We start from the raw sequence: 70,057 nt of genomic DNA on the forward strand, positions 1-70,057 counted from the left end.
CTTTTTTTTTTTTAAAAAAGGATGGGAATTCATTCATCAAACCATCCCTCCAGACTCAGGGTGGAGCAAGCACGGGCCTGGCTGGAATGGACCCCCCAGCCCCCCAAACACACACACACCAGGACCCTCCAAGGCTCCCCTCTGCTTGCAGGAAACCTCCTTCTGCCTTCTGGGCCACTCCCCTGAATCATTGCATTCCTGTGCTCACTGACACCCCCCCCCCCCAAAATCTCGCCTGCAACCCTCCAGGGAGCCCTGTGGGCCAACTCATTTCCTGCTCAAACCCAGAGCCTGATAGAAGTCCAGGTCCCTGGGAGACGTCCAGTTCCCGGCCACCCAGCCCCGTAGCCACACTCCAGGCCTAGGTCACGAGACACTCCACATCAGCCAGAGCTGTGAGGGGAGAGAGCCTCCTGAGGCGCAGGAGACCACCAGCAGGCTGACACGGGGAGACCGTCTCGCACCCGTGCCTGGACAGACAGGCCATGGCTAAGAAAGTCAGCCATGGGGGCTGGAGCGATAGCATAGCGGGGAGGGCGTTTGCCTTGCACGCGGACGACCCGGGTTCAATTCCCAGCATCCCATAGGGTCCCCCTGAGCACCGCCAGGAGTAATTCCTGAGCGCAGAGCCAGGAGGAACCCCTGAGCATCGCCAGGTGTGACCCCAAAAGCAAAATAAATAAATAAATAAATAAAGTCAGCCCCAAATGAAAACGTCTCCATGGGTCCCTGAACAAAACAGTCAATGGAACCAGGAGTCCATTTAATGGTGAGTCACGGAATGTTTGAGTCACAGAAACCCAGGCAGGCCCAGGGACGAGGCGGGGCGGGTGGCTGCCTCTCCTACCGAGGCGTGGGACTGAAGCCAACCCAGGCTTTATAACCCACTGCCCACACCCAGGTCTTCCCTTCCGGTGCTGCCACACCCAACATTGGCAGAGGGAGGGAGGGTCGATGTTCTTCCGGGTCAGCAGCTTCGTCTTGGGCAAGGAGGAAGAAGACTCCTAAAGGCTTTTCCTAAGGAAGGGAAGTCTTTCCAGCAAACGTCACCGTGGAACTAACTAGAATGATCTGTCAACCTGTAAGTGCACCTTTCCACGGGTCTCAACCAATCAGGGAGCAGCTGTGAGGGCAGGGCAAGAATGGAGATGTCCCGGCTGGAGTGACAGGATAGTGGGGGGTGTGGGGAGGAGGGCGGGGGAGGGGTACGGGGAGGGGGGCGGGCTTGTGCCCTGCATGTGACTGACCTGGGTTTGATCCCTCCATGGCCATAAGGTCCCCTGAGCACGGTTCCGAGTGCAGAGCCAGGAGTAAGCACTGAGCATCACAGGCTGTGGCCCAAGAATCACACAAAAAGAACCTATTGTTATCTTAGATCAAGGGATAGAACATTCTGGCTTCCTGGAGGCAGGGGTGGGGGAGTTCTACTAGAAGGAAAAGAGTGACGAGGCTGGAGCAATAGCACAGCGGGTAGGGCGTTTGCCTTGCATGCGGCCAACCTGGGTTCGACTCCCAGCATCCCATAGGGTCCCCTGAGCACCTCCAGGGGTACTTCCCTGAGTGCAGAGCCAGGAATGACCCCTGTGCATCTCCAGGTGTGACCCAAAAAGCTAAAAAAAAAAAGAAGAAGAAGAAGAAGGAAAAGAGTGATGAGCATCTTCTCGGACCAAGTACTCCTTCCAAATGAGGACCCTGGGCGGAGGCTCCCTGTAACTGCGGCTCAATGCCAGGGTCCAAGAGATAAAATAAGTTCCTGTGTGAGGAATGGAGGAATGAACGCAGGGGGTTGAATGACAGGGAGGAAAGAGTCCAAGGCAGAAGGCAGACTGCAGTACGGGCCGGCAGTACGGGCCGGAGCCTTAGGACAGCGGCCAAGGCGCTTGCCTTGCACGCAGCTGACCCAGGTTCAATCCCCACAGGGTCCTCCAAGCCCCCGCCGAGGGATCCCTGAGTGCAAACCCAGGAGGAAATCCCGAGCACCGAGGAGCACGGCCCCTCCGCCCCCAAACATGAGAAAGAAGATGGTAGTGGCTGTCACGAGGGGCCGATATTCCAGAGATCTCTGGGACTCATCTCTCTGAAGGCCCCCAGTCTGGGAAGCAGCACAGAACCGTCTGGGAAACAGAAAAGAACCATCCCGTTACCACTGCAAAGGCTGAGGGACGGGCGGAAGCAGATTCTGGGGTCATCCTTTTGAAAGCACGGGCACGTCGGGAAATGCGGCCCCAGTGCAAGACCAACAGAAACTGGCTGGTGGAAACCCCGCAAAGTTCAACCTGCCTCAAGATCCTCCTCACGGAGATGCCACAAATAGAAAAGGAGAAACGGCCCCAGCGCGGATGGCAAGTTCCCAGCCGTGCGAGAGGTGCCATCGCTCCAAACCCTCCCTCCGAGGCCAGAGGGAGTTTCCGTTTGAGGAACAGGGCCAGTGCTGTTATTCCGTCTTGGAAAGTCAAATCTCCTGCTTGTGCAGGACCAGAACTTGGGTTAAAGAATCAAAAGTGGGGCTGGAGCGATAGGACAAGCGGGGAGGGCGTTTGCCTTGCACGTGGCCGAACCGGGTTCGATCCCCGGCATCCCATAGGGTCCCCCGAGCACTGCCAGGAGTAACTCCTGAGTGCGGAGCCAGGAGTGACCCTCGTGCATTGCCGGGTGTGAACCAAAAAGGAAAAAAAGAAAAGAATCAAAAGTATGCCCGGGGAAGTAGCTCAAAGGGAGAGCCACTGGCTTGCGGGATGTGACCCTGGGTTCAGTCCCCTGTCACTGTCACTGTCACTGTCATCCCATTGTTCATCGATTTGCTCGAGCGGGCACCAGTATTGTCTCCACTGTGAGACTTGTTGTTCCTGTTTTTGGCATATCGAATACACCATAGGGAGCTTGCCAGGCTCTGCCGTGCGGGTGGGATACTCTTGGTAGCTTGCCAGGCTCTCCGAGAGGGGCGGAGGAATCGAACCCGGGTCGGCCGCGTGCAAGGCAAGCTCCCTACTCACCGTACTATTGCTCCAGCTCCTTACTGAAATTAAGGGTGAGATTAATCTTGGATTTGAACAATCCCGTTCTTAGGAAAATGGGGCTCGGGACCAAAGTGATCCTTTAGTGGCCTGGGCACTTGTGTTGCATGCAACTGACCCAGGTTGACCCCCGCACACTGGGTATGGTCCCTGGGCCCCACCAAGAAATCCCTAAGGCCTGAGCATGACCAGGTATGCGGCCCCCCCCCCTCCAGGCTCTGCACTCTGGAATAACTCCTGGCAGTGCTCAGGGGACCATATGGGATGCTGGGAATCGAACCCTGGTCTGCTGCATGCAAGGCAAATGCCCTCCCCGCTGTGCTATCGATCCAGCCCCAACCCCATATATTATTATCATTACTCTTACTGTTATTATTATTTTAAATCTATACCTCGTCCCTTTTAGGGAGCAAAGACTTTTCAGCTGGGATGCCAGAGTTAGCCCTGGGACTCGCAGTAAGGACGGAAACAACTCCTTTCAAAGTGAGTCACAAGTGCCAAGTGCTGAGATTTGCAGAACTAAGGCCTGGAGCACCAACAGAAAGCGAAGCTCAGAGAGGGAGTGCCACCACCTTTTCCCTACCCACTTCCTCCTCGGCCACTCTGGAGATGAGATTACAAGGCACCGAAACTTCCTCGGCGGGCCGGCAAGATGCTGTTTTGAAAATGAAGAAGGGGATGGAGGAGTCGTAAAGCAGGCAGGGCATTTGGCTGGGGCACCTCATCGGGGCCCTAAGCCCTTCCAGGACTGACCCCTGAGCGCAGAGCCAGGAGTTTAAGTCCTGAGCACCTCTCCCTACAGGAGGGGCGGGGAAGGGAAGAGAGGGAGGGAAGGAAAAAAGGGAGGGAGAGGGGAGAGAGGGAGGGAGGGAGGGAGGAAATGAAAGGAGAAAGAAAGAAAGAAAGAAAGAAAGAAAGAAAGAAAGAAAGAAAGAAAGAAGGAAGGAAGGAAGGAAGGAAGGAAGGAAGGAAGGAAGGAAGGAAGGAAGGAAGGAAGGAAGGAAGGAAGGAAGAAAAAGCAAGAAAGAAAAAGGAAGAAAGGAAGGAAGGAGAGGAAGAGAGAAAGAAAGAAAGCAAAAAAGAAAAAGGAAGGAAGGGGGAAAAGAAAGAAAGAGTAGAGAGAGGTGGGCAGAAGGAAAGAGAGAGGGAGAGAAAGAGAGAAAAGGGGGGGTAGGAGACGAAGCAGAGGCTGCAGGCAGAATCTCCCGTGGGAATAAATCCTTTCCAGACCTTTCCTGGTGATCCTCTCTCTGGTGAAGCTGCCTGGGGAGAAAGTACATTTTCTAGAATGTTCTTTTGGAACATTCTAGAAAAATCAGAGGATGTATCAGCTGACTAGTCTCCTTTGGGATAGAAAGTGGACTCTGGGGCCGGAGCGATAGCACAGCGGGTAGGGCGTTTGTCTTGCACTCGGCCGACCTGGGTTCAATCCCCAGCATCCCATATGGTCCCCCGAGCACTGCCAGGAGCAATTCCTGAGTGCAAAGCCAGGACTAACCCCTGAGCATCGCTGGGTGTGACCCAAAAAGCAAAAAAAAGAAGTGGACTCTGCTGGCCGCTGGGGTCACGGGGGTTGTGGACGGGCACGGTGGTGCTGTCAGCTCTCCCCTGGCCCCCAGCTCTGAACCGTTTCCCGTGAGGAGCTTCTGGTTTCCATGCCAAGGGGGGGAGAAGCAAGCCCTTCTCTCAGAGAGCCCAGCCAGGTGCCGAGAACCCTCCAGGAGGGAAGCCAGGGACACTGGTGGAGGGACATGGACACTGGCTTGAACACTGGTCAACCGAAACGGTCATGAACAACTTTACATCTCATGGTGAATCAATAAATTAAAAAAAAAATTGTTTTAATGTCTTTGCTCTGAGATCCGGAAATAGGGACAGAAGGGATCTCACTGAACATGCAGATCTGGGGACCCCCCTGGCACACCAATGCTGAGTAGACACTCAGAGAATGACAAGCCCCCCTTGCTAAATGAGCAGGGGTGGGTGGAAAGAAAGAGAAAAAAGAAAGACACAGTCATGATTATCTAATTTCTTTCTTTCTTTCTTTCTTTCTTTCTTTCTTTCTTTCTTTCTTTCTTTCTTTCTTTCTTTCTTTCTTTCTTTCTTTCTTTCTTTCTTTCTTTCTTTCTTTCTTTCCTTCTTTTTTTTTTCTCTCTTTGGGTGACACCTGGCAATGCTCCTGGCTCATGCACTCAGGAATTACTCCTGGCGGTGCTCAGGGGACCCTATGGGATGCTGGGAATCGAACCTGGGTCGGCCACATGCAAGGCAAACGCCCTCCCCGCTGTGCTATCGCTCCAGCCCCATGATTATCTAATTTCTACCGGTTCCGTTCCATTTTACCCAAGACTCTGCGGGAAACGAGAGATTCCAGCACCCTGATCCCAGCTAAGCCCTGAGCTGGGAAGTCAAGGGTTCAAAAAAAAACTCACTTCTGGGTTACCCGGGACCCTGCCGTGGGCAGCCTGGCCAGCAGCTGCCCCTGGGAGGGTCCTCACCCAAGGGCCTGGACTCTGGCTCCTGTTTATGCCATGGAGACATTAAGAGCCGGGGAGCTGGAGCGATAGCACAGCGGGGAGGGCGTTTGCCTTGCACGAGGCCAACCCGGGTTCGATTCCCAGCATCCCATAGGATCCCCAGTGCACCGCCAGGGGTGATTCCTGAGTGCAGAGCCAAGAGTAAGCCCTGTGCATCGCTGGGTGTGACCCAAAAAGCAAAAATAAAAAAGAGGCGGGGGCCTGGAGCAGTGGCCTGGTCAGCGCTGGACCACTGGACACAACCCAGCTTGCTCCCAGGAGCAACTTCCTGCCAAAGACTCGCGCCAGCTGGCGGGGAGCAGAAATCAGAAGCTGGAAGCGGGGTGAGCATGGGAGAAGGGCATGAAAGAGGGAGGGGCATGGAGAGGCGGGTGCCAAGGCAGGCACGCCTTTCCCAGCCGGGCCCTGCTGGCCGCTGGTGCCCCCGACCGCCCACGAGCGGGAGGGACGCACATGGCATTTGTTGGTCGGTGCCAAGGGGCTTCCCAGGGATGCTCTGTCACGAGTCCACTTCCGCCCACCAGTGTCCCTGTTTTCCCCTCCACCCCCGCCCAGCCAGCCTCTATGACACACACGTTTCCTTTTTCTTTGTACGACACTATTATTGGAAGGTCAGCGTGCATGGCGCGTCCCCTCTTTTCAGCACCCGGGTGGCGTCCAGAGTGAGCAGTTTCCCACACTACCATTGTCACGGTGGTCCCTTCTCCCGTCCTACCTGCCCTTCCCACACAGTGGCCAGCAATCCTCACTTAGTGCTGGTGGAATGTCCCCGGGTCCAGCCTTTGTGAAAGACTAATATGGACATTTCCAAAACAAAACCCCACAAAATTAGGAATTGGGGCTGGAGCAATAGATAGCACCGTGGGGAGGGTGTTTGCCTTGCATGCAGTCGACCCGGGTTTGATCCCCAGCATCCTATAGGGGTCCCCCACCCCCACCCGGCTGAGCACTGCTAGGAGTAACCCCCTGAGCATCACCTGGTAAAAGGAAAAACAAAATGAAACAGACAAACAAACGAACAAACAAGAAAACTAGGAATTGAGCTTTCGTCAGACTCCGCAATTCTGCTTCTGGAAATATACCCCAAGGGCTCCAAAACACAATGCAGAAAAGCCACCTGCACTCCTATGCTCCTTAACAGTACTGTTCATAATAGCCAGAATCTGAAAACAACCCGGGTGCCTCCGAGAACAGTGAGTGGATAAGGAAATATGGTACATCTACACAATGGAATACTACACAGCCAGTTGCAGAGGGGGTGGGTGGGTGGGAAATGAAGTCATAAAATTTGGTGCTATGTGGATGGACCTGGAGAGTATCGTATTGAGTGAAATGAGTCAGAGGAAGAGGGTCGGACATAGAACAACCATGCTCGTTTACTGTATAGAAGGAAATACTGTAAGAGAATAACCAATGTCCAATGACAATAGAAACACGAGTCAGAATACAGAAAGAGCCTCTCCACGGGTCATTTTTTAAAATTTTACTTATTTATTTATTTTTAGTTTTGGCTTTTGGGTCACACCCTGCGATGCTCAGAGTTGAGCATCCTGACTCTGCTCTCAGGAGTTACTCCTGGCAGGGCTCGGGGGACCCTATAGCATGCCGGGGACTGAACCCCGGTCAGCCATGTGCAAGGCAAATGCCGTCCCCACTGGACTATCACTCCGGCCCCTCTTCACGGGTCTTGTAGCAGCAGAATCACAGGGGTGGTATGTGGGTGTGAGGCCTCTCTCTTGGATTCCCATAAAGGAGAAGCAGGACAGAGGTGGCCCGGGACCTACCGCTATTGGCCGGGCTGGTGCTGGGGGTCCCGCCCACCCGCCTGTCCGTCAGGATCTCAGGACTCTGCCCTCTGTGCTCCCCAGGTCCCCCCCCCCACCCCCGAGCTGCTTTCAACCCCTCAGCTGCCTGTGGGTGAAACCTGGGGGTCCTGTTCCACACAGTTAGTTTAGGTGTCACCGATTTAAGAGTTATTCTTCCTCCAGTTTAATTTTTACTGTTAGAAGTGGTCCTTTGGCAGGGCTGGAGCAATAGCACAGCGGGGAGGGCGTTTGCCTTGCACGCGGCCGACCCAAGTTCGATTCCCAGCATCCCATAGGGTCCCCTGAGCACCACCAGGAGTGATTCCTGAGTGCTGAGCCAGGAGTAACCCCTGTGCATCGCCGGGTGTGACCCAAAAAGGAAGAAACAAAGAGAAAGAAATGGTTCTTTGGGGGCCAGAGCAATGGCATAGAGAGGAAAGCTTTTGCCTTGTACACGGCCGACCCGGGTTCAATCCCCAGCACCCCATAGGGTCCCCCAGCACCCCCTTAGAGTGATTCCTGAGTTCAGAGGAAGAAGTGACCCCTGAACACAGCCAGGTGTGGCCCCCCCACCCTGACCAAGAAAAAGAAGAAGAAGAAAGAAGAAAGAAATGGTCCTTCAGGGGCTCAAGAGAGAGCACAGGGTTTCAGATACCTGGCACACAGCAGACCCCAGGTCCACCCCCAACACCATGTATGTCCCCAGAGCGCTGCCAGGAGTCATCCCTAAGCACAGAGCCAGGAGTCAGCCCCTCGCCTCCAGAAAGAAAGAGGAAGGAAGGAAAGAAAATAGAAAGAGAGCCCTTTAATAGCACCGCTTATGAACTTTTCGTAGGAAAATATTGAAATTAGATTTAATCAAGCATATCATTGTATCTTTCCACAGAGGAAGTGAAACTCTTGGGAAAGTCCGAACTAAGGGATATTTTGCAGAATAACACATCTCGTTATGAGAGGGAGGGAGGGAGGGAGGGAGGGAGGGAGGGAGGGAGGGAGGGAGGGAGTGGGAGAGACAGAGACAGAGACAGAGGCAGAGGGAGCAATCACAGTTCAAAATGCAAAGAAACTCAAAAAAAACAAAACTGAAAGCCGACGATGGGTCATGTGGGTGCTGATTTGGACACCAGGAGGGAAAATCAGTAAAAGTCAAAAATCAGTGAAAGTCAAAGGAAGACTGAGGGGCCAGCAAGGACAGCAGGCAGAGCACTGGCCTTGCAGTTGGCCCAGCCAGGTTCAGGCCCCGGCATCCCAGAGGGTCCCCCAAGCCCTGCCAGGAGTAATCGCTGAGCACAGAGCCAGGAATCAGCCCTGAGCACTGCTGGGTGTGGCCCAACAACAACAAACTGATTTCAAGAACTGCCACTAGTCTCAGAGCTAATTATTACGCACGAGAGTTTTATTTAACATTTCAGAACTGCATACTTTGATATTTAAGCGTCATCACTGCTGAAAGTATCATTATCCCCTTACAAAGCGTAGGACTTAGGGGCACGAGCAACTAAAATATAAAATATTAACCACATGGAAATCATGGAACATAAAGGATGCAATAAGTAGGGGCCGGAACAAGAGAATAGTGGAGAGTGCATTTGCCTTGCAACCAACCAACCCGGGTTCAATCCCCAGCATCCCATAGGGGTCCCCAATCACTGAGCGCAGAGCCAGGAGTCAGCCCTGAGCGTCGCCAGGTATGATCCAAAACAAAAAGGTTTTTTTTTTAATTTTTTAAAATAAAACAAGAGAGAACAGAGAGAGAATATTTGCAAGAATGGAACCCGACAGGGAGCTCTAGCACAGCAGGTGTGCGCTGGCCTTGGAGCTGGCAAGCCTTGCCAGAAAGAGAAAAGACTCGCATCTTTTGCAAAGACTTAAAAAAAAAAGATTTGTAGCTACAAGGGCTGATGTGCAAAATATTTACAGCCCTCTTAGATTCTCCACCAGAAACGGAGATTCTGAGTACAAAATGGTCAAAAGATCAGAACAGACACCTCACCCAAGGAAACGAATAGACAGTGGAGAGGGGCTGGATAGCCCAGTGGGTAGGGTGCTTGTCTTGCACACATCCAACCTGGGTCGGTGGGGCAGAGGTTTGGGCCACACCCATCAACACTCAGGGATTATTCCTGGCTCTGAACTCAGGAACTATTCCTGGGTGTGCTCAGGGGACCCTATAGGGTACCAGAGATCGAACCCAGGTCGGCTGTAGTGCAAGGCAAACACCCTCCCACTATGCTATTACTTCATCTCCCCTCACCCCTCCATAACCATGTTTGGGTTTTTTTTTTTTTGCTTTTTGGGTCACACCCAGCGATGCACAGGGGTTCCTCCTGGCTCTGCACTCAGGAATTACCCCTGGCCATGCTCAGGGGACCATATGGGATGCTGGGATTTGAACCCGGGTCGGCCGCGTGCAAGGCAAATGCCCTACCCGCTGTGCTATCTCTCCAGCCTCTCCACAACCATGTTTGATCCCTGGCACCCATAGGGTTCTTCCTGAGCCCGCCAGGAGTAAGCCCTAACCCCTGGCAGTCCAGGGGTGGCCCCCCCAAAAAAAGAACAGAAGGCTAAGAAATATGAAAACAATTCCCACACCATGTTATGTGACCCTTGACGCAGGGAAAGACAACTTACCTCTCAGAACGAGCCGAATCCAACACCAGACCCGGCGGGGAGCGTCCACTGCCAGCTGGAACGCAAAGACGCAGCCACATCCCAAGGTGTTTCGGGGGCAATTCCTTCCAGCATCACCCACTCAGCAGACGGCCCACCAGCACGCTCGTGCCCCTGTTCATGGCGACTTTCCTCATGCCTGCCATGCTGGGAGACAATCGGGTGCCCTCGACCAGGTTGACGGAGAAGCAAACTGGGAGACAGCCCGACAAATAAAACGTTATTCGGCGATCAAAAGAACTGCACTTTGGAGCTGTAGCCCTGTCGCACTGTCGTCTAGTTGCTCATCGATTTTCCCGAGCGGGCACCAGTAATGTCTCCATGGTGAGCCTTGTTGTGACTGTTTTTGGCATATCGCATACGCCACGGGGAGCTTGCCAGGCTCTGCTGTACGGGCAGGATACTCTCGGTAGCTTGCCGGGCTCTCCGGAGGGACAGAGGAATCGAACCCGGGTCGGCCGCATGCAAGGCAAACGCCCTACCCGCTGTGCTATCACTCCAGTCCAACATAGCACTTTAGAGCTGTGAAAAAAACAAACAGTGAGCAGAGCTGGGAGGGCATCTGCCTTACAGGTGGCAGACCCGGGTTCGATCCTCGGCATCCCCTAGGGTCCCCCCTAGGACTCTTAGGAGTAATTCCTGAACACAGAGCTAGGAGTAACCCTTGGGCACTGCCAGATGTGGCCCAAAAACCAAAAGGAAAACAAACAGAGGGGGCCGGAGAGATGGCTCAGTGGGCTGGCACACAGGCTCTGCATGCGGGAAGCCCGAGTTTGATCCCTGCCACTGCTTAGTCTCTCCCCTCCCCCAGAACTGCAGGAAGTGGCCCACATGAGCACAGCTTGAAGGAGCCCCCAAGAGGAGCTGGCTGGGGCCCAAAATAGAAAGAAACAGAGGAACCTACAAAGGGCGTGTTGGGGAGAGAAAGAAGTCACCCACCACCAAGGCTGTGTGACCTTGTGGAAAAGGTTCAACCACAGGGACAATACCAAGGACCAGCGGGCAGAGCGGTAGGACAGAGGGTGTGTGCCTGGCACGCTGGCATCCCACAGGGTCCCCGAGCACCGCCAGAGAGATCCCTGAGCACAGAGTCAGGAGTCAGCCCTGAGCAGCACTGGCTGTGGCCCCATAACCAAAAACAATAAGGCTGTGCCGTACTGATATATTTTTTTTCTTTTTTGGGTCATGCCTGGCAACGTTCAGGGGCTACTCCTGGTTCTGCACTCAGGAATTGCTCCTGTCAGTGCTCAGGGGACCCTATGGAATGCCAAGGATCGAACCCGAGTCAGCTGCATACAAGGCAGGCGAATGCCCTCCCCACTGTGCTATCGCTCCAGCCCCGGATTAATTTTCTGATCATTCCACTTGCACTTCTTAAAGTCTTGTTGGAATAAGCAACAGAAAGAAAATTGGTGGGGCAGGAGGGACAGCATAGCGGGGTGGGCATTTGCTTTGCATGCAGCCGACCGGGGTTCGATCCCCAGCATCCCATAAGGTCCCCCGAGACACCACCAGGAGTAATTCCTGAGCCTAGAGTCAGGAGTAACCGCTGAGCATCACAGGGTGTGACCCAAAAAGAAAAAAAGAAAAAGAAAGAAAGTAAATCTGTTACGTGCCAATGGGGGCAGGTCGGGATTGGGAGGGGAAACTGGGGACATTCATGGGGTCGGGTCACACCGGCGCTGTTAGAACACTAAATGCTTGAAACAGCTGTAGAAGGAACAACTTTATAAATCAGTGGTTTCAATAAAAAGTAATTCGAAAATTCTAAGAAAATACAGCTAAGCCAGGTTTCCGGGGAGGATGGAATGAGTAAAACAGCCCAGGTGGCAGCTTGGGCGGTGAAACTCTTTTTTTTGGGGGGGGGTCACACCCAGCGATGCACAGGGCTTATTCCTGGCTCTGCACTCAGGAATCACTCCTGGCGGTGCTCAGGGGACCCTATGGGATGCTGGGAATCGAACCCAGGTCGGCTGCACGCAAGGCAAACGCCCTTCCCCGCTGTGCTATCCCGGAGCAGTGAAACTCTTTTGCTTGGTGCCCTTACAGCTGGACACATCACAAGGGATCTGCCAACCCCCGCGGGATACACAATACAAACTTGAGAACCCCCTGATGTTGACCACCCGCCTCAGTCAATGTCCTCGGGTCAGTTTCTTAGTTGCACCCCAGGACCCACACTTGGCTGGGGAGAGAATTGGGAGGTCCGGGGGAGGAGGGGGACCCCCATGGAAACTGTGTGTATTGGGTGCTTAATTCTGCCAGGAAGGGCCAAAGAGATAGCACAGTGGGTAGTGCCCTTGCCAAGCACGCGGTGAACCCCGGCACCCCTGAGCAGCCCCTGAGCTCTGCAGAAGGGATCCCTGAGTACAGGGCCACGAGGAAGCCCATGGGGCAAAGCCGGGTGTGGTCCCCACACCAATAATAATCAAAATTATTTTTCTTTTGCTTTTTGGGTCGCACCTGACAATGCACAGGGGTTACTCCTGGCTCTGCACTCAGGAATCACTCCTGGTGGTGCTCAGGGGACCATATAGGGTGCTGGGAATCAAACCCGGGTCGGCTGCATGCAAGGCAAACGCCCTCCCCACTGTGCTATTGCTCCAGCCCCAATAATCATAATTTCTTTTTTAAAAATCATAATTATTCTTTCAGAAGCCCATACCTGAGCCATATATAAATAACACCCACTTAGACACTTGGGTGTCTCCGGGCATTGCTGAGTGTGGATTTCTTGCAGGTTCTTTTGGACAGAAGCACCACACCCAGCAGTGGGCAGTGCCAAAGCAGGGTTACCTGCGGGCAAGTGCTCCCAGCCAAGGGACTGTCCTTCCTCGGATGCCGGGAACCCGGCAGCTTTGAGGCCCCTTTCTTGGAGCCAGGTCTGACTCTTCCAGCTCTATTTTTTTTTTTTAGCTTTTTGGGTCACACCCGGCGATGCTCAGGGGTTTCTCCTGGCTCTGCACTCAGGAATGACTCCTGGCGGTGCTCGGGGGACCCTATGGGATGCCGGGGATTGAACCCGGGTTGGCCGTGTGCAAGGCAAACACCTTCCCTGCTGTGCTATACCTTCAGCTCCTCTCCTGGCTTTTTGATTTCCCCTCCCTTCCGCCCCCTCCCTTCATGGCTGATGCTGAGGTTTCCCAGGCCTGCACTGGGCTGTCACCTGCCCTCACCGGGGTCCAGCAAGCACAGCAGGTGCCCGTGGAGGAAGAAGCAACAGCTGGAGGACGGGACCTTGGGACAGTAGTGTCCACTGTCCACAGCTGGAAGACGTGGCTGAGCCAGGGCAACGTTTTCCTCTTTCCTCCCCGAAGTGCTGGGATCCAGAGTTACCACCTTGGGGCCCCGAAAGAATGGGGGGTTCAGGCACTTATACCTGACCCCGTTTTGAACCCCCAGCACCACACCGGGCAATGCCCCTGAGCACCGCCAGGGGTCACTCCTGAGCAACAGAGCCGGGAATTGCCTGGAGCGATTTTATGGACTGACTTGTTCCTGGTCCCCGAATCAATGTAGAAATGACTGACGGTCGGGCACAGATGCAGTGACACAAGTCCGAGGGTCAACATGCAGCCGCCTCCTCCCACGCTTTACATTTCAAAAATTAGGGCAGATCCTGATGAGAAGGAGGAATCACAGCCCCTGTGCCATCAACAACCATGGAGGCGACACCCAAGCTTGCCTCTGAAGGATCGACACCCACCTCCCCAAAGCCTCCCACTCTCTACCCTCTCCCACGAGATTAAGGACCTTGTTCCAATGAGCAACTTCTCTGCTCACTGCAAATCCACTGAGCACCGGAGTCGTATCTGCAGGAGGAGGATGAACCCAGGAAGGCAAACAACAACAACAACAACATCAACAACAACAACAACAATATGTGCAGTGCATGGGAGGTGTGAGAAACTGCATGGTGGCACCGTGAGTGCATTCTCTGTGGCCGCACTGCCCTGGCCACGGGTGGGATGGAGACAGATCCCCGGCCCTGCTGCAGGGGAACGGGACTCCAGAGGTCGCTGAGGAGCATCTGGCCGAACGACAGGCCCCATTCTCCGTGCAGTGCCGCCACACTGCATCATGAACTGCACCAAGACACGTCCCGAGGGCCGCATCCGGGGAGAGCAGTCTCTGAAATCAAGAAAATGATGGCAACCTCGGGGCAAGGGAGCGTCGGCTTAACCGTCCCCACTGGCCCGCTTGGAGCTCAACAGTGATTCTATCAAATTTGATTTAATTTTTTCCCCCTTTTTTTGGGCCACACCCGGCGATGCACAGGGGTGACTCCTGGCTTTGCACTCAGGAATTACCCCTGGCGGTGCTCAGGGGACCCTATGGGATGCTGGGAATCGAACCCAGGTCGGCCACGTGCAAGGCAAATGCCCTCCCCGCTGTGCTGTCGCTCCAGCCTCTCTATCCAATCTGCATCCCTTCAGAATATTGATGTTCATGAGTACCGCCTGCGTAAGAAAACACTGAAGAACAAATGCTACTCTACGAACAAAACAATCACGATCACGATAGCCCATTAAACACCGATTTCTCGGGCGGGCTCAGTAACATCTCATTTCGTCCTTTCCCTGAGATCTTAGAAGTCCATCTCGACTCGGCCCTCCCAATGATGTTGCACTGGGGGCTCTTCAGGGTCAGGGGAATGAGATCCAGCTTGTTACTGGATTTTGCATGTAAATACACCGTGGGAAGCTTGCAAGGCTGTCCCATGTGGGCAGGAACTCTCAGAAGATTGCCAGTTTCTCCCAAAGGGAGAAGCAGGCTAAAGATATCGAGCGGCCGCTTGCGGCCACGCACTTCTGAGAGCTTGCTTTTAAGTCTCTGGATGTTGACCATTGATGGGATTACACACACCTGGGTTCCTCTGCCAGTACCATCATGCATGAGGCCTGTCCAAACGTGTAGAGAGGAGCCTCCAGCATGGCTGCAGCTAGGTTCCGGTGGTCTTTGGCCGCCGGGAGCTCTGCTTGGGGTGGGGAGGGAAGCTGGAGCCCATCCCCTCTGAGGGGCTCCGGGGAAGACAGCCAGGCGTGTGGGCAAGAGACTCTCTGCATCGCTCTCTTCTGAGAGCTTGCTTTTAAGTCTCTGGATGTTGACCGTTGATGGGATTGCACACACCTGGGTTCCTCTGCCAGTACCTTCATGCATGAGGCCTGTCCGAACGTGTAGAGAGGAGCCTCCAGCATGGCTGCAGCTAGGTTCCAGTGGTCTTTGGCCGCCAGGAGCTCTGCTTGGGGTGGGGAGGGAAGCTGGAGCCCATCCCTTCCGAGGGGCCCCGGGGAAGAGAGCCAGGCATGCGGGCAAGAGACTCTGTTGAATAAAACAATACATAGAATAAAATGATTTATTATGAAAATGAGCAGTTACAGGGCTGGAGTGATAGCACAGCGGGGAGGGTGTTTGCCTTGCATGCAACCGACCCGGGTACCATCCCCAGCATCCCATAGGGTCCCCTGAGCACCGCCAGGAGTAATTCCTGAGTGCATGAGCCAGGAGTCACCCCTGTGCATCGCCGGGTGTGACCCAGAAGGGAAAAAAAAAAAAGATCAGTCCTTGTGAATCACATCTCGATGTACGTTCAAACGAAACCACCAAGAACTCTGCTGCTGTGTGCTGACCACGCCCCCCCAGTAGCCCCCACACCCCGGGCCTCCGTCCCCCGTGGTTTTCATTGGTGCTCTAAGATCAGCGTCACCTCAGTGTGGTGACCAAGGCCAGTGCGGTGACCCTACCCAGCCGCCCTCTTGCTTCCCGAGAGAGAGACGGTCTCCCCTGGCACAGGGGGGTACCGACACCCCCTCTCCATCTTTCTACTTTGCTCCTCCTCATTCTCCAGCATCCCCTCCCCCCTCCTCCCCCCCGCACCTTGGGAGACCTGGGGCCCTACCCTGTTTGCCAGGGTGGGGGGGCACTAGGAAGGCTGGGGAGGGGTCAGGAACAGAACTTGGGGCCTCGCTCAGGCAGGCGAGTGCTCCATCCCTCGGAGACGTCATCTGGACGGCCCCATCTTTCCTTATTCATACCCCAATCCACCCGGAGCCACCTCTGACGTATCTCATGCCAACTGTGCCCCCTTGGGGGCTGTTCCGGGCAGCTGTGGTCAACACATTCATTTGACTTCTGCTGAAAAAGCCACCTACGAGGACAGAAGAGACAGGGTTGTTGTTGTTTTTTATTTTTATTTTTAATGAATCACCATGAGATACAGTTACAGACTTACAAACTGTCGGGATTACGTTTTAGTCATACAGTGATCCAGCACCCATCCCCCCACCAGTGCCCATTCTCCACCACTAATGTTCCCAGGATCCCTCCCACCACCCCCCCAACTCCCGACCCCCCCAACCCCCGCCTCTGTGGCAGGTGCATTCCTTCTTCCTCTCTCTCTCTCTCTCCTCTCCCCCTTTGGGTGTTATGGTTTGCAATGCAGGCACTAAGTGGCCGTCACGCTTGGCCCATAGTCCACTTTCGGCATGCGTCTCCCCTCCCGAGTGAGTCCTCCAAGCATCGCTCACTCAGTGCTCCCTTCTCCATCCCAACTGCTGAAAAGATGGGTTTAAGGATTGGGCGTTCACCTTTCATGCAGCCGACCCGAGTTCGATTCCTCCGCCCCTCTCGGAGAGCCCGGCAAGCTACGGAGAGTATCGAGCCCGTGCGGCAGAGCCTGGCAAGTTCCCTGTGGCGTATTGGATATGCCAAAAACAGTCACAACAAGCCTCACAATGAGAGACGTTACTGGTGCCCGCTCGAACACATCGATGAGCAACGGGATGATGGTGATCTACAGTGATCTACCTTGCCTGCAGCTCACCCAGGTCGGCTCCTGGGCACCACCTCTGGTCGGGAGTGATCCCTGAGCACAGAGCCAGGAGGAAGCTCTGAGCCCCGGTCGTGTGGCCCCCAACCAAGCTGCCACCCACCCCGTGCCCCAGGCCATATCCCCGAGCACAGACTCAGCCTGGTCACACCTGGGGACGCAGACACTCTTACAAGTACCGGCAGATAGATACTCCCCAGGAGGGACAGCCCAGGGGCAAAGGCAGGGCAGAGCCGTGCCTGGGTGCTGGGCAGAGTCTGACTCCCACGCCCTGCGCGCCCCCTGGCCGGGAGTCTGGGCTCCGTCGCCAGCACCCGCGGGTTCCCCCATCTCCCCCCACCCCCCCCCCAGAGACCAGTCATCTCCAGAAGGGACGTGAGGTTCTTTTATTCATGCAGGCGTGTACAAACCCGGCCAGGAGCAGAGGGCGGGCGCGGCGCATCCCTGGGGATGAGTACAACAAGGTCCACCAGCATTTAGGGGGACACACCTAGCCCGGACGCTGAGGCGGATCGGGGGAGGGTGGACTCTCGGCGGTTTCAGGGGCTCCAACTGAGAGCCAACAAAAGTGTGCAGACAAACCGAATGCAATGTCGCCTATGTGACTGGTACATTCTCAGGGGGGAGGGAAAGGGGGAGGGGAGGGGAGAGAGAGAGAGAGAGGGAGAGAGAGACAGAAAGAGAGGGAGAGGGAGAGACACAGAGAGAGAGGGAGAGGGAGAGACAGAGAGAGAGGGAGAGGGAGAGACAGAGGGAGAGACAGAGAGAGGGAGAGACAGAGACAGAGGGAGAGGGAGAGGGAGAGACAGAGAGAGAGGGAGAGGGAGAGACAGAAAGAGAGAGGGAGAGACACAGAGAGAGAGGAAGAGGGAGAGACAGAGAGAGGGAGAGGGAGAGACAGAGAGAGAGGGAGGGAGGGAGAGACAGAGAGACAGAGGGAGAGACAGAGAGAGACAGAGGGAGAGGGAGAGACAGAGACAGAGAGAGAGAGGGAGAGGGAGAGACAGAGGGGAGAGGAGAGGGGGAGAGAGAAGAGAGAGGGGAGAGAAAGTGTGTGTGTGTGTGTGTGTGTGTGTGTGTGTATTATTCACTAATTATCTCTTCTTCCCTCCCTGCAACCCAGACTCCATCGTGAGTGCTGGCATGAGAACCAGATTAGCCCTTGCCAACTTTTCCAGAAAAGAGATGCTCATCAAAACAATTTTTTGAAGAGGGTCCAGAATGATGATACAGCGGGGGGGGGGGGGGGGCTTGCACCCTGCCTGAGCAGAGACAGAAGCCAGCCCTGAGCATCACCAGGTGTGGCCCAAGGCCACCCCCACGAATAAAATTTAAAACCTTTTTGTTTTTATTTTAAATTATTTTGCAGGGGGCCGCTCCTGGCTCTAGGCTCAGGGCTCACTCGGGGACCTTGAGTTAATCGGTGCGGGGGATCCTCGGATCGACGTTGGCTGCGTGCACGGCAAGTGTCCTCCCCGCTGTTTAAGTCACTCCAGCCTGATTTAAAAAAAAATTTTTTTTAAAGGTATCATACATCCTCAAACCACACCAGTGGGGCTGGAGCAATAGCACAGTGGGGAGGGGCATTTGCCTTGCACGCAGCCGACCCGGGCTCGATTCCCAGCATCCCATATGGTCCCCTGAGCACCGCCAGGGGTGATTTCTGAGTGCAGAGCCAGGAGTAACCCCTGTGCATTGCCGGGTGTGACCAGAAAAAAAAAACACACCAGCGCCCGAGTCACTTCCTAAACACACGTGCAAGAACGCTGGGATGAATCCTGCCGGGAACAAGCTCCCTTTCTCCGGAGTTTCTGCGTTTCCTGTGCTTGGTGCCGACTTGCCCCTCCTGTCCCATCCCATGGGCACCCCGACCTTCTCAGAAGACGGCTCAAGGTCCTGGGGTTGGTGGTGCTCGTGGGTTTCAAACAAGCCTGGAGCCGTTTTGGCTCAGGTAAAGGTGACCAGAGACTCAGAACCTTCTGTGCATCACAGGCCAGAGTGGCGGAAAACAGCGCGCGCGCGCGCGCGAGCGTGTGTGTGTGTGTGTGTGTGTGTGTGTGTGTGTGTGTGTGTGTGTGTGTATGGGGGGGGTGGCACTGAAATACAACAGGGGCTCAGACGTGGCCTTACCATGGGGCTGACCCGTTTGATCCCAGAACACCCCCACCCCCACTGGGTCCCCTGAGCACTGACAGGAGGGATCCCTGAGCACAGAAACAGGAGTCAGCCCTGGGCACCCAAATGCCCCCTCCAAAGAGGAAACAGAGCTAGGATCTGACCCTTAAATGAGGTGATAAGGCTGGAGCGACAGCACATCGAGGAGGGCGTTTGCCTTGCACGCGGCCAACCTGGGTTCGAATCCCAGCATCCCATCCAGTCCCGGAGCACCGCCAGGAGTAATTCCTGAGTGCAGAGCCAGGAGGAACCCCTGAGCATCACGGGTGTGACCCAAAAAGCAAAAATGAAAAAAAAATGCGGTGGCAATCACAGGGCCGCAAAGGACTGGGGTCTTTCCTGGGCAGCCAGAGCTGGCGTGACTCAGAGCCCCACACCCCTGAGGCGTGAATTCGAAAGTGAGGGGACTGAGCTAACGCTGGGCCAGGCGGGGCCTTGTAGGGAGTTTCCTCTCCCCGCCACACACACACACACACCCTGTAGGGAGTTCCCCCCTCAACACACACACACACACACACACCCTTTCCTCCAAATGACCTTTCCTCCAAATGACGGGCCCGTGTCTACTTCCTGTCTCCCTGGGAAACCATCACCTTAGATGGCGTTTCCCGCCCCCCCCCCAACACTCAGATGTGTGACGGGGGCTGCTGTGTGTGAATCATCTCAGCGTTTCCCCAGGTGCCCAGGCTGAGGGACCCACAGGTCTCCAAGCGAGGGTTCCAGTGACTAACGGTCTGACCTTTCGCATCTGGGGGCCAACCCGCCTCGGTATAACCGAAACTGGAAGAAAAGGCTCAGCGTTACAAATTACGAGGCACTTAAACAGCGGCCCCTTTACCCTTTCATCCCCCGAGCCCCCCCAGCCCCCAAACAGAAACGTTTCACAGCGTTTCCAAGGGGCCGTTTTGGATTTCCTTCGAAAGCAGCCACCCTTGCACACCTAGCAGCAGCAGCAGCACTCAGCATCATTCCGTAGCCAACGGCCCCCCGAGAGCAGCCACCTGCTCCCCGCCAACGCTGGGGTTTGTTTTGTTTTGGAGGCAACACCCGGCAGTGCTCAGGACTCTCCCTCCCGGCTCTGCACTCAGGGGTCACCCCTGGCGGGGCTTGGCGGGGCGGGGCGGGGGGGCAGGAGGGACCTTATGGGGCGCCAGTGGGGACCGAACTGGGTAGGCCACGTGCAAGGGCAGCGCCCTCCCCGCTGGGCTATCGCCCTGGATCCCCTCTGCCCCTTCTGGCAGATTTTTTTTTTTTTTTTGCTTTTTGGGTCACACCCGGCGATGCTCAGGGGTTACTCCTGGCTCTGCACTCAGGAATCACCCCTGGCGGTGCTCAGGGGACTATATGGGATGCTGGGATTTGAACCCGGGCTGGCCGTGTGCAAGGCAAACGCCCTCCCTGCTGTGCTATCGCTCCAGCCCCCTCTGGCAGATTTTTATCTCACACGCAGGACAGTTGCGTCTCCCCCGAAAGGCCTGACAGGTCTCTGCGTGCACAAAGGCTCAGTGCTCACAGCATCATCCCTGCTGTCCCTGCCTGCACCCCCTCTCTCCCCACCCCTACCCCCATCTGCTGGGCCCCTCCTGGCACTTGGTCCAGGCAGGTCCCCGGAAGTGTGACGCATCCCCTATTTCAAAGGTCCAGGAGGGACCCAGCTGCTCATCACGGCGACATCACCCCCAGCTCAAGATCCAATGAGACCATCTCTGTGCCCGCTCGGAAACCAGAGGGGGAAAGAAGAAAGAAAAAAAAAAAGAGGGAGACTCTCCCAGATATAATTCCAGGTAGACTCGAGATGGGGAAACACGGGGAATCTTGAAATGCTCCCCAGGACAAACGGACGTGCCGGGGTTCCACCCCCCTGTGTGCATGGGGTGCCCGAGCTGAAAGTTCCTGGCCTCTCTCCCGAAAAGGGGCTCTTAAGAGATGTGGAGGGAGGCGGGGGCGGGGAAGAGGAGTGTCTAAAGTGAATCTACAGTTCCAGAATGTTCCGCTTCCCGCAGGAGTGTGTGCAAGTGTCCTGCCTCGGTTCTCCAGGCGTGGGGGTTGTGCTTGTGACTCTCCTTTGGGGTCCCCGACGACCCACAGCCCCCCAGCGGGGTGGAGGGGACCCCAGGAGCGGGGTGCCGGGGACCCCAGGAGCGGGGTGCCGGGGACCCCAGGAGCGGGGGTGCCGGGGTCCACGGGGCCTGGGGCCTAGTCCACGACGTAGGGGTTGTCCTCCACTGTGTAGATGTTGTCCTCCGCCCGGACGCGGGCCGCTGCCGCGCTCTGCAGGGCTGTCATCGGGGGGCCGTGCAGGGTCACCATGCTGCAGAGAGAAACAGCCGGGTCAGCGGTAGCACAGCCGGCGGGGGGCGGGGGTGGGGGGCGCTCCCTGAGCATGCAGCCAACCTGGGTTCAACGCACCCCCCAGCACCCCACTGGGTCCCCCGAGCCCCACCGGGAGTGGGGCAGATCCCCAAGAGCAGAGCCAGGAGTCAGCTGTGAGCACAGCCGGGTGTGGCTCTGCACTCAGGAATTACTCCTGGCAGTGCTCGGGGGACCCTATGGGATGCTGGGAATTGAACCTGGGTCCGCCAAGTGCAAGGCCAACGCCCTCCCCGCTGTGCTATCACTCCAGCCCCGGTTAATTACTTTTTTGGATCGAAAACCCTCCGGGATGCCGGGGATTGCATCTGGGTTGGCCACATGCAAAGCAAATGCCCTCCCCACTGTACTATTGCTCTGGCCCCTTAATTTGATTTTCTTTTCTTTCTTTTTATTTATTTATTTTTCTTTTTGGGTCACACCCAGCGATGCTCAAGGGTTACTCCTGGCTCTGCACTCAGGAATTACTCCTGGCGGTGCTTGGAGGACCCTATGGGATGCTGGGAATCGAACCCGGGTCTGCTGCATACAAGGCCAACGTCCTCACAGCTAAACTATCGCTCCAGCTCCCTCTCCCATCTCTGCAAGGAAGCAGATTCCTTTTTTTTTTTTTTGCTTTTTTTGGGGTCACATTTGGCAATGCACAGGCCTTACTCCTGGCTCTGCACTCAGGAATCACTCCTGAGGGTGCTCGGGGGACCCTATGGGATGCTGGGAATCGAACCCAGGTCGGCCACGTGCAAGGCAAACGCTCTCCTCGCTGTACTATCGTTCCAGCCCTGAAGCAGATTCTTTTTTTTTTTTTGCTTTTTGGGTCACACCCAGTGATGCTCAGGGGTTACTCCTGGCTCTGCACTCAGGAATTAGTTCTGGCGGTGCTTGGGGGACCATATGGGATGCCGGGGATCGAACCCGGGTTGGCCGCGTGCAAGGCAACACCCTCCCCGCTGTGCTATCGCTCCGGCCCCTGAAGTAGATTCTTAAGTCCGGTTAATGACCTACTTCCTGTCTTCAAGGGGTGTAGGAGATCCAATGTGGGAGCAAGGACCGAGGCGTCCTTCTCACGAGCATGCTCTGGGGTGTTGGGCCCAGCACACACCACTCTCAGAATGTGACAGTTGGGAACTGGCGACTGTCCCCATGCTCAGCCCGCCCAGAACACTGTGTCACAGTCACCATCTGGGTTTCACGGTCCTTAAGCTAATGACCAATCGTTACAAAGTCAAACGACTGAGTAAAGGACCACCACCGGCCGTAATACTTATACCGTCATTTATGTAATAACGATCATAAGACCGATGTAAGAACTCAGTCACCAGTATAGTCAAGGAAGATGGCAAAGTCCAACGGATGAAATTTAATTCATTCATGACTGACGGGGCTGGAGCAATAGCACAGCAGGTAGGGTGTTTGCCTTGCATGCGGCTGGCCCAGGTTCGATTCCTCCGCCCCTCTCGGAGAGCCCGGCAACTACCAAGAGTATCCTGCCCACACGGCAGAGCCTGGCAAGCTCCCCGTGGCGTATTTGATATGCCAAAAACAGTAACAAGTCTCACAATGGAGACGTTACTGGTGCCCACTCGAGCAAATCAATGAGCAACGGGATGACAGTGATACAGTGAATGACGGACAGTTAAAAAGCCCAACATCTGGGGCTGGAGTGATAGCACAGCGGGTAGGGCGTTTGCCTTGCACGCGGCCGACCCAGGTTCGATCCCCAGCATCCCATATGGTCCCCTGAGCACCGCCAGGAGTGATTCCTGAGTGCAGAGCCAGGAGTAACCCCTGTGCATCGCCAGGTGTGACCCAAAAAGCAAAAAAAAAAAAAAAAAAAGCCCAACATCTGACCCCAGCATAGATGCCATTTGCCCTGGAGGATCCAAGGGTCCGGGGCCTGGGGTCCCAGTGACATCACCGGGAAATGTTTGCTCTCTGCATTGTGGGGTTGGGCTTTGCATTTTTTCTTGCTTCTATTTGACAACATTCTCTGGAGTAGGTTCCCGGATAAGCATGTGCTTCAAAGTGGACCTTTAAGGGGCCAGAGCGACAGGACAACAGGGAGGGCGTTGACCTTGCACGCAGCTGACCCAGGTTGAATCCCCGGCATCCCATAGGGTCCCCCAGCACCACCAGGAGTAATTCCTGAGGGCAGAGCCAGGAGGAACCCCTGAGCATCACTGGATGTGGCCCAAAACCCAGAAAAATATTTTTAATAAAAATACATATAAAGGGGGCTGGAGCGATAGCACAGCGGGGAGGGCGTTTGCCTTGCACGTGGCCAACCTGGGTTGGATCCCTGGCATCCCATAGAGTCCCCAAAGCACCGCCAGGAGTAATTCCTGAGTGCAAAGCCAGGAGTAACCCCTGAGCATTGCTGGGTGTGACCCAAAAAGAAAAAACAAAAAACATATAAATAAAAATTTAAAAGTTCACAGGGAACGGATGACAATCAGCACCAAGGGTGCTTTTCCCTGTAGAGAGTATGAGTATTGTGAGTATATACACAAGTATATGAATGTGTATGAGTGTGTGTGGGAATGCGTTAGCATGAGTGAGCGTTTCTAGGGCTGGTGCGTGTAATGACTGGTGTATGAGAGCGAGTGTGCTGGTGTTTTGCGTGTGTCTATGAATGTCTGAGTGTGTCCGTGTGAGAGTAGAGAAGACTGCAAGTGTGATAAATGTGGATGAATGACAGTGAGCATACTGGTGCTGTGAGAGTACGTACTGATCGGTGTGAGTGTGTGTGTGTGAGCGGGTACAGGACTGAATGTGGTGTGTGTAGACGTGAGTGCGTGAGAGTGAGTCTAGCAATGAAAGTGCATGTAGGAAAAAAGTGTGAGTGCGGTGAGTACATATGGGAGCGCGTGTGTGGATGTGAGTACAGGTATAAATGAGTGTGCGAGTGTCAGATTGTGAATATGATATGCATCAGTGTGTGTACAAGTGAACAAGTGTATTCGTATGAATGTGTGAGTGTGAGTCAAGTTTGAGAGAACGCGCGCATGCGTGTGTGTGTGTGTGTGTGTGTGTGAGAGAGAGAGACAGAGAGACAGAGAGACAGAGAAAGAGAGAGAGCATGCAGATGCGCAGATTCTTGATAGAGAGCAGACAGACAGACAGACAGACAGACAGACAGATCCTGTGGTGGCTTCCCTGCTGGGCTGACCTCTCTGGCAGACCCCAGACCTTCCACTCACATCCCCGCATTATGCGCTGAATGAGACCCTGGATAGTTCCGTGAGGAAAGAGGCAAACTCTCGGTGGGTACCCGGGAAACGAAACAGGAAGTGCTGAGGACTGGGAGAGAGGCGGGCAGAGGGCAGGACGGGGATGAAGAGAGGCGCTGAGGAACCTCCCTGAGCGGCAGCCGGGTGGACCCCGAGGTGCAACCCGCCCCACCTACCTCAGCTGCTGCTGCTTCCTCCTCAGGAGCAAGTGCTCTGCATGGGGGAGAAGAAAAGGAAGTGCGTCAATGGAAGGTTCCGGAAGGTCTCTCCAAACACGCTCTTACTTTCAAGTGAATAGACGGGTCGGCAATAGTACAGCAGGTAGGGGGTCTGACTTGCATGCGGCTGACCCTCATTTGATGCCCTGGTATCCCATAGGGTCCCCAGAGCACTTCCAGGAGTGATCCCTAAGTACAGAGCCAGGAGTAACCCCTGAGCATCACTGGGTGTGACCCCAAGAAGTAAACAAGCAAACAAATCCCCCAAACCCCAAAACCCAAAGTGAACAGAATCCCAAAGGATTTCAACAAAACTCCTTGGGGCAGGAGAGACAGTAGGGAGGGCATTTGCCTTGCGTGTGGCCGACCCAGGTTCTATCCCCAGCATCTCATATAGTCCCGAGCTGGCTGGGAGGGATTCCTGAGTATTGCTGGGTGTGGCCCCTGGACAAAAACCAAGACGACTTTTGACTTTTGGGTCATATGCGGTGCTCAGAGCTGACTCCTGGAGATGCTCAGGGGACCCTATGGGGTGCCGGGAGTCAAACCCGGGCCGGTGGCATACAGGGCCAACACCTTATCCACTGTACTCTTTCTCCAGCCCGAGACCATTTGTCAAAATGAATTTTAAAACTAGCCGGGACAGGGCCCTTCCCCGCTAAGGGCTGGTCAGTAAGTCTGGGGCCAGCTGTGACAGAAACTGTTTTCCATGGATGGAAACATCTCTCTACGTGCGGTGGGGCACACATCACAGGTGTGGCGAAAACCTGATTGGGGAAAATGAGGAATTGTGGTTCTTTCACTGGGGCAAGTTTTGTGTTTGATTGACTTTTTTTTGGGGGGGAGCTGGGGTCATACCCGGCGATGCACAGGGGTTAATCCTGGCTCATGCACTCAGGAATCACTCCTGGCAGTGCTCAGGGGACCATAAGGGATGCTGGGAATCGAACCTGGGTCAGCCACGTGCAAGGCAAATGCCCTACCCCCTGTGCTATTGCTCCAGCCCCTTGATTGGCTTTTTGGGTCATACCTGGCAATACTCAGAGGTTACTCCTGCCTCAGTGCTCAGGAATTACTCCTGGAGGTTCCTGGGTGACCCTATGGGATGCTGGGGGTCGAACCCGGGTCAGCCGTGTGCCAGGCAAATGCCCTCCCCACTGTGCTGTGGCTCCGGCCACAACGGAAGCAAGTTTTACACACCTGAGAAGTGTGTGTGGGGGGGTCCCTTTGCCCAAAGTGTTAAAGTCTGTCCTCACCTCCACGTCTCTGCTGTCTGTGGGTGCTGTCGGACTGTCTCGCTCTCCCCACACCCACCCACACCCCATACGGGTGACCCAGGAGGGGACACCTGCCCTGTTCCCTCCACTGCCCTCCGCTCCATTCTGGAGAGGAGGTGAAGGGAGAGCAGGGGAGGGGGGAGGGGGGAGGAGGGGAGGACCCGGAAGGGGGTGCTGGGCAAAGCTGACTCGTGACCCGAGCCTCGTGGCCCTGTGTGCCCCTTCTCCCCCGGAGAATCCTCATCCCCCGTATTCCCCTTCGCTTTCCACGGGCCCAAGTGAAGAAGAAGAGAGAAGGGGTGAGAGAGAGAGAGGGAGGGAGGGAGAGAGAGAGAGAGAGAGAGAGAGAGAGAGAGAGGGAGGGAGAGAGAGAGAGAGAGAGGGGACCAGGGCCGCCACGCGGAGCCCCGGGGAGCCGCCGTCTCAGGCCCAGGGTGGGCTCCAGGCTAGAAGGACTTACTCTTAGTGACCAGGGCCACCAGGACAGTGACCAGCACCGCTGCCGTGACGGAGAGGCCGATGTAGAGTCCCCTGCTGGTGACCTTCCACGGGTTCTGTGCCAGGGACGTGAGCTACGAACACAGCCGGGAGCAGATGGCCGCTGGTTACGGTGGGAAGTACATCGCCGAGGGCCCCCTCCAGACCCTGATCCTCCTGCTAGCTCTTGGGGGAGCCCCCACCCCACCCAACCCCAGCAGGCCACGGATCCTATCACCAGGAGGGCCAAGAGCGAGCACGGGAGTTAAGGTGCTACTAGCCTTGCACCCAGCCAACCCTGGTTTGATCCCCGGCACTGCATAGAATTGCCCAAGTCCCATCAGGAGTGATCCCCTGAGCACAGGACCAGGAGTCAGCCCTGAGCACAGAGCCAGGAGTCAGTCCTGAGCACAGAGCCAGGAGTCAGCCCTGAGCACAGAGTCAGGAGTCAGCCCTGAGCACAGAACCAGGAGCCAGCCCTGAGCACAGAGCCAGGAGTCAGCCCTGAGCAGAGTCAGGAGCCAGCCCTGAGCACCACCAGGTTGCATGTCCCACCCTCCAACTCCTCCAACCAAGACAAAAACCAAGTATCAGCACAGGGGCTGGAGAGACAGTCCAGCGGGGAGGGCATTGGCCGTGCATGCAGCCAGCCGGGGTTCCATGCCCGGCATCCCATGGGGCCCCTGAGCACCGCCAGGAGTAACCTCCGAGCATCACCAGGTGTGGACAGAAAACCGAAACATCAAAACCAAGTCTGACCAGAAACGGCCCAGGCAGCCTCCACCGCCTCTTCCCCCCTCCAACACCCTTTTGTTCTAGAAAACCGTTTTAACAGTGGTGACTTCCAGAGAGCGGGGCTCGAATCGACTTCTGTTTTCCTGCAGGCATCGCTGGCACTCAAATGAAAGTGTGGTTTGGGGCCAAGCTTCCCAAGGTACATTTCTCTTTGGGTGCTTGGTCCCCACCCAGAGGTGCTCAGAGTGGACCTGGACCAAGCACAGGTACCAGGCCTTGCTGCCCTCTCAGCTCCCCCGACGTGGTGTTTTGTTTTGTTTTGTTTTGTTTTTCTTTTTGGGTCACACCCAGCGATGCTCAGGGCTGACTCCTGGCTCTGCACTCAGGAATCACTCCTGGCGGTGCTCAGGGGACCCTGTGGGATGCCGGGGATCGAACCCAGGTTGGCCGTGTGCAACTGGCCTCCCCACTGTACTATCACTCTAGCCCCTCCCCAACATGTTTTTTTTTTTCCTTTATGGGTCACACCCGACGATGCACAGGGGTTACTCCTGGCTCTGCACTCAAGAATCACCCCTGGCGGGGCTCAGGGGACCATATGGGATGCTGGGAATCGAACCCGGGTCAGCCTCGTGCAAGGCAAACACCCTACCCGCTGTGCTATCGCTCCAGCCCCACCCCGACATGTTTTACCTAAAATTCATACACACACACACACACCCTTTTGTTTTGTTTTAAATTCAAGACAAAAAATCTCTATCAAGCGGGCATGGGATGTGTGTGTGTGGGTGGGTGGGTGGGTGGGTGCTTGGGAGTGATACAAAGTATCCCTTTCTCGGGCCTCCCTAGCCCACTGGCCCACCTGGAGCTCCAGGGATGAGCGGAGCACCCCTCCCCCCTCCCCCTTGACGTCCCTTCTCCTTCCAGCAGTGAAGTGACCCTTATCGTCAGGCTCGCTGTGGGCCTGACGTGCGCGCGATGAGCAGCCCAGGGCGAAGGAGGCGGCCGTGACGTACTCACCGTCTGATTCTCACGCCAGGCGCCGTCCCACGTCTGTGTCACCACGTCTGTGCCGTTCTCACCTGCACGTCAGGGAAAACGCATGAGGATGACAGACAAGCCTCACTTTAGGGCTTTCTCCCTGAAGACTCCCAACCCGGGCAGGCTGCCTTCCAGCCGGGCGGGGGGGGGGGGGGGGGGGGGCAGGATCTGAGCGTCAGTGACGGAAGGCCACCAAGCTGCCACATTGTTGCAGGGGCGAATTAAACCAGCCAGGCTGTCGCTGCACTGTCTTGCCAAACTGGGCTTAACTTCTTTTTATCATATTTTTGTTTCTGTTTCTGTTTAGGGGCCACATTCTGTGATGCTCAGGGCCGACTCCTGGCTCTGAGCTCAGAGATCACTCCTGGCGGTGCTCGGGGGACCCTAGGGGGGGATGTCGGGGATCGAACCTGGGTCGGCCGCGTGCAAGGCCAGCGCCCTCCCTGCTGTGCTATCTCTGTGAGAGAAAGAAAGGCAGACACACACCTAGCACCGCCTAAAGCTTCTGCAGTGGCAGACAGCCAAAACAGGTGGCAGAGAATCAAGCCCAGGAGTGACCCCCTCCCCTCCACAAAAGACGTAAAAATGAAAATCTGAAGCATATACAGCAGGGGGTGTAAAAAATAGCTGGAAGGACCCGCCCGTGTTACGGGATGCTGGGCCAAGACTTTTTTTTTTCCTTACTGTTTGGGTCACACCCGACGATGCACAGGGGTTACTCCTGGCTTTGCGCTCAGGAATCACTCCTGGCGGTGCTCGAGGGACTTTATGGGATGCTGGGAATCAAACCCGGGTTGGCAAACGCCATACCCAATGTGCTATCGCTCCAGCCCCTGGGCCAAGACGTTGACCCAAAGTAAGATTTTTTTTTTCTCCTCTCTTGCCCTTCCTTCCCAATTGGGCTCAGGCCCCTTTCCCGGTTTGAACATCTGAGTTCCAACTGCATTCTGAAAATGTAATAGGATGGTAGACATCAAAGGGCAAAATTTCTTTCTTTGTTCCTTGGCTCACTCCTGGCTCTGCACTCAAGAATCACTCCTGGGGCTGGAGCGATAGCACAGCAGGGAGGGCGTTTGCCTTGCACGCGGCTGACCCGGGTTCTATTCCCAGCATCCCATATGGTCCCCTGAGCACCGCCAGGGGTAATTCCTGAGTGCAGAGCCAGGAGTAACCCCTGAGCATCGCCAGGTGTGACCAAAAAAGCAAAAAAAAAAAAAAAAAAAAAAGAATCATTCCTGATGGGGCTGCAGGGACCCTACGGGATGCCAGCTAGGGATTGAACCCGGGTTGGCCGCGTGCAAGGCAAACTATCACCCCAAGAGCCCTGCTCCCCCTCCCCCCATTCCAGGTCCCCACATACCACAGGACACATTCGTGTCCCCCAGCGCAGTCCCACGTGGCCCTCACCACCACAGCTCTGCAGGGGGGCGTCCCGGTCACCCACACATGCTACGGCCACACGGTGACCAACCAGCCAACTCTCTTCCACAGAACCACCGCGCTTCTGTCTCGGGCCCCTGTGACCACTCTGGGGTTGTTTTTCTTTTTTTTTTTTCTTTCTTTTTTTTTTTTTTTTTTTGGCTTTTTGGGTCACACCCGGCGATGCACAGGGGTTACTCCTGGCTCATGCACTCAGGAATCACCCCTGGCGGTGCTCAGGGGACCATATGGGATGCTGGGATTCGAACCCGGGTCGGCCGCGTGCAAGGCAAACGCCCTACCCGCTGTGCTGTCTCTCCAGCCCCTGGGGTTGTTTTTCTTTCATCTTGGGGCCACAGCTGGCGATGCTCAGGGCTTGCCCCTGGCTCTGCACTTAGCGGCCACTCTTGGCAGTGCTCCAAGGAGGCTCTTAGGCGGTGCCGCTGGAGACCGAACCCAGGTCGGCCGCGAGCCAGGCAAGTGCCCTCCCGGCTGCACTGAGGCTCTGACTCCCAAGAGCACTTCAAGGAGCCACATGTGTGTGTGGGGGTGGGGAACCTTGTCCCTGCCCAAGGCCCTTTGGACATTCACATCATTCCCAGGTCACACGCTGCAAGCAGACGGGCCGGGGGCCGCCTGCACATCTCTATCCCATCATGCACCAGGGCCAGACTCTGGGATTCCTCTTAGACTAACCCGTCTGCGGGCCTGATGTCCCCCAGGCCTGACGCGGCTGCAGCCGTGTTTCGTCAGACGCACAGTTCCTGGCTGGGCAGGACTGAGGGGGCAGCAGGAAGTGCGGGGAGGGGAGTCGAGTTGGGAACAGCATTGCGATGGGGTACTTGATGTGCACGCACACACACAGACTCACACTCCTACACACACTCACACACACACACACATGCGGTGCCACTGCATTACATGTCAGTAGTACGATGACATGTCCTGACATAGGAACATAAGATGCCCCCCACCCTGGATTTGTGGGGATCCCCAGGGACTACGAATCATGCACCCACCTCCCAAAGGTGCTGGACCACAGCAGGGCATAGGAAGGGGACGGGACAGCTGCTGGTGGCCTGACCTGGGGGGGGGGTCAGAGGACCGAGGGGCTGCACCTCAGCCAACACACAGCTCTTCCTCAGTGCAAGGACATGCCCAGGTGAGCCAGAGGGATGCTGGGACAGCGGGCCCCATCTCTCCAAAGCCCAATCTCGGGGCTCCCCGAGGTGGACACCCATCAGAACCAGCTCTGGGGCTGCAGAGATAGGACAGCGGGGAGGGCGTTTGCCGTGCACAACCCACATCCCACCTCTGGAATCCCAGAGGGCCCCCCCGAGCACCGCCAGGAGTGATCCGGAGTGCAGAGTCAGGAGGAAGCCCTGAGCATCGTCAAGTATGCACCCCCCAAAAACACTAAGCCCTGCGGGGATTGTGGGGGGGGTTCCCAGCATCCACCACTGTCACAGGAAGTGGGGCTGCAGTCACCCACTCGCTCAGCCCAGCCCTGTGACGGGAGGGCGTCAGTGACTCAGCCAGGCCTAGGGGGTCTTTTCCTGCAGCCACCCCTCGTGGTGGGGTTCGGGTGGGCGGGATGTGGCCACAGCTGTTCTAGAAAGCTCTAGAAAGTCGCCATCTCACACTCCTCCCCGTCCCGCAACCCTGAGGCTGCCGCCTCGGAATCTTCATCTCTTCTCACTGTCCCTTCGGCGCCCGCCAAGGAATTCCACTCTCGACACCAAATGTCACCACGGTCTGATCACTGTGAATGTCACCACGGTCTGCCTGCACCCCCAGATCTGCTTCCAGGAAAGAGGCGTGACGGGGAGGCGGGGTGTGGTGGGGTGCAGGCCCTCAGCTGCTGACTCCCCTCCCCTCGAGAGAGGGGGTCCAGGGTGTTAGGAAAGGCTGGGGGTGGGGTGGGAGCGGGCTTGGGTCCCCCGTGCTGGGGACTGCAGCCTGCCTCAAAGAGCTTCTGAGGGGCTGGAGTGATAGCACAGCGGGGAGGGCGTTTGCCTTGCACATGGTCGACCCGGGTTCGATTCCCAGCATCCCATATGGTCCCCTGAGCACCACCAGGAGTAATTCCTGAGTGCAGAGCCAGGAATAACCGCTGAGCATTCCTGAGTGCGACCCAAAAAGCAAGAAAAAAAAAGTGAGCTTCTGAGGGGAAGCCAGAGCAAAAGCAGAGTGAGTAGAACGATAGTGCAGTGGGGGAGGCAGGGGGGAGGGAAGGGGGGACGGGGCGGCGGCATTTGCCTTGTATGTGGCCAACTGGGTTCGATCCCCGGAGACCTGCCATGAGCGATCCCTGAGCACAGAGCCAGGAGTCTGTCCTGAACACAGCCTGTGTGGCCCAAAAACCAGAAAGAAAAGCACTGTCATCTGTTTTTCATCGATTTGCTCAAGTGGGCACCAGCAATGTCTCCAGGGTGAGACTTGTTGTGACTGTGTTTGGCCTATCGAATACGCCACGGGGAGCTTGCCAGGCTCTGCCGTGCGGGCGGGATACTCTCGGTAGCTGGCCGGGCTCTCCGAGAGGGGTGGAGGAATTGAACCCGGGTCGGCCGCGTGCAAGGCAAACGCCCTACCCGCTGTGCTATCTCTCCTGCCCAGAAAGGATAGAAAAAGAAAAAGAAAAAACAAAAAAAAAGGGCCGGAGGATACTACAGTGTGGAGGGCGCTTACCTGGCACACGGCTGAGCCGATCGGGGCTCAATCCCTGGCACCCCACAAGGTGCCCCCCAAGTCCTGACAGGAGGGATCCAAGCTCAGAGCCACTGGGTTTGGTGCCTCCCCCCCTACATAAGTGTCCCTGCGCTGCCTCCCCGGGGTGCAGACACCCAGGATGGGACAGACTGTGGTGAGTGGCCACTCGGGACCCCAGAAGCTGCACCTGGGTTTGCCGAGTCTGGCCCCAAGGGAAGCAGAGCCGACCCGCAGTGTTGGACCAAGACTGCACCGGGCGAGGGCCACACTGGCCAGCCCCCCTAGCCCCCGGTGGACAGCCCGAGTGGAAGCTGGACGGCCAAGACACCCACCAGGCGTCCTCGCAGCCTGTGGGCTGCCAGGTCCTCGTGTCCCCACGAGCATCCTGGGACGTCAGCGTCAACCCCTTTAGGCCACGCCGGCAACGGGCATGTGCTCAAGGCCCAGCGCTGACCCCTGGGGGCCCCCACTGCGGGTATCCCAGTCCCATTTCCGGGCCTGCAAAAGGCCTTCCGGGTCACCAGACAGAGGTCACCTGGCATCACCCACAGGGGGGTGATGTGCAGACTGAGGGTGCAGTCTGGGAAGGGGCGTTACCTGGAGGGCAGGAGGGTGGCGGGGAGCTGGTGGGGGGTGCGGGGCTGGGCTCCTGCCAGGTGGAAGGCTGAGGCTCGGGCCCGGGCGTCCGAGTAGTAGCCGGAGTGGACGGGCTAGTTACTGGAATGAAAAGAAGCGAAGCATTGTACTCCCCGGGCAGAGAACAGAACAGGGAAAAAAACACAAGACTGAGGCCAGAGAAATCAAACAACAGCAACAACAGGGAATTGCACCAGGGTTCCCATCAGGAAGCGACCGAGGCCAGCCCCCTGCAGGGGGGTGGGGCGGTGTCAGAGACGCAGAGAGAGAGACGGAGAGCACAGCGGGGAAAGCGTTTGACCCCCCCCCCCCCCGCACACGGAAATCCCAGATTCAATCCCGGGCACCCCATCAGGGTCCCTCGAGTCTGCCAGGAGCGATCCTTGAGCACAGAGCCGGGAGTCAGCCCTGAGCACTGCTGGGTGTGCCCCCCCACACCCACACACAAAATAATGCCCACTTAGAAAATCTGGGGGGGTGGGGCTGGAGCGATAGCACAGCAGGGAGGGCGTTTGCCTCGCACGCGGCCGACCCGGGTTCGATTCCCAGCATCTCATAGGGTCCCCTGAGCACCGCTAGGGGTAATTCCTGAGTGAAGAGCCAGGAGTAACCCCTGTGCATCGCTGGGTGTGACCCAAAAACAACAACAACAAAAAAGCTGGGGGGATGGGCAGGAGGTGGCACAGCAGGAGGGCGCTTGTGGTCAGGGGGGTTTGAATGCCCATACCACACAGGGTCCCCTTAACACTGCCGGGGGGCAGGGGTCTACTTCTGAGCACAGAGCCAGGAACAGTCCCTGAGCATTGCTGAATGTGGGCAACCCCCGTGCACTCCCCCTTCCACACACACACGTTAAAAAAAAAAACAAAAAAACCCAAACCAAAAACCCAACTATATTGACAGGACCTGAGCTTTTGCATTACCAGGCGGAACAAAGCGGATTTCCAAGATGATGTGACCGATGTAACAATACGGCCGGGGCTTATCAATATTAAGTATCAGCCGCGGGCCGTGGGGTGAGTGCGGAGCAGCGATGCAGTGGGGTGGGCAAGGGTGCCTGCTTTTCCTGCACAAAGCCGGGCTGGGAAGAGCCCGAGTTTAATCCCCGGCATCCCCCCATACATGCTTCCCCCGACCCCACCCGGCACTGCCAGGCGTGACCCCTGAGTGCCATGCCAGGATTCAGGCCAAACCCAAAACTCTACCAGCTGTGGCTCTGTCTCTCTTTCTCTCTCTCTCCCACAGCGGAGCAATGGGGGGGGGGGGGGCGCGCTGAGTAGTCCTGGGCACAAGCTGGGCAGAACCAACCAACAAACAACACAACAATGGGGACTTGATCGCTGTATGACTGACACGTAAGCACCAAAGTTTGCTAAGTCTGTAACTGTACCTCGTGGAGATTCATCAATAAATAAATAATAAAATAAAAATTAAGAAAAAATAATAAAACAGGGGCCAGAGCGATAGCACAGCGGCTAGGGTGTTTGCCTTGCACGCTGGCCGACCTGGGTTCGATCCCCGGCCATCCCATAGGGTCCCCCCGAGCACCGCCAGGAGTCATTCCTGAGTGCAGAGCCAGGAGGAACCCCTGAGCATCGCCGGGTGTGACCCAAAAAGCAAAAATAAATGAATTAAATAAGTAAATGAAAGAAACAACAGCGTCTGTGTATAGGTCATCTACGCCTTTTCACAGTCCCAGGGTCCCCCTGAGTATACAAAACTTACACAGCACATCTCTGACCCCCACCCCACCCCCCATCTCGCCACCTCCCCTGGAGCATTTATCCAGCTGAGTGAGCGCTCACTGGCACAGAACATACCCATGGGTGGGGGTGTCCTGCCCGATGCCCTTCCCGCCCCCTATCTTCACATGCCTCACATGCCCGGTTCCCGGAGTTCTCGTGAGGATGACATAGTCCCCGGACGTCTTCGCCGGGGTAATGATTCACCACCACCTTCGTGGGTGGCTGTCTGGACTCTGGACCCTCTGGCCGCTCTCTCTCTCTCTCTCAGTTGGCTGTCCCCCCCACCCCCGCTGGAAACCAGGCCACTTCCCTGGCTGCAGGGGAGCGGCCCACTCTGCCCCCTACCCCCACCCCCCATTTCCCAGAGGCCCTGCAGACCCCACTCCGGCCTCTGCACCCGCTCTCAGAGCCCAGGGGCACCAGAGAGACAGTGACAGGGGCCAAGGCACTTGCCTTGCACACAGTCGCCCATGGTCGCCACGGGGGTCCGGTCCCTGCCCCTTCTCCCCTGTGGTCCCCTGAGCCCCGCTAGTGTTACCTAACAAATCTGCTTTTGTTGGGGCTGGAGCAATAGCACAGCGGGGAGGGCGTTTGCCTTGCACGCGGCCGACCTGGGTTCGATTCCCAGCATCCCATAGGGTCCCCTGAGCACTGCCAGGAGTGATTCCTGAGTCTACAGGAGTCAGCCCTGAGCATCATCGGGTGTGACCCAACACCCCCCCCAAAAAAAAATCCTCAGACTGCAAGAAAGGGTTACGAGTTTGTAAGCATCAGACCCTAAAAATGTTAAGAGCAAGGGGGATGGGGTGGATGTGCATTGGAGAGGGCATTTGCCTGGCACGTGGCCAGCCGGGGTTCCAGCCCCGGCATCCCAAAGGGGCCCCCAAGCACCGCCAGGAGTGATTCCTGAGTGCAGAGTCACTATCTATGAGGGCTGTGTGAGTCCCAAGGAGACTCTGGGGTGAGTCACTCACAGACCCCGGGATTCACCGCCACCTGTGCTGTTGTTATTAAGGGGCGGCAAAGAGCCTGCCCTGACTCTGAGCTATGCAGAGAGATGATCTGATGATCTGTTCTGTGAGGTATGGCTGTAACTTTTTTTTTTTTTTTGCTTTTTGTTTTTTGGGTCATACCCAGCGATGCACAGGGGTTACTCCTGGCTTTGCACTCAGGAATTACTCCTGTTTTTTGTTTGTTTTGGCTTTTTGGGTTTGGTTTTTTTTTTTCTTTTTGGTTAACACCTGGTGATGCTCAGGGGTTACTCCTGGCTCTGCACTCAGGAATTACTCCTGTTTTTTGTTTGTTTGTTTGTTTTGACTTTTTGTCTTTTTTCTTTTTGGGTCACACCTGGCGATGCTCTGGGGTTACTCCTGGCTATGCACTCAGGAATTACTCCTGGCGGTGCTGGGGGACCATATGGGATGATAGGAATTGAACCCGGGTCGGCCGTGTGCAAGGCAAACGCCCTGCCCAAATGCCCTGCCCAAACGCCCTGCCCAAACGCCCTGCCCGCTGTGTTATCACTCCAGCCCCAAACAAGATCTTGTATTTCTTTTTTTTTATGTTTTGGTTTCTTGGGTCACACCTGGTGATGCTCAGGGATTTCTCCCAGTTCTGCACTCAGGAATCACTCCTGGTGGAGCTCGGGGGACCCAATGGGATGCCGGGAATTGAGCCCAGGTTGGCCACGTGCAAGGCAAATGCCCTCTCCGCTGTGCTGTCTCCTCAGCTCCCAGACCTTGTTTGAAAAACTGTAAAATCTGTATTTAGCTGGGCATGGGTAGTACAGAATAGGGCACTCGCCATGCAGGGAGCTGACCCAGGTTTGATCCCCAGCATCCCAGAGGGTGCCCTGAGCACACCCAGGGGTGGGGAGCACGGGGCAACAGCACGGTGAATTGCACCCCAGTGGATGTGCACCCCAGGGTTCTTGCAGACTCCATAAGCTCTGAAAACCCGTGCCCCCACCCGGAACACCACAGGGTCCTAGAAACCACCCGCTTCCTCCCGCACTGCCCCCTCGCTGCAATCTGCAATCCAGGAAACCACAAGCAAGGGTGAGTGAGCCATGGTGCACGCACGTCCCCCCCCCCCCCCCCCCGCCAATCCCAGCACCGACATCCGTCCGCCTTCTCAAGCACAAACCCGTGGTCACGGGCCAAGTCAACGAACTCTCTAGTAAGTGGTTTTTCTCACAGACATGGATGGCTTTGATATCCTGGCCTCAGCCCCATGTCTGTCTCGGTACCCACCAGGGCAGAGAGACTCCTGTTCCTTTCTTGTTAAACACACACACATCTCTGGGAAAGTTCATCTTTATCCCACAATGAACTGGAAGGCTCCAGGGGCCAGAAAGATAGTACAATGGGTGGCGAACCTGCCAACATGGGTTTGATCTCCGGCATCCCAAATGGTCCTGTGCATTACCAGGTATGGCCCCAAACCAACCAAAATACACAAACAAATAAACAAAAAAACCCTATCCTGTGGCCACTTACTACCTGTATTGCAAACCATTGCACCCAAAAGCAGAGAGAGTAAAACTGAGTGTGCCTGCTCAGACAGAGAAGGGAACACCAAGTAAAATGTGGTTGGAGATCCCGCGCAGGAAGGGTGATGCGTGCTGAAAGTAGACTAGAATCTGAACACAATGGCCACTCGATACCCCTATTGCAAACCACAACACCCAATTGGAGAGATCAAAAGGGAATGCCCTGCCAGAGGCAGGGTGGGGTGGGCGGGAGATGGGACTGGGGGGTGGAGGGATACTGGGTTTATTGGTGGTGGAGAATGGGTACTGGTGGAGGGATGGGTTTGAGAACATTGTATGAAGGAAAAACAAGCTCGAAAATGTATAAATCTGTATCTGTACCCTCATGGTGACTCACTAATTAAAGAATTAAAAAAGAAAAAATAGAAATAAAATGCATATATAAAAAAAAACTGAGTGTGCCCACCACAAAGGTGCAGAGGGAAGGGGTAGGTGTGGCAGGAGGGACACTGCGACCTTTGTTGGTGGAGAATGGGCACGGGTGGAGGGATGGGTACTTGATCATTGTATGACTGAACGTAAGCACGAAAGTTTGTAAGTCTGTAACTGTACCTCACGGTGATTCATTAAAAATATTAAAAAATAAAATTTTAAAATAATAATTTAAAAAAACTATCCTAGTGTTCTACCCACCCCATCGGGTCTTTATAAATCCATTGTTCGCTTTTTTTTTTCTGGTTTGGGGGCCATGCATCCGGTGATGCTCAGGGCTTACTCCTGGCTCTGCATTCAGGGGATCACTCCTTGATGGGGCTTCCAGGGGACCGTATGCGGTGCTGGGGGTCCAATCCGAATCCATGACAAGCACCCACCCTGCTATACTTGAAAGGCAAACGCCCTCCCCACTGTCAGGGGGGATTCTAACCAGTGAGGGGGGTAGAGGGTCCATCTGAACATGCTACAAATGAGATTGGTGGGTGGGGGCAGGAATGTGGCATTTAAAAGTGGGCCCCCAGGCTAGAGCAATGATAGTCCAGCGAGAAGGACGTTTGCCTTGCATGCCGGGTTCGATACCTGGCATCCCATAGAGTTCCCCAGCACCACCGCCAGGAGTCATTCCTGAGTGCAGAGCCAGGAGGAACCCGAGAATCAATGGGTGTGACCCAAAAAGCCAATAAATAAATAAATCACTGTCACTGTCATCCCATTGCTCATTGATTTGTTCGAGCGGGCACCAGTAACGTCTCTCATTGAGAGACTTATTGTTACTGTTTTTGGCATATCCAATACGCACAGGGAGCTTGCCAGGCTCTGCCGCGCGAGCTTGATACTCTCGGTAGCTTGCTGGGCTCTCCGAGAGGGGTGGAGGAATCGAACCCAGGTCGGCGGCGTGAAAGGCGAACGCCCAACCGCTGTGCTACCGCTCCAGCCCAAATAAATAAATAAATAAATAGAAGTGGGCCCCCTTGGGGTCAGACATAGGACAGGGGTTATTAAGGCACTTTTCCCAGCCCGGGACCAACCCCTCCCACTGCACAGTCCCTCTCCCACCTTCCCCGCCCCGCACCCCCAGCACGGAGGGGGTCTCACCCCGCCCCCCCTCAACAAATCTGTAAGCTAGCGGGAGGCTGCCCTGCCTCGGGACCCCTCCCCCGTACAGGCAGGGCGGAAGAGGCCCTCGGAGGGCTCTTCAGCCCCTGGGGTTAGTTTCCCTCCCCCCCCACCCCCGTTTGTCCCGCAGCTGGAGGTGCGGGCGTGCGTGGGAGTTTACCTGGCTGGGGGAGGGTCCGCGAGGGCGGCGGCGGCGTTGCAGGAGCCAAGGTGGTGAGCCTGGGGGTTGCGGGGCTGCTGGAGGGCCCTGGGGGGGTCAACAGGGGAGGGGGGTGCAAGAGTGAATCAGCAAGGCAGCGGCTGGGTGCCTCGGGAGGGAGTCTCGTGAGCGGGAGGGCACGGACGCAGCCCCCCTCCCCCCAAGCTCCACGGGCCCTCAACAGGAAGCAACATCTGGCACAGGTCTCCGAGGAGGTGGCAGAGGCACCTGGGCTTGTCTGGAGGCACAAACCAGGAGGGCTGGCAGGTGGGGGTGGCGGGGGGGGGGGGGGAGAGCGGAGAGGTATGTTTGCCTTGCACGCGGGTGACCGGGTTTGAGTCCCAGCATCCATATGGTACCCTGAGCACTGCCAAGAGTAATTTCCGAGCAACCCCTGAGCACCTCCCGGTGCGAGCAACCCAGAGATGTTTATTTGAAAAAAATAAAAATAAAAGTTTGTTTATTTGAAAAAAAAATTTATTTTAAAAAAAGGGGGGAAAAAACAGAAGCCTGGGGTGCTCTTTCTCCAGGCAGGAGGAGAAGGAGGATTTATGTTTATGTTACCAAAGCAAACAGCAGTCAGGGTTCGGAGCCAAAGGGCAGTGGGGAGGGCCCTGGGTCATGCATGGACCTGGGTTCAATTCCCCGCGTCCCATCAGGGGACCCTGAGCACCGAGCCAGGAATCAGCCCAGGAGTCCGCCCTGAGCATCACCAGGTACGGCTCCAAAGCCTAATTAATTCACTATAAAAACAGCATTCAGCTCCGTCCCCGTGTTTCCCTTCACATGGACGCTAAATCACTGTCACTGTCATCCTGTTGCTCATCGATTTGTTTGAGTGGGCACCAGTAACGTCTCTCATTGAGAGACTTATTGTTACTGTTTTTGGCATATCCAATACGCACGGGGAGCTTGCCAGGCTCTACCGCTCGGGCTCGATACTCTCGGTAGCTTGCCGGGCTCTCCGAGAGGGGCGGAGAAATCGAACTCATCGGTTGCGTGAAAGGCAAACGCCCAACCGCTGTGCTATCACTCCAGCCCATGGACGTTAAATAAGTAAATAAATAAAACTGATCTCAGGCCTAAGCCATAGTACAGCGGGAAGGGTCTTGCACTCGGCTGACCTGGGTTCTGTCCTGGCATAGGGTCCCTGGGGCCCCGCCAGGAGTGATCCCTGTGCACAATCAGGAGTCAGCCCAGAGCACCGTTGTGTGTGTCCCTCCAAAAATAAATCTTCTAGAAAGATTGCACGCATATGTGGAATATAATGTAACTGAGAAGTACAAGTTGGCAACGATGCAACTTCTGGCAGATATCTCTCTGGACTTAGTTACTAAAATACTAAATTACAGAAACCCAAAACTGAGAGGCTGCTAAGTGTGGTCACTCGACCTCATACCTCTTCATCCTCAGCAATGGAAAACAAATTATCTAATGCTTCCTTTTCAGCAGGTCTGACTTTAGGGGAGAGACTCTCCAAACAATAATAGTGAGTTTTGTTGAAATATTGTATGCAATCAAAGTGAAAGTAAAGTGAAATTTATTAGTTACACAGGCGGGGGCCGGGGGGCTTAGGGTGGGGGGGCTGGGGCGTGGGGGGGTTAGGTGTGTGAGGGGGTGGGGTGGAGCTATACTGGGATTCTTGGTGGTGGAATATGAGCACTGGTGAAGGGATGGGTATTCGAGCATTGTATAACTGAGATTTAAACCTGAAAACTTTGTAACTTTCCACATGGTGACTCAATAAAAAATTAAAAAAATAAAAAAATAAATAAATCTTCACTGGGTTTCTCTAAAAGGAGACCGACCTAGTATTATCAGAGGGGCGAGAGGGAGAGAATCTGTCACTGTCACTGTCATCCCGTTGCTCATCGATTTGCTCGAGCGGGCACCAGTAACGTCTCCATTTTGAGACTTGTTGTGACTGTTTTTGGCATATCGAATACGCCCCGGGGAGCTTGCCAGGCTCTGCCGTGCGGGCGGGATACTCTCGGTAGCTTGCCGGGCTCTCTGAGAAGGGCGGAAGAATCGAACCCGGGTCGGACGCGTGCAAGGCAAATGCCCTACCCCCTGTGCTATTGCTCCAGCCCTAAGAAGAATTAATTGTGTGTCTTCCAGATGTGTAGAGAACCACAACCACCACCCTGTATAATCTCAGAGCTGGCTCTAGAAGAGCCAGAATTAGAATCAAGCCCAATCTCCAGGTCGGCCAAAGTACATTTGATAAACAACCAAAATCCTGGGGCCAAAGCAATGGTACAGAGGGTGAGGCTCTTGCTTTACAGGCAGCAGATCCGGGTTCGAGTCCCGTATCCCATAGTGTCCCGGAGCCCTGAGCCACAATGGGTGCAGCCAAAAGCCAAAAAAAAAAGGGGGGGAGGGAGAGGGGTTTTGTCAGGTTCTGCTTATTCTAGCAGGAAGGAATTTCTGGAGGAGACAAGGAGGGAAGCTAAGAAAGTATGAAAAGGGAGAGTTGGGGGGAGGGGAGCCAGGCTGTGGGAAGGGCTGGAGGGCCACCCTGCAGGCACAAAGCCCCAGGGTCCATCTCCAGCACCACAAAGACCCGAGCACCCTGGGGCGGGATGGGAGCAGCCTCTGAGCATGGTCAGGATAAATGACCTAAATGAAAGGGAAAGGCGGGAGCAGAAGAAAGAGGGGGGGAGGAGGAGGGAGAGAGAGAGAGAGAGAGAGAGAGAGAGAGAGAGAGAGAGAGAGAGAGAGAGAGAGAGAGAGAGAGGAGAGAAAGAGGGAGAGAGAGGAGAGAAAGAGAGAGGGAGAGAGAGAGGAGGGAGAGAGAGGGGGAGGAAGAGAGGGGAGAGAGAGAGAGAGAGAGGGAGGGAGGGAGAGAGAGTTGGAAATGATCACTGGACAAGAACAGTGTTGGGGCTGGCCCGATAGTACAGTGGGTAGGGCGTTTGCTTTACACGCGGCCAACCCGGGTTCGGGTTTGATCCCCCACATCCCATAGGGTCCCCCAAACACCACCAGGAGTAATTCCTGAGTGCAGAGCCAGAAGTAACCCTTGTTTAAAAAAAAAACCAAAAAAACAGTGTTAAAGGAGGGATAGGGATATACATAGTAACTTTTTAATATCTGTATTGCAAAGCACAATGCCCCAAAAAGGAGAGACAGACAGACAGAGAGACAGAGATAGAGATGCCTGTCATAGAGGCAGGCTGGGGGTGGGGGTGGGGTGATGGGAGGGAACCTGGGGACACTGGTGCTGGGAAATGTACCCTGGTGGAGGGATGGGTGTTGGAACACTGTAGGGCTGAAACAGCTTTGTAAGGGTCTATCTCACAGTGATTCAATAACTTAAAAAAAAAAAATCTTTGGGGCTGGAGCGATAGCACAGCAGGTAGGGCGTTTGCCTTGCACGCGGCCGACCCAGGTTCGATTCCCAGCATCCCATAGGGTCCCCTGAGCACCGCCAGGACTAATTCCTGAGTGCAGAGCCAGGGGTAACCCCAGTGCATCGCCGGGCGTGACCCAAAAAAAAATCTTTAAAAAAGCACCTTAACTAGTCTGAGAGGGGCAGGAGAGCGCCCCAGAAAGCTCAGAGTGGCAGGTGGGGGTGTGACCCCAGAAATGGAACCATGACAGAAGTCGGAAGCCCAGAGTCGAGGACCGTGGGCAACCCCTCGGCGGGGTGGCGCTTTTGCAGAGCTGGTTTTAGGGGGCTTCTGGGGGGAGCCGGCCACACCTGGCGATGCTCTGGGGCTCGCCCTGGCCTTGTGGGCCGGGCTGCTCTGTGGGCTGGCCCGGGCGACCCCTCCAGCCCCTTTGCAGCCTTTTCTTGAGCTGCCTTTGGAGGTTCCACGCAGCTGAGGTGACAGGAAACACGGGCAAGGAAAAAGGAGTTTGAGTTCGTGGCCCCACCCTACACCACGCGGGTGGGGGAGGGGGAAGAAAATTCAAACCCCAGCCAGACTGGGAAGGAGAGAGGGTCCAGGGGTTAAGTCTCTTCCCAGCCTCACATGTGGCTCACCCTGGTTCCAGGCCCATCACCACACGGTTCCTCCGACTTTGCCAGCACTGAGCTCGGGGGCACCAAGCAGCAAGAAGCATCGTCGGGGGTAGCCCAAACCCCTTCCCTCCAAAATTAAACAGCTACAGGGGGCTGGAGCGATAGCACAGTGGGAAGGGCTGTGTTTGCCTCCCATGCAGCCGACCCAGGTTCGATCCCCGGCATCCCAAAGTGGTCCCCCCAGCCCACCAGGAGTAATTCTTGAGTAACCCCAGAGCATTGCCGGGTGTGAGCCTCCCCCCCCCCAATTCTTTTTAAATAAAATAAGAGTTACAGCCAGGCCCAGAATCCTGACCACCCTCCCCCTTCCCTCCCCGCCTCCAAGGCTGACTGGAGCATACTCGGGGTCCCAGCTGCTCTGGGCTTCCCTAAATCGCCCCCTAGATATAGATCCTGCAAGTCAGCTAGTTTCTACCTCACAGGAACATAATCTCAGTCCTCACTCCATAAGGGAAATGATCCCCAAGGCTGGGAAACAGCAACTCAATTAAGTTCCTCTTAATTTCTTTTTTTAAAAAAAGGAATTGTATTTCCCCCTCCCCCAAACAAAGATAAAGCGCATTATTATCAAGAGTATTAACTTCGATAGCCAGGAAGGTCTGAGTGGAAGAAATTCGATAGGAAAAGCACCAGAAGACCAAAAAATCAGGGCTGGAGAGATAGCACAATGGGGAGGATGTTTGCCTCTAGCCAACCTGGGTTCAATCCCCAGCATCCCATAGGGTCCCCTGAATAATTCCTGAGTGCAGAGCCAGGAGTAACCCCTGTGTATCGCCAGGTGTAACCCATAGAGAAAAAAACAAAAGCAAAAACGAGAAATCCTTCCACGGAAGGCCCATGAGGACGTTTCACCATCTGGTGGGGAATTTGTGAAATTCTTCAGAGCCAAAGGTGGTGGTGGTCGGGGGCGATACTGGCGTACTCTCCGCCGAGATGCAACCTGGGTGGCCGCACATGTGTGTGGCCACTCCACTGCTGATCGACCACAATCCAGGGGCCAGCTAGACTACTATTTTGGTACCAGCAGCTTCTTGCAGAAATGTCTCTAGACTGTGAACTAAACCATAGCCCCATGCTCCCCCAGGAAGGGAAATGATGCAATTTCTAACATAAATCTTCCTGGACTTAGTTACTAAAATACTAAAATACAGAAATCCCAAACCACACGGCCGCAATAGCAGCTGCGCAACTTTGTATCTCTTCATTCTCAGCAATGGGAAACTAATTATCAAATGCTTCCTTTTCAGCAGGGCTGTGTTTTGGGGGGAAAACTCCAACAACAATAGTGAGTTTTGTGTTGAAATATGGGATGTAATCAAGGTAAAGAGAAATTGAAGTGAAATGTATCAGCTACGCAGGCAGGGGCAAGGGTGTGGGGGTGGGTGGGAGGTATACTGGGGTTTTTGGTGGTGGAATATGTGCACTGGTGAAGGGACGGGTGTTCGAGCATGGTATAACTGAAACATAAGCCTGAAAGCTTTGTAATTTTCCACATGGTGATTCAATAAAATAAATAAATAAATAAATAAATAAATAAATAAATAAATAAATTTAAAAGAGGGGGGCTGGGGCAATAGGACAGCGGGGAGGCAGGTGACCCGCACACAACTGACCCGGGTTCGATCCCCAGTATCCCACAGGGTCCCCAGAGCGGATGGGCTGAAGCTTCACTCACGGGGTCTTATCTCCAGGGAGAAGGTGATTTTCTGGTCGTTGAACCAGCCCGGGTGCTCGATGCGGCAGCAGTAGAGGCCACTGTCGCCCGGGACGGCGCCCTCGATGGTGAGAGACACGTCCCCCTCGGTGATTCTGCCCTTCAGCATGTAGCGCGGCGCCTTCCGGGAAGTCACGTGGGAGCCGTCGGTCCAGATGAGGGTGTCCGAGCACTGGGAGGAGGGGCAGGGCCCTCGGCCCCAGCACATGCTGGTGACCGACCTGCCGGCTGTGGAGTAGGTGCAGGGCAGTGTGATGGGGCGGCCGGCCAACCCTAAGACCATGACTGCGGCCGCAGTGGCGTCTGAAAGCAAGCAGAGCAGAAGCCCAGGTCAGGCCCTGGGGATGAGTGCCCGGCTTGTGGGAGCTTCCCTGAGTGAGGGCCCCCGCAGACAGCCCCAAATGCAAACGGGAATGAAATAAGGCCATCGAGACTTGTTGGCCTGGTGCAGTGAGACAGGACCGTGGGGAAGGCATGAGGCCCACCCAGGTTTATCCCCCAGGTCCCTCGCCAGGAGGGACCCAGGAGCAGAGAGCCAGGAGCGAACCCTGAGCACCACTGGGGGCTCAAGCAAACAATAACAACACCCCCCCCAAAAAAAACCCAACAGCTATTGGAGCTGGAGCAATAGTCTAGATCAGGAGCTTTGCCTTACATGCAGCTGACCCAGGTTCAATCCCTGGCACCCCATAGGGTCCCCCGAGCCCACCAGGCCCCCTGAGCATAGAACCAAAAAAAAAAACCCACAGTCAACAAAAAAAAGAAATGTTGGCTGGAAGGCAGAAGCAAACATAGAATCGGAAATCACTGTCGCACTGTCGTCCAGTTGCTCATTGGGTTGCTCAGGTGGGCGCCAGTAACGCCTCCATTGTGAGACTTGTTGTGACTGTTTTTGGCATATCGAATACGCCACGGGGAGCTTGCCAGGCTCTTCCGTGCAGGCGGGATACTCTCGGTAGCTTGCCGGGCTCTCCGAGAGGAAGAGTCAAACCCGGGTCAGCCGCATGCAAGGCAAAGGCCCTACCCGCTGTGCTATCGCTCTATCAGCTCCTGGAAAACAGGCTGAAGTGGGTCTGGAGCAACAGCACAGCAGGGAAGGCATTTGCCTTACACGCGGCCAACGTGGGTTGGATTCCCAGCATCCCATAGGGGCCCCTGAGCACCGCCAGGAGGAATTAATTCCTGAGTGCAGAGCCAGGAATAACCCCTGAGCATTGCCAAATGAAACCCAAAAAGCAAAAAAAAAAAAAGAAAAGAAAAGAAAAAGAAAAAGCAGGCTGAAGCTCATCACGGGGATCAAGTCCAGGCCAGCCAGGTTGCCAAGGAGCTTGGGAGCTCGTCACGGTCTCTGAATGATGTCCCCCCCCATCTAAGCAGCACCCCCTTCTTCAACTTTCATCACTTGCAAATTCCCACGACTGCATGTTTCCCACTGTGGAATAGCCTCTGAGCACTGAGCCAGGAGTACCCTCATGCTCGAGTATTGCACAAAAAAGAAAGAAAAAAAAAAGTTCCTGAATTGCTTGTCCCGGGGAACCGGAAACTTGAAGCCAAGGCGGCCACAGCTGACCGGCGCCACTTCACCAAGAAGGAAGCACTCGCTCGGGGGGGACGTCTGTCTCACCAACGCCACTAAGAAGTTTCCCCAAAGCCGTCTGAGGCTCACCCTTTCCTGACAGGGCGGGGGCTGGGGGGTGCCTGTGAGTTTGGGAAGTACCCGTGTTACCTCAAGGAGACAGGGACTCTTTGGCTGTTTGTTTTGTTCTTGTTTTGTTTGGGGGGGGGGTCACAGCCGGCGCTGCTCAGGGCTGACTCCTGGCTCTGTGCTCAGGAATCACTCGTCGTGGTGGGGCTCCAAGGGCCCCCCTACAGGTTGGCTATGTGCAAGGCTTGTACCCGACCTATATCTCCCTGATCTTAGAGTGTAGAGATTGTTTTATAAAGGTTGGTTTTTTTTTGGGGGGGGGGGGCACACCTGGCAGTGCTCCAGACTCTGTGCTCAGTAGTGACCCCTGGTGGTTCTCAGGGGGATAGGTGAGGTCAGGACTTAAAGCATTCATTGTCACGGCTATAGCTATACGAGGGCAAGGGTCTTACTTAGCGTCTGAATCCTCTCTCTAGCCCCTTATGGTTAGTTTCCCTTGTGGAAAAAATAATGCGGGGAAGCCACAACCCACTATGCTCAGGGCTTACTCCTGGCTCTGTGCTCAGGGTGTGAAACCGGTTGGCTGCATGCAAGATAAGCGTCCTATCTGCTGTATTATCACTCTGGCCCCAAGGGAAAACATATTTATTTATTTATTTTTTTGCTTTTTGGGTCACACCCGACGATGCTTAGGGGTTACTCCTGGCTCGTGTGCTCAGGAATTACTCCTGGTGGTGTTTGGGGGACCACATGGGATGCTGGGAATTGAACTCAGGTCAGCCCCATGCAAAGCAAAAATGTCTTCCTGCTGTATTATTGCTCCAGCCTCGGAAAAAAATATATTTTTTAAAAATTTCAAGTACCAGGATTCCAATCCAGGGCCTCATGCCTGCAAGGCACGAGCATCAGCTCTGAGCCCTGGCATTCCACACCCCAGCCCTATGCTGGGGTTTCAATTACCAAAGGAAAAGTTGAATCAAGAAGGAACTTCCAGAGGCTGGAGTGATAGCATAGCAGGGAGGGTGTTTGCCTTGCACGCGGCCAACCCTGGTTTGATTCCCAGCATCCCATATTGTCCCCTGAGCACCGCCAGGAGTGATTCCTGAGTGCAGAGCCAGGAGGAACCCCTGAGCATCGCCAGGTGTGAGCCAAAAAGAAAAAAAAAAAGGAACTTCCACACACACACACACACCCCACTTTTTGGCTGTTTGACGCCACATCGGGACAGTGCTCGAGATCACTCTCATGCGGTATTGGGGCTCAAACGAGACCGCCACCTGCAAGGCAAGCGTCCAAACCCTGGTCCTATCTCTCCAGCCCTCAGCGTTCCCTTACATCCCTCCCAAGTCGGCCGCAGGAACTGATTTGCTTTTCCATCCCGGATGCTATCAATTCCTCAGTGTTCTCCCTCCATAGATAAAATGTTTCCAAACGAAAAACGGCTTCGCTTTGGAAGGAAACAGTTGCCCATGGTCCAAGAGATAATAAATCACAGACCCGTCCCAGGAATAAGTCTCCCCCCCCACCCCGTCTTTCTGCCCCGCCCCTCCCAGCCCCTTCTCAAGGTCTATTTCTAGTTTTTAACCCCCTCGGGTCTTGAACATCATCCCCTTCTCCCAGTTAAACTCAAGTGGCATCAGGATCCACCCCCCTCAACACGGCAGACATGCCCCTCCACCCCCGAACCAGAGATTTCTGTCAGTCACAGCCTTGAAGCAAACTTCATCAGAGGAAGAAATTCATCCTCGTAGGTCTGGAACGATAGCACAGCGGGGAGGGCGTTGCCTTGCACACGGCCAACCAGGGTTCAATCCTCAGCATCCCATAGGGTCCCCCCGAAACCTACCAGGAGTGATTCCAGAGTGCAGAGCCAGGAGTAACAGCTGAGTACAACTCATGTGCACCCCCTCCACTGCCCTCCCCCCAAATAAAAAGAATTTCATTCGCCCTCATCCCTCACGCCCACCTCCCCACATAGCCCCTCGGGGCTCCCAGTTTCAGTGCCACAGCCACATACCTGTGAAAAGGACCAGGAGGCCGGTGATGGCAGCCCACGGGTGCATGGTGGCCGGGCCAGGAGGAAGGCGAGAGACAGGTGGGTGTCCGCCCCCTCACCACACACACACACACACACACACACACACACACACACACACACAACGGTGGCTTGGGGCTTCGGATTGAATCTTCCACCTCTGAGGCAACTTCTCCTTTCTGCTGAGCGCGACCAGTCACGTGGCTGTTCCTCGGGGCGGGAGGAAAGGGGGCATGTGGGCTGCGGGCGCCTGCCTACTGGACCAGGGTGGGGATGTGGGGGGTGCCCCTTCCTCGAGAACAGAACACTGCCCCCTGCTGCCCAGCCCCTCTCCCTGCATGCAGGTCCTGGCGATCAGAGTGGGAAGGAGGTAGAGGTGGGGGGGGGAGAGGGGGCACAGAACACAGCCCTGGCCATCAGCGGGCCTTGGGCTGGGTGGGAGGTGGCAGGCGGGGGTGGGGGTGGGCGTCCTGGTGGCCATCTCCTGTGGTGGTGCCCTCCCGAGTGCCCCAGACTCTGGCACTTGCCAAGTCGGCCCAGGGCGAGAACTGAACCCGCTTCTCACCTCCCTTCCCCCCACATCTTCACTGGTTCCTGCACTCCTGGGGGCCCGTGACTCAGAGCCAGCGGCACCCCGGGCCCCGGGGGATGGGAGGGGAGAGCGGGGGATGCCAGCGGTGCCACCCACAGTCCCGTGATTCACACCAGCTCCCCGGCAGTGATGTCAGGGGTGTTTCGGGAAAGCGTTCCCCACCACGTTACCCTTCCTCCTCCTCCTCCTCCTCCTCAGGGGCCCTCCACCTGCTGGCAGAGGTGAGGGGGCGGGAACGGCTGTGAGGCATGGCAGGAAATGAAACCCAAGTCAGCATGGGGGGTCGCAGCCCCGGGGTGGGGGGTGCAGTGTCAGCCCGTTCATGCATCAGGAAGCCGTGGGCAGGCTCACGGAGAATCAGCTGCAGGGGGGTGGGGGTGGGGGAGTCTGGCTCCTGTTCTTAATTATTAAGCCCCCACCCCCGAGACCCCCGACCTGCCCACACACCTGCAGCACCCCCGCCTCAGGCTCCCAGTTGGGGGGCTCCGTGCCTGGTTCCAGCCTCCCCAGTTCTCGGAGAGGCCAGCACCCACCGGGTTCTGCTGGACCCTAAAGAACACGCCCCCTTGTACAGCCCCCTCCAGCCGCGGCGGGAAGCCCCCAGGAGCAGCTCAGGCCTGTGTGCGTTCTCAGGTGCCCAGGAAAAGGCGCCTTCCCAGCCTCGGGGGACCGACCAGCAGCTGGACAGCCACAAAAGCCTGCGGGGAGGGGGCTGGGGGTCCAGGGCCCGGGGGCTGGGTGCCAGCCCTGCCCAGGAACTCAGGGCCGTAGGCAGGAGAAGGCCCAGCGGGGAGAGCGATCTGGAACACAGCCCCCTCTGTTACCCGCCTGCCCAAGGCCACCCCCTGGCCTGTCCACCTCCGACGCCGGAGGAGGGCCGACAACCCCCAGTCCCTAGAGGGCCCCCAAATGCCAGCCAGGAGACACACGGGCCCCCGTTCTCTGTCCCGATGGTCATGGAGTGGCCGCCGCCAGCCCTCACCCCAGCCTAAGGGGCGAGGACAAGTTCTGAAGCGCCCCCAGACGCAAGGTGGCCTCCTCTTCTGAAAGCTCAGCTCTAATTTCCCCGCAAGCCCCCCGCCCCTACCCCCCCCCAGTCCTCCCTGGAGCCCCCCGAGCTAGCCAGATGTGTAAAGAATCCAGGGGTGCTGGGCCCGAGAGACAGGACAGCAGGGAGGGCGCTTTCTTTGCATACAGCCCACCCTGGTTCCATCCCCAGCAACCCGGAGGGTCCCCCGAGCCCCACCCCAGAAGTGATCCCTGAGCGCAGAGCCAAGAGTCAGCCCTGAGCACCGTCGGGTGTGGCCCCAAAACAAAAAAAAAAAAGGGGGGGGGAAAGACAAAAGAAGAATTGGGGGGTGCAGACAGAGAAGGGGAGCTGCAAGTCGGGGAGACGCCTGCAAAGGTTCAAGGCGTCACCTGCAGAGGGCGGAGGGACTCCAGCGGTCAACCCCGCCTGACACCCCCAGACACCCCCGAAGCCCTGCCAGCTCCTGCTCCCTTCCTGGGGGGCTTGCTGCAGAGCCCTGGAGGGCGCCCCTGAAAGCCTAAGGAAGGCCCCCCGCCCACCAAAGCCCCAAGCCTCAACTCTGCGCTATGGCACTCTGGAGCCGACCCCACCGCCAGGGAGGACGCCAGGCTTTGCAGAAATTGGCTCCCGACCCCCGCCTCGCCCCCCGCGCCTGCACCTGCGCTGTCGGCAGGCCCCGCCTCACGACTGACCGCAGGGGTGATGCGAGGCCATCCCAGACGCCGGCGCCCAGCTCCGCTGCTCCTGGAAGTGACCTACCTGCCCTTTCCACCCGGGGTGGACAGGACGTAGCCGCCTGGGTCCCCCTCCCCACCCTGCCGTCACATGGCTTCCAGCAGGACATGGGGCTGCTGACAGAGGCGTCCCGTCCCCCCTCCAGCCTGCTCCGAGAGGTGTCAGCAGCGGGAGGGGACCCGGGGCCCCTAAAGGCCCCTCTGCTTTGCATGCAGGAGGCCTGGGTCCAATCCCCGGCAGGCCGGGTAACCCCAGAGCACTGCGAGGTGTCGTCCAAAGTAACCCAAGAAAATTAAAATTAAATTAAATAATTTTTTTAAAAAGGTCAGGGTGGGGCTGGAGCAATAGCACAGCGGGGAGGGTGTTTGCCTTGCACGTGGCCGACCCGGGTTCGATTCCCAGCATCCCATAGGGTCCCCTGAGCACCGCCAGGAGTAACTCCTGAGTGCAAAGCCAGGAGGTAACCCTTGTGCATTGCCAGGTGTGACCCAAAAAACAAAAAAAAAAAAAAAAAAAGGTCAGGGTGCCCGCCTGGAGATGCTCAGGGCTGACTCCTCCTGACTCTGCACTCGGGGATCACTCCCGGGGTTCCTCAGGGGACCCGCCTCATGCAAAGCCAGGGCCCTACCCGCTGTACTGTTGCTCCAGCTCAATGAAAAGAAAAAGAAAAAGGAAAAAAAAAAACAACTCATGACTTCCCAGTGCAGCCTCGCGAGACTCGGAGAGCAGCCTCGCTCCTCCAATCCTGCAGTCTCCCGAGTTTGCGTGTGTCTCCTGCCTGTCTCTGGGCTTGCCTGTGTCCACTCTGCAGAAGCCCAGGTTCGCTCCGGAACATGCGATTCCCCTTCCTCTCCTCTCCCCGAGCAATTTTCTTCCAATGAAAACTCCCTTGAGCCGTCGGGTAGCCCGGCAGGTAAGGAAGGCGCTTGCCTTGCACGCGGCCAACCCAGGCAGGGTTGACTTCCAGCACCCTCGATACCCCCCTGAGCCTGCCGGGAGTGATTGTTCTGAGCACAACGCCAGGAGGAAGCCCTGAGCAAAAGCCAGGTGTGCGTGGGCCCTCCCCTCCAAAATAATAATAATAATAATAATAATAATAATAATTTTTTTTAAAGTCCAAAAACTGGGGCTGGAGCGATAGCACAGCGGGAAAGGCGTTTGCCTTGCACGCGGCCGACCCGGGTTCGATTCCCAGCATCCCATAGGGTCCCCTGAACACCGCCAGGGGTAATTCCTGAGTGCAGAGCCAGGAGTCACCCCTGTGCATCGCCAGGTGTGACCCAAAAAGAAAAAAAAAAAAAGTCCAGAAACTACCTTGCGGGGCCAAAGCGGGGAGGGGCCTTGCACGTGGTCAACCAGAAATTGATCCCGGGCATCCCAGAGGGTCCCCCAACACTGGCAGGAGTAATTCCTGAGTGCAGATCCGGGAGTAAGTCCTGAGTATCGCTGGGTATGACCCAAAAAGTAAAATAAAATAAAATAAAATACCAAGAAAATAAAACGACCTTACTTGGTTTTAAGAAACACAGACAAGCAAAGCAGCCCCGCTCCCGGGAAAGACACGTACCTGCCGCTGGACCTGCAGCCGTCCTGCTCTCTGGCCCGCTCCCCGGGGCACTGACGGGAAGAGGCACCTCTGTCCCAGAACTCGTGCTCCTGGACACACCTGTCCCCAGAGGAAGCGTTTCAGAGACTCAGACTTTCCCGCCTACCCCTCTCCCAGGCCCAGACAGACTCCAGGGGCCAGCCTCGACCTATTTCTCCTGTGCCTCCTTATCTGTTTGTTTGTTTTGTTCTGGGGGGCCACGCCCGGCGTGCTCAGGGCTTATCCTGGTGCTGATCTCCTGGTGTGGGGGATAGAACCTGGGTCCGAGGCCCGTGAGGTGTTTTTTTAGCCCTTGGACTCTCTCACCCGCCCACTCGCCACTGTTTTTTTCTGGGTTTTGGGTTTTTGTTTTTGTTTTTTTTTTGGTGGGGGAGGAGGGGCTTTTGGGGTCACCTCTGGCGATGCTCAGGGGTGACTCCTGGCACTGCACTCAGGAATTACTCCTGGTGGCCTTGCGGGACCCTAAGGGATGCTGGGAATCCAACCCAGGCCAGGCCCACCCCCCCACAACCCCATCCTACCCCAGCCCATCCCAGTCAGCTGTGTGCAAGGCAAACGCCCTACCAGCTGTACTGCCACTCTGGCCCCTCCATGGTCTCTTTTTAAAAAAAAAAAAAATTTTTTTTAATCAAATAACCGTGAGATAGTTACAAAGTTGTTCATGACTGAGTTTCAGTTATGCCATGTTTCAACACCCGTCCCTTCACCCATGCACACTGGTGGTGACCAATGGCCTCAGTTTCCCTCCCAAGCCCCAGCCTGCCTTTATGGCAGATACTTAGAGAAAGTCTCTCTGTGTCTCTGTCTCTGTCTCTCTCTCCCTCCCTCCCTCTCTCCTTTCATGCATTATGGTCTTCGCACATGCGTATCACTTTCCCTTCTCCTCAGCATTCACTTCCTGTCCAGAGTGACCGTTTCCCACGACCACGGTCACAGTGCTCCCTTCCCTGCCCTCACTCCATCTCCCCCGGCCCCTCCGTGGCAAGCTCCCTACCGTGGACCTGTCCTCCCGTCTCTCTGAAGAGATCCGGCTCAGATCTTGGCTCCGGACAGACGCTCAGGACTGGCAAGTCGAAGACTCAGTCTGAGCCGCGGAGATGGTTCGAGAGTCAAAAAAAAAAAAAAAAGAGGAAGGAGCTGCTTCGAGCTGGCTGGCACCGCCGGGGCGGAGAGCGTGAAAGAGCAGCTCTGCCCGGAGGGTCCGGCCACCACCAGCAGCGCCCCCCAGAATAGGCGCTGGGACCATGCCCAACCCAGAGACCCCCAGCTGGCTTGACTGACATTCCTGTCTTCAGAGAAAAATAGCCCAGAGGCTGCGGAGGTCGGACAGCTGCCCTGCACACAGCAACCGAGCCTCGACCCCGCGGCCCCTGGGGTCCCCGCACACCACCCGGAGACCCCCGAGTGCAGAGCCCCCCAGCAAAGAGGTAAGCAGAAGACCCAGCATCACCCCCCAGCACCCCCGACACCCCTGAAATCCACCTTCTTCAAGCAAACAGGCAGAAAGCGGCCCCTCCCCCACCCGCCCCATTACCCCTTTGGCACCCAAGGGTGCTGATGCCCCCATGGAACCTTCTAGGGCTCTCTCGGGCAAACTACCAGCCACCTGGGTAAAGACTGTTCTCATCCAACCGAACAGAGACACGGTCAGAGTGAAAGCAGGGCCCCTGGGGGCTCAAAGGGCGCCAGGCCTGGTCCCCGAGCACAAAGCCAGGAGTACCAGGCGTGCCCTCCCCCCAAAACAGACAAAGGAAAACAGTGATCCCACTCACCCGCAGTCTCAGCCACACACACGCCCACACAGTCACACCCACACTCAGCCACACTCACATACTCACCCACATTCTCAGTCACACACAGTCACACACTCACACACACTCACCCACACTCACCCCATTCTCAGTCACACACACTCACACAGTCACACACACTCACACACACCCCATTCTCAGTCACACACACTCAGTCACACACTTACACACACTCACACACACTCACCCCATTCTCAGTCACACACACTCACACACTCACACACACTCACCCCATTCTCAGTCACACACACTCACACACTCACACACACACTCACCCCATTCTCAGTCACACACTCACATTCACATACTCACCCATACCCACAGTCACATTCACACTCAGTCACACACTCACACTCACACACATTCTCAGTCACACACAGTCACATACCCAGTCACCATACGCACAGTCACATTCACACTCACACACACCCACATTCTCAGTCACACACAGTTACCTGTCCACATACAGTAGTCACTCACACTCAGTCACATCCACTCAGTCACACACTCACACATTTAGCCACATTCTCAGTCACACACACTCAATCACACACTCACACTAACGTACACACACACTGGGTCACAGACCCACACACAGTAGCCACCCACGCTCACAGTCACACACTCACCCACATTCTCAGTCACACACACATACTCAGTCGCAGACCCACACAGTCATGCACACCATGCATCCAGCCACATCCGCACTCGGTCCCATACTCACACTCACAGTCACACACTCACACTCACCCAGTCACTCATATACTCACACACACCTACATTGTCAGTCACATACACACTTAGTCACTCACAGTCACATGCCAACACACAGTCACTCATACACACTCACCCAGTCACATCCACAGTCATATACTCACATCCACACAGTCACACTTACACTCACACACAGTCGCGTACCCACATCCTCATTCACACACACATTTAGTCAAACAGTCTCATACCCACACAGTCACCCCCATACTCAGTCACACACACCCACAGTCACACACAGTCTCACACCCACACTCAGTCATGCACACACTCAGTCACATATTTACCCACTTACACACACAATCACACACTCAGTGACATGCCCACATGCTCATACACTCACAGTCACACTCAGTCTCACACCCACAGTCAGTCACATACACTCAGCCATAGTCACACACAGAGTAACACGCTCATCCACACACACCGTCACTTTCACCCCCACACAGTCACACACAGAAACACACATACTCAAACCCACACTCATTCGCAGTCACACACATATACTCAAACCCACATACTCATTCGATCACACAACACCACACACACTTACGTGCACACAATCACACACAGAGACACACAGCACACACTCACCTCCACCACCCCAACACACTCACCCACACACAATCACACACCCACACTCACCCACACACAATCACACACCTATACACTCACCCACACACAATCACACACCCACACACTCACCCACACACAATCACACACCCACACACTCACCCACACACAATCACACACCCACACACAATCACACACCCACACACTCACCCACACACAATCACACACCCATACACTCACCCACAATCACAACCCATACACTCACCCATAATCACACACCCACACACTCACCCACACACAATCACACACCCACACACTCACCCACATACAACCACACACCCATACACTCACCCACACACAATCACACCCCCACACACTCGCCCACTCACAATCACACTCACACACGCCCCCGGCGCCCGCCGAGTGCCAGTACTCAACTAACCCTCCACAGACACCGAGTGGCCACAGGGCCGGGCCGAGCACTGCCTCGAGACGCCAAGAGTGAGAGTGTGGCCACCACGGGGGTCGGGAGCAGGCTCAGTGCCAATTGCAGGAGGCCCTGGGTCAGCCCGGCACTGCCAGCAGTGACCGCCCAGCCCCTCGCACCCCGGCCCGAAGTAGCCCAGCAGGTGTGACCCAGTAGGCCGCCAGGTGTGACCCAGCAGCCCCCCCCCCACCTGGACGCCCAGGGTGCCAGGGCTGACAGACAAAGCTCTCTTTCTTCGGGACACCGACGGGGAAGGAAGCGGCTTCAAGAAACGTGAAGCAAAACAACAAAACCAAGAATTCACGTGACTGTGTATGTATCTCGTGGTGTTTTTTTTTTTTCTTTTTGGGTCACACCCGGCAATGCACAGGGGTTATTCTTGGCTCATGCACTCAGGAATTACCCCTGGCGGTGCTCGGGGGACCATATGGGATGCTGGGAATCGAACCCGGGTCGGCCGCATGCAAGGCATGCAAGCCCTACCTGCTGTGCTATTGCTCCAGCCCCCTCTCGTGGTGTTTTTTTGGTGGTGGTGAAGCGGTTTCTCTCCTTGGGGCCTGACCCCAGCGGTGCTCTGGGGAGGGGGGGTGAGAGCCTGAGGTGCTGGGATCCAACCTGGGGCTCCCCTCCCCCCCAACACACATAGCACACACTCACCCCTCCGAGCCACTTCCCGCCACCCAAACTCCATCCATAACTTACTCCCCGAATGCACAACGCAGCACCCACCTGGGTCTGTGCGGCAATTCTGTGGGTGGGGTGGGGGGAGGCAGCGAGCCCCCAGCATCCCCTTCGGTGGGGGAGCTGGCTCAGGCCACTCAGGTGTCACGGAATGTTTGATAAGCACCCACCCAAGCACAGCTTCCAGAACACGCACCCACACGGTTTCGCCAAACAAATCCAGGCGGGCACTCTGATTCTGGGGCCACCGGAGCCCTGGCACCCCAGCCGGGCGAGCCCCCCACCCCGCTCCTGTACTTCCTGGGACCTGCCCCCCCTTGATCTCACCCCGGGGAGCCCCACATTCTTTCTTGCACCGATTTTCTTTTTTTTTCCCTTTTAATGACATTTATTAAGAAAAACACAAAATGGGGGGCTGGAGCGATAGCACAGCGGGTAGGGCGTTTGCCTTGCACGCGGCTGACCCGGGTTCGATTCCCAGCATCCCATATGGGCCCCTGAGCACCGCCAGGAGTAATTCCTGAGTGCAGAGCCAGGAGTAACCCCTGAGCATCGCCGGGTGTGATCCAAAAAGAAAAAAAAAAAAGAAGAAAGAAAAACACAAAATGGGAGCCAGAAAGACAGCCTCGCGGGCAGGGAGCTTGCCTTGCAGGCTGCCAGACTGGGTTCGATCCCCGGCATCTCCCCTGGTCTCCAGAGTCCTCCAGGATCCCGTGCACAAAGCCAGGAGTAAGCATGAGCACCACCGGATGTGCCCCTCCCCCTCAAAAATAAATAGTCTTTTACACTCGTGTACAACTTTTCATAGCCTGAGCAGCCCTTGGCTTTATCCTAGAACGGTTAAGAAGAAGGCATCTGGGCCCAGAAAGGTAACACACGTGGGCAAGCCAGGTTCAATGCCCAGCACCAGACAGGGTCTCCGGGAGCACTACCAGGAATGATCCCTGAGCACAGAGCCAGGGAGTCAGCTCTGAGCACTGCTGTGTGTGGCTCCAAAAGCCAGAGAGAGAGAGAGAGAGATTTTGCATAGAAGTGGATCAACGTGGAAAGTATCATGTTAAGTGAAATGAGTCTGAGAGAGAGAGACATAGAAAGATCTCACTCATCTGTGGAATATAAAATGACAGAGTGGTAGACTGACACCCAAGAGTAGTAGAGATAAGGACAGGAGGTCTGTCCCACAGCTTGGAAACTGGCCTCACAAGCTGGGGGGAAAGGCAGCTGAGACAGAGAAGGGAACACCAAGTAGAGGAGGTTGGGACGACCCATTCGGGTTGGAAGATGCGAGCTGAAAGTAGACTATAGACCGAACACGAAGGCCACTCAATACCTCTATTGCAAACTACAATACCCAAAAGGAGAGAGAACAAAAGGGAATGCCCTGCCGCAGAGGCAGGGTGGGGTGGTGGGGGAGGGGGTGGGGATGGTGGGAGGGATACTGGGATCATTGGTGGAGGAGAATGGGCACTGGTGGAGGGATGGGTAAACGATCACTGTATGACTGAAATGCAAACACAAAAGTTTGTAAGTTTGTAACTGTACATCACAGTGATTCTCTAATAAATCTTTTTTTTTAAAAAAAAAAGCCAGAGAGGGGCTGGAGTGATAGCACAGCGGGGTAGGGCGTTTGCCTTGCACTCAGCCAACCTGGGTTCGATTCCCAGCATCCCATAGGGTCCCCTGAGCATTGCCAGGAGTGATTCCTGAGGGCAGAGCCAGGCGTAACGCCTGTGCATCGCCGGGTGTGACCCAAAAAGCCTAAATAAATAAATAAATAAATAAATAAATAAATAAAAAAGCCAGAGAGAGAAAGAGAGAGAGAGAGGAGGAAGCAGTTCAGTTTGCCTAAAGCCAGTTCACACTTCCCCCATGTGGCCTGGAGAAAGATGTGAAAATTTGGGAAACAGACGCCTTCATCAATATACAAGTGTCTACACTGCAAACACCGCAAAACACACGCATTTCTACAAAGCCGAACGCGTTCTGGTCTTATAAACCGATTACGGTGTGGGGAGCATCGCTGGAATCCAGGTGCTCCCCTTCCTGCACTCCCCGATTTACGGTCACGAAGCCTGCGGGGAGAGTGGGCAGTGCTTTCTGTTTTGTTTCGGAGGGAAGGGGGCCACACCTGGATGCTCCCATCTCAGTGCTCATACCTGCAGAGCCAGAGCCCAGCCCTTCAGCCATCTCTCTCTGAACCTGGAGTTTTACTTGTTGGGTTTGGAAGCCACCCCTAGGGGGTGCTCAGGGCTCAGTCCTGGCTCTGAGCTCAGGCGTGACTCCTGGCGGTGCTCAGAGCTGACTCCTGGCTCTGCACTCAGGCATCCTTCCTGGAGGGGACCCCAGGGGATGATGGGGGTTGAACCCGGGTCAGCTGCGTGCAAGGCAGGCGCCCTCCCCACTACACTACCGCTCTGCCCGGCCCCCGCCCCCCAAAACTTGGGGTTTTGTCTTTTAGTGGTAAAGACAGGAAAGGAATGGTAAGGGAAAATATTTTAAGATAGATAAAATGAAGACCTTACCAGAAATACTTTTCTCCGTGCGTGGCTCAGAACATGGCACGCTTCCGGGTGAGAGCCCGGAATCCGGCCGATATGCTGGACTCCGTGGGGTTCCTTGAAGGGGGAATGTGAATCTGTGTGTGCGTGTGTGCATATGCATGTGTGCATGTGTGCATGTGCATGTGTGCATGTGTGTGTGTGTGTGCATGCGTGCATGTGCGTGTGTGTGTGCGTGCAGCTCCGTGCTGTGACCTGGCTTCGTAACACAACTGGAGGTGTCCATTGAGGTGCTCTAGCCACGCCTGCCAGTGCAGGTGGACAGGTCAAGCGATGCACCTGGGAGATGAAATAAATACACAGGGGCGGACTATGGAGGGGAGGAGAGAGAAATAGATGAGTTAATGTCTGAAGTGCAAGCCCACCGGTGTCTCGGAGAATAGGCAGGGGTTCGAGGGGTCCTGCAGGGAGGGCGGTCAGGAGCCAGGGCCCCGTGGACAGAAGAAGCTGGGGAGCGTCTGAGAGAAGATTCCAGAAGAGACAGAGACAGACAGGTCTCTCTATTTGTGGGTTTTTTTTTTTTTTGCTTGTTTGTCTTTTGGGGTCACATCTGGTGATGCTCAGGAATTACTCCTGGCTCCGCACTCAGGAATGACTCCTGGCGGTGCTCGGGGAACCCTATGGGATGCCAGGGATTGAACCCCGGTTGGCCGAGTGCCAGGCAAACACCCTCCCCGCTGTGCTATTACTCCAACTCCCAGACCGGTCTGTTCTGGAAGTGGGGGGGAGTGGGGGAAGCCTAGTGGACTGGCTGACCAGGAGAGAATAAGAAGTGGACTAGGGTAGCAGAAATCTAGTCCCCGGGGCTCTGGGTAGGTTGAAATGCTGGAGTCCTGAGCCTGGTTGATTTTTACAGATGAGGAAAGGGTGCCATATAGCACAGCGGTTGGGCGTTCGCCTTTCACGCAGCCGACCCGAGTTCGATTCCTCCGCTTCCCTCACCCGGCAAGCTACCGAGAGTATCGAGCCTACGCGGCGAGCCTGGCAAGCTACCCGTGTGTATTGGATATGCCAAAAACAGTAACAATAAGTCTCTCAATGAGAGACGTTACTGGTGCCCACTCGAGCAAATCAATGAGCAACGGGATGACAGTGACAGTGAAGGAAAGGGTAGGAACAATGGCACAGTGGGAAGGGCACTTCCCTTGTACACAACTGACCCGGCTTCCACCCCCGGTACCCCCAAGGATCCCCGGGCCCTACCAGGAGTGATCCCTGAGTGCAGAACATAACGATAATACTTGTCTGATATTTTTTATTTTTATTAGAGAATTAAATTAAAATGATATTTCAGGCAACCAGAAAAGCACACAGAAGGGAAAGGTGGCTGCTTGTTCAGGACCCTTGGCCCGGGCAGTCACTGTATTAGTATTTGTTTGCTGGGGGGGGAGGGGGAGGCGGCATACCTTGAGGAGCTCAGGGGTCACTCCTATTGGTGCTGTGGGGACCCATTGGGGTGCGGGGGATCAGACTAAAGTTAGTGGCTTGCAAGCCAAGAAACCAGAATATGTTAAGGCAAAAAAAAAAATAGAAAACAACAAAAATGAATAAAAAAAAACACTAGTGATACAATATAACCTACTTGAGAACCTTTGTTCTTTTTTTTTGTTTTTTTTTGCTTTTTGGGTCACACCCGGCGATGCACAGGGGTTACTCCTGGCTCTGCACTCAGGAATCACTCCCTGCGGTGCTCGGGGCACCCTACGGGATGCTGGAAATCGAACCCAGGTCGGCCACGTGCAAGGCAAATGCCCTACCTGCTTGTGCTATCGCTCCAGCCCCAATTTGTTCTTTTCTTTCCCTTCTTTGATTGTATTGGGTTTTTTGGCTACCCGCACACATAGAGACAGTGCTCAAGGGCAACTCCCAGTTCTGTGCTCAGGGAACCATGAGGCGATAGGGATCAGACCTGCAGGGAAAGCATGCGCTCTACCCATTGAGCAATCTTCCTGACCCCTGAGAACCTATTTTGTTTTCTTTCTTTCTCCCTCCCTCCCTCTCTCCTTTTCTCCCTTCCTTCCTTCCTTCCTTCCTTCCTTCCTTCCTTCCTTCCTTCCTTCTTTCCTTCCTTCCTTCCTTCCTCCCTCCTTCCTTTTTCTTGCCACACCCAAAAAGCAGAGCTCCGGGCTTACTCCTGGTTCTGCCCTCAGGGATCCCTCCTGGTGGGGCTCAGGGTATATGGGGCTGACTGGGGTCAACCCCGTCCAAGGCAAGCGCCTTCCTCACTGAACTATGACTCCAGCCCATTGTGAGGGTAGTGTTGAGTCTTGCTGTTTCTGCCCACTGTCTTATTTCTTTGCTGTCTTATTTCTAGGCATTAGAACAGTGTCCGGCTCCAATGAAGTACTGGACGGGATTCTCCTTCCTGTCACGGACAGGCCCCAAGGGCCAGTGGCCAGCTGGGCACTGCCCAGCACCCAGCGTCTTCCCATTGAGGCAAACAGCTCATTTTCTGTTAGTTTATTTTTTGGTTTTGGAGTCACACCTAGCAGCGCTCAGGGGTTACTCCTGGCTCTGTGCTCAGGGATCACTCCTGGTGGTGCTCAGGGGGAACTGCTAAGTATTGCTGGGTGTAGCCCCCAAAACTGTCACTGTCACACTGTCATCCCGTTGCTCATCGACTTGCTCGAGCGGGCACCAGTCACGTCTCCATCGTGAGACTTGTGGTTACTGTTTTTGGCATATCGGATACGCCACGGGGAGCTTGCCAGGCTCTGCCGTGTGAGCAGGATACTCTCGGTAGCTTGCCGGGCTCTCCGAGTGGAACGGAGGAATCGAACCTGGGTTGGCTGCGTGCAAGGCAAACACCCTACCGGCTGGGCTATCACTCCGGCCCAGCCCAAAAACATAAAAAAAAAAAAAAAAAGAACCTCTTCTCTCTATGAAAACTTGTGGACACAGTAGGACGCCACAGGCAGCTGAGCACCAAGGCCAGGGGCTGGCCAGGGAGGGGGTCAGCCCAGGCTATCAAGCTGCCATGACGCAGTTCCGTGGCACTCTCTGCTCGGGGCTAAGGGCAGAGACTCACTTTCATGGTTCTCATAAAAGGCAACTACAGAGGCCGGAGCAACAGCACAGCGGAGAGGGCATTTGCCTTGTGGCCAAGCCAGGTTCGATCCCCGGCATCCCATAGGGTCCCCCCAGCACCGCCAGGAGTAATTCCTGAGTGCAGAGCCAGGAGTCACCCCTCAGCATTGCTGAGTGTGACCCAAAAAAGCAAAACACAAACAAACCAAAAAAGGCAACTGCAGGGCCGGAGTGATAACACAGTGGGGAGGGCATTTGCCCTGTGTGCAGCTGTCCTGAGTTTGATCCCCGGCATCCCATAGGGTCCCCCGAACCCCGCCAGGAGTGATCCCTGAGCACAGAGTCAGGAGTTAAGCTCGGAGCCTGAGCACCGCCGGGTGTGGCTCAAAATGAAACAAAATGGAAATAAAACAAGTCCACTGTCCCATCGAGCCGAGGAGGCGGCCTGCCGGGCGTCAGGCCAGCGTCTGGGGGGTGACGGAGCAGTAGTTCTCGTCGGGGTCTTCCATCTCGTACACATTCTCCTCGATGGCGTAGATGTTCTCCTCCCCCGCGGCTCTGTTGGCCAGCCCTGTCGGGGGCCCTTCAGTTAACGTGATGAGCCTGTGGGAGAAAGACGGGGGCACTGAGTCCAGTGATGCCCAGGACAGCCGGCCACGGGACAAACTGTTCCACTTACGTGCCAGGAACAGACTCCTGACCTGGGCCAGTAGGGGGGTCCGACCTGGGAAGAAGGGGGCTGGGAGGTAGGGAGAGAATGAGATAGAACTGAGGGGCTGGAGCAATAACACAGCGGGGAGGGCGTTTGCCTTGCATGTGGCCAACCCGGGTTCGATTCCCAGCATCCTATACGGTCCCCTGAGCACCGCCAGGAATAATTCCTGAGTGCAGAGCCAGGAGGAACCCCTGTGCATCGCTGGATGTGACCCAAAAATTTAAAAAAAGAAAGAAAAAGAGAGAACCGCCATTATGTGGCACCCTCCATGAAGAAATCGAGAATTAACTGTAACATTCTCGGGGCATAAACACAACGTGGAGGGGGCTGGAGTGCCAATACAGTGGGGAGGGCATTTGCCTTGCATGCAGCCAACCCAGGTTCAATCCTCAGCATCCCATAGGGGTCCCCAGAGCACCGCCAGGAGTGATCTCTGAGTGCAGAGCCAGGGCTCAGCCCTGAGCATCCTTGGGTGTGGCCCCCAAACCAACCAACCAAATAAATAAATAAAACAAATAGGACCAAACATTTGCCTACTATGTATGAGGCCAGGGGCTTATTCCTGGCATCACCCTCCCCCAGTGAAGGGGGACCTGAGACATGTGGGCACTGCTCGGAGAGGTCGGAACCACCCTTCCGAATGGGTCAGGAGAAACTGCTGCTCTGAGAGGACAGAGGAGTAAGTCAGAAGTGCAGAGCCGGGGCTGGAGCAATAGCACAGAGGGCAGGGCGTTTGCCTTGCACGCGGCCGACCCGGGTTCGATTCCCAGCATCCCACTGGGTCCCCCGAGCACCGCCAGGAGTAATTCCTGAGTGCAGAGCCAGGAGCAGCCCCTGTGCATCGCCAGGTGTGACCGAGAAAGTGCCCCCCTCCAAAAAGAAAGAACTTGTTTTAAGGCACTTAGAATAGTTAGAACAGAGGCAAGTTCTTTAACCCCAATGACACACATACACTGCCCCGTCAACACACACACACACACACACGCACATGCACACAAACACACACACACACACATACACATTCGTGCACACACACAAAACACACATACCCTAAGCTCAGAGCCCCAGATACCACATACACTGCCCCCCTCAACATATATACAACACACACACACACACACACACACACACGCGCGCGCGCCCTAGGCTCAGAGCCAGGAGTAAGCTCTGAGCACAGCATGGTGTGGCCAAGCAAACAAAGGGCAAAGAAACTCAAAAAGAAAGAAACAGGATTTTTGAGGAGGATCCTCTGAGATTCCCCCGCCTCTTCTTACCTGGAATTCTGCGACTCCTTTTTCCGGTGAGAATACACTAGGGAAGAGAAGTGGGTTGGGGGAAGGTGGTCAGCAATGCTCCCAAGAGTGGAGAGAAACAGGGAGCTGACCCCAGTTCAATGCTGGGCGCCACAAACAGTCTCCTGAGCACCACCAGGAGTGAGCCCTGAGCACTGATCCAGGAGTAGCCCCTGAGCACTGATGCAGGAGTACAGGAGTAGCCCCTGAGCACCGTCAGGAATAAGCCCTGAGCACTGATCCAGGAGTAGCCCCTGAGTACCGCCAGGTACGTTGCCCCCACCCCCTACCCCGAGAACAGTTGAAAGTATCATCCTTTAGGTGATCTGGTTGGAGAAGCGTCAGCATTTCTGGTTTGGGTGGACAAAGTCACTGCATCTTCCAGAAAGTTTTCAAAGACAACCCGGAAAGTTACGTGCGTGCCGTGGGCCAGACTGGACCTGGCCACCCTGGGGTAAAGGGCCTCCTTGGCCCTCTGAGGGGGTCCCTGGAGTCATCAGGGAAGGGGGAGCCTGTTCCTTTCTTGCCCGCCGCTGCCTACGGCTCCATGGCTTCACATGAGGGGACCTGATTCTGCGTTTCCCACATTCCTGCCAAATCCTGGGCTCCCTCTGAGACTGGGGGGCTTCCGCTTCCCCGAGACCCCCCATCCTGCCGTTTTCCCGAGCATAAATTTTGCCCCAGCTCTTAGAGGCCACAGAGATAATGGGCAATCCCTGCGCAGATGGTGAAATAAAGAACCGAACAGGCCCTAAATAAACAGACCGTGCACAATCTCCTGAGAATAAATCCGAGTACATCCAGGGGGTTAGCTGCTGAGAGCAGCACGAAAGGCCCTAAATTAGCCCGACCATTCTGTGAGTAGGACAGAAATCATAGTCTTTGGAACACCTGATAACACACACACAAAGAATCCAATTTTCTGAGCACAGATCCCCTTACTTTTATTTTTATTTATTTATTTATTTATTTATTTGCTTCTTGGGTCACACCCAGCAATGCACAAGGGTTACTCCTGGCTCTGCACTCAGGAATCACTCCTGGCGGTGCTCAGGGGACTATATGGGATGCTGGGAATCGAACCCGGGTCGGCCACGTGCAAGGCAAACGCCCCACCCACTGTGCTATCGCTCCAGCCCCAGACCCCCTTACTTTTAACTCAGTTCTCTGCTGAGTTCCTCCTGGCGCTAGGGAGTTCCTTTCTCTTCTACTTTCTGAGAAACTCGTCTATTTTCTAACACTCAGTCTGAGCATTCCCCACCCCCCCCCCCCCCGCCGCCGCCTTTTTTCATGTTTTCATGTTTGGGTCACACCCCGCGGTGCTCAGGGGTTCCTCCTGGCTCTGCACTCAGGAATCATTCCTGGCAGTGCTCGGGGGGACCCTAAGGGATGCTGGAGACCGAACCCCAGTGAGCCGTGTGCAAGGCCAGCGCCCATCCCACTGGACTCTCATGCCTCCCCCATCCTTTACTTTTTAGTGAAGCAAAATAGTTCTTACTGAAACTTCCTTAGACTTGAGGGGAGCAAGAAAGAGAGGAAGTACTGAGAGACCACAGCCTCTCCAGAATGGAAAAAGCAAGCAAAGAAACAGTTTCTTTTTTTTTCCTTTTTGCTTTTCGGGTCATACCTAGTTGATGGAACAGGGGTTACTCCTGGCTCATGTACTCAGGAATTACTCCAGGCAGTGCTCGGGGACCATATGGGATGCTGGGAGTCCCGAATCTGGGTCGGCCGCATGCAAGGGAAACGCCCTCCCCGCTGTGCTATCGCTCCAGCCCGATTCGTGATTACACGTCAATCAAACAATGTTCGAGTACCCATCCCTCCACCAGTGCCCAATCTCCACCACCAATGTTCCCAGTGTCCCTCCCACAGACCCCACCCTTTCCCACCCCCTGCCTCTGTGGCAGACACATTCCCTTTTATGCTCTCTCTCCTTTTGGGTGTTACGGTTTGCAATATAGGTACTAAGGGGCCACCATGTTTGTTCCGTAGCCTATTTTCAGCACGCCACGGAAAGTACTTTTTCGTTTGTTTGTTTGTTTGCTTTTTGGGTCATACCCGGCGATGCACAGGGGTTACTCCTGGTTCTACACTCAGGAATTACTCCTGGCAGTGCTCAGGGAACCCTATGGGATGCTGGGATTCGAACCCGATTGGCCGTGTGCAAGGCAAATGCCCTCCCCGCAGTGCTATCAGTCCAGCCCCATGGGAAGTACGTTTTATCCCCATCTTGTGAGGACAGCCTGGCATAGAGACGACCCCGGGTTCAATCCCCGGCATCCCATAGGGTCTCCCGAGCACCACCCGAAGTAATCCCTGAGTGCTGAGCAAGGAGTAACCCCTGAACCCCGCTGGGTGGGACCCAAAAAGCCAAAAACCAAGGGAGGAGAGTCAGCTAGAGTTCTCTTTAAGGGGCTGGAAGGTGAGCGCGAGCCCTGATTGGTTCCAAAAACTCCTGCGGGGGGGGGGGGTGTCTGGGGCACGTGCCTCGGATGGAGGATGAGGTTCTGGTCCCTGTGACCCCCAGAAGCAACCCCCAACTGCCACCAGGTCACAAGCCAAACACCTACTTTCCGGTAGACAAACAGCCTCTTTGCTGGGGAGAGCAGAGAAGGGTTCTGACGACACAGCCGGCAGTGCTCGGGGGTCACTCCCAGTGACCGGGTTAGGACGGGCACCGGGATGGACCCGGCACCCCTTGCACACAGACTGTTCTCAGGTTCCCACCGGGGAGGCCCCTATGGGGAGGGGGAGGCGGCCGTGACAACTCACCTACGAGGATGGCAGCGCTGCAGACGAGCAGGAGGCCGGCCGAGACCCCGGCCCCGATGTACAGGCCCGTCCAGAGGGGGACGCCAGCGTCCGGCGGCTCACTGGCCACGGTGGCCCCAAGCTGCGGAAGCACCAACACCAACAAAGTCGGGGTCAGGGGCATAGAGGGGCAGGACGGGCTGTGCCAGCGGGGCTGTGAAACCTCAACCCTGATGATTAGCGATGCAGAGCACTTTTTCATGTGCCTTTTGGCTATTTGTATTTCTTTGTGTGTGTGGGGGGGGGGCGGGGGGGTGGTCACACCAGGCGATGTCACATCAGGAGTTCCTCCTGGCTCTGCACTCAGGAATGACTCTTGGTGGTGCTCAGGGGACCCTATGGGATGCTGGGAATCGAACCCAGGTCGGCCACGGGCAAGGCAAACGCCCTCCCCGCTGTGCTATCGCTCCAGTTCCTATATATATATATATATTTTTGCTTTTTGGGTCACACCCAGCGATGCTCAGGGGTTACTCCTGGCTTTGCACCCAGGAATTACTCCTGGCGGTGCTTGGGGGACCATATGGGATGCCGGGGATCGAACCTGGGTCGGCCGCGTGCAAGGCAAACGCCCTACCCGCTGTGCTATCGCTCCGGCCCTATATTTCTTTTTTTTGAGGAAGCTTCTGTTCATATCTTGTCCCCATTTTTTTTTGATGGGGTTGGATGTTTTTTCTTTTTTTTTCTTTTCTTTCTTTCTTTATTTTGCTTTTTGGGTCACACCCAGCTATGCACAGGGGTTACTCTTAGCTCATGTACTCAGGAATTAGTCCTGGCGGTGCTCAGGAGACCCTCTGGGATGCCAAGAATCAAACCCAGGTTGTCAGCATGCATGGCAAATGCCTTACCCGCTGTGCTATCGCTCCAGCCCCAGGAGGTTTTTTCTTATACAATTTGACTAGTGTCTTGTATATCCTGGACATTAACCCCTTATCAGGTGGGTATTGGGTAAATATTCTTTCCCATTCCATGGGCTCTCTCTGAAATTTGGTCACTGTTTCCTTTGAGACACAGAAGCTTCTTAGTTTAATGTAGTCCCATTTGTTTATGTTTGTTTCCACTTGCTCTCCATTGCTAATCATCGGAGAGAAGCAAATCAAAACAACAATGAGATATCATCTCACACCACAGAGATTGGCACACATCAAAAAGAACAAGAACAACCAGTGCTGGCATGGATGTGGGGAGAAAGGGGCTCTCTTTCATTGTTGGTGGGAATGCCGACTGGTCCAGCCTTTTTGGAAAAACAATATGGGCATTCCTTCAAAACCTAGAAATTGAGCTTCCATATGACCCTGCAATACCATTTCTGGAAATAAATCCCAAGGGTGCAAAAAAGCACAGTAGAAATGACATCTGCACCTGCATGTTCATTGCAGCCCTGTTCACAATAGCCAGAATCTGAAAACAACCCGAGTGCCCGAGAACAGATGACTGGTTAAAGAAACTTTGGTACATCTACACAATGGAATACTATGCAGCTCTTAGGAAAGATGGAGTCATGAAATTGGCTTATAAGTGGATGGTCACGGAGAGTATCATGCTAAGAGAAATGAGTCAGAAAGAGAGGGACAGACATAGAATGATTGCACTCATGTGTGGAATACAAAAATAACATAATATGAGACGAACAGCCAAGGACAGTAGATACAGGATCAGGAAGATTGCTCCATGGTTGGAAGCCTGCCTCATGAGCTAGGGGAGTAAAGGCAGCTGGGATAGAGAAGGGATCACTAAGTCAAGGAGGGTTGGAGGGATCACTCGGGATGGGAGATGTGTGCTGAGAGTAGATAAAGGACCAAACGTGACAGCCTCTCAGTATCTGTATCGCAAACCATAATGCCCAAAATAGAGAGAAAATATGGAGGAAATTGTCTGCCATGGAGGCAGGGGGAGGGTGGGAAAGGGGGATATATAGGGGTCATTGGTGGTGGAGAGTGTGCACAGGTGGAGGGATGGGTGTTTGGTCACTGTATGACTGAAACTCAAACATGAAAGCTTTGTAACTGCATCTCACAGTGATTCAGTTAAAAACAAAAACAAAAACTCAACCCTGTCCATGAAGGGGCAAGGCTTGGTCTCTGCAGGGAGCAAAAGAGCTCCTAGCGGGGGCTGGGGGCATGGTACCGCGGGGAAGGAGCTGGACTCTTACGTGGCTGACCTGGGTTCCATCCCTGGCATCCCAGAGGGTCCCCGGAGACCCTCCAGGAGTGACCCCTGAGAACAGAGACAGGAGTCAGCCCTGAGCATCACTGGTGTGGCCCAAACTCCAAAGCCCCAAACCAAAAGTTCAAAAAGGAAGAAGAACCGGGGCCGGGGTGACAGTACAGCAGGTCTGTAAGCAGTTTGACCTGGGGTCAATTCCCCGGCATCCTAGAGAGTCCCCCGAGCACCGCCAAGAGTCATTCCTGAGTGCAGAGCCAGGAGGAACCAGGAACATCGCCGGGTGTGACCCAAAAAGCAAAAATAAAAATTAAAAAAAAAAAAAGGGAAGAAGGACCTTTGCCAATGCTCAGGCTTCCTCTTGGTCTCAGGCACCCAGTCGACCCTCGCCGTGGCTCCCCTGAGGCCAGCAGGCTCCCTGGACACAGGGGACGGGGGTGGCAGGGGAAGAGGGGCCGAGGCAGCCCCTCCCCAGGAGGGGTCAGACAGAAGGGGAGGAATCTGCGGGCGCTCACGGCTACTTACCGACCCGTTTCTGTCACACAGCAGCTCCGGCGGCTCTGTCCCTGCCCCCAGGAGGGAAAAGGAGCCATGGG

General features: G+C 55.4%; 2 protein-coding genes across 4 annotated transcripts in view; both read right to left on the reverse strand.

Annotated features, from left to right (window-relative positions):
- Positions 1-20,699: 20,699 nt before the first annotated feature.
- LOC101541526 (hepatitis A virus cellular receptor 1 homolog) lies at positions 20,700-53,640 on the reverse strand. Of its 3 annotated transcripts, XM_055127864.1 has the most exons (11): positions 53,564-53,640; positions 52,531-52,629; positions 48,589-48,816; positions 44,888-45,229; positions 39,147-39,233; positions 33,101-33,220; positions 28,355-28,416; positions 26,583-26,694; positions 24,804-24,840; positions 21,198-21,341; positions 20,700-21,150 (listed from the first exon to the last, which is right to left on the reverse strand). In XM_055127864.1, exons 3-10 carry the CDS (start codon positions 48,632-48,634, stop codon positions 21,227-21,229), a joined length of 921 nt encoding a protein of 306 aa, XP_054983839.1. In that variant the 5' UTR covers positions 48,635-48,816; positions 52,531-52,629; positions 53,564-53,640; the 3' UTR covers positions 20,700-21,150; positions 21,198-21,226. The 3 variants fall into 3 exon arrangements, with proteins under 3 accessions (XP_054983839.1, XP_054983838.1, XP_054983840.1); XM_055127863.1 differs by having other exon boundaries at positions 20,700-21,341; XM_055127865.1 differs by lacking the exons at positions 33,101-33,220; positions 39,147-39,233 and having other exon boundaries at positions 20,700-21,341.
- An 8,623-nt stretch (positions 53,641-62,263) lies between these two features.
- The window catches only part of LOC101543661 (hepatitis A virus cellular receptor 2 homolog), a 14,065-nt gene continuing 6,271 nt past the window's right edge, over positions 62,264-70,057 (reverse strand). Inside the window, exons 4-7 of the mRNA XM_055124752.1 lie at positions 69,987-70,027; positions 67,260-67,380; positions 64,467-64,503; positions 62,264-63,080 (exon numbers count right to left, since the gene is read on the reverse strand). Coding sequence (XP_054980727.1) covers positions 62,933-63,080; positions 64,467-64,503; positions 67,260-67,380; positions 69,987-70,027 — 347 coding nt within the window. The 3' untranslated portion in view covers positions 62,264-62,932. The remainder of the gene's footprint in view (positions 63,081-64,466; positions 64,504-67,259; positions 67,381-69,986; positions 70,028-70,057) is intronic.

Source organism: Sorex araneus, chromosome 2, assembly GCF_027595985.1.
Source record: "Sorex araneus isolate mSorAra2 chromosome 2, mSorAra2.pri, whole genome shotgun sequence".
NCBI classification, from domain to species: Eukaryota; Metazoa; Chordata; class Mammalia; order Eulipotyphla; family Soricidae; genus Sorex; species Sorex araneus.

Bases quoted from the DNA above. Each gene is read 5' to 3' on its own strand.
- LOC101541526 (XM_055127864.1), bottom strand. From the start codon at position 48,634: ATGCACCCGTGGGCTGCCATCACCGGCCTCCTGGTCCTTTTCACAG. The intron at 45,230-48,588 runs GTATGTGGCTGT...GCTTGCTTTCAG, and splicing joins CCTCCTGGTCCTTTTCACAG to ACGCCACTGCGGCCGCAGTC. The intron at 24,841-26,582 runs GTAAGTCCTTCT...TCCCCCATGCAG, and splicing joins GGTGGCCCTGGTCACTAAGA to AGCACTTGCTCCTGAGGAGG.